The 72,089-nt window shown below is 40.7% G+C and overlaps 3 protein-coding genes across 3 annotated transcripts; 2 read left to right on the top strand and 1 right to left on the bottom strand.

Moving 5' to 3' along the window:
• The first annotated feature begins 41,112 nt into the window (after positions 1 to 41,112).
• Positions 41,113 to 42,714, top strand: LOC149004962 (uncharacterized). Its single transcript, XM_089169526.1, has 2 exons — positions 41,113 to 41,453; positions 41,531 to 42,714. Exons 1-2 carry the CDS (start codon positions 41,286 to 41,288, stop codon positions 42,050 to 42,052), a joined length of 690 nt encoding a protein of 229 aa, XP_089025652.1. The 5' UTR covers positions 41,113 to 41,285; the 3' UTR covers positions 42,053 to 42,714.
• Positions 42,715 to 46,699: 3,985 nt separating this feature from the next.
• Positions 46,700 to 49,261, bottom strand: LOC149004961 (NAC domain-containing protein 2-like). Its single transcript, XM_089135757.1, has 4 exons — positions 49,236 to 49,261; positions 48,117 to 48,295; positions 47,762 to 48,021; positions 46,700 to 46,804 (listed from the first exon to the last, which is right to left on the bottom strand). Exons 1-4 carry the CDS (start codon positions 49,259 to 49,261, stop codon positions 46,700 to 46,702), a joined length of 570 nt encoding a protein of 189 aa, XP_088991883.1.
• A 4,293-nt stretch (positions 49,262 to 53,554) lies between these two features.
• On the top strand, positions 53,555 to 54,239 carry LOC149004960 (uncharacterized). Its single transcript, XM_089135756.1, has 3 exons — positions 53,555 to 53,664; positions 53,774 to 53,976; positions 54,061 to 54,239. The coding sequence occupies exons 1-3, from the start codon at positions 53,555 to 53,557 to the stop codon at positions 54,237 to 54,239; spliced, it is 492 nt and encodes a 163-aa protein (XP_088991882.1).
• The last annotated feature ends 17,850 nt before the right edge of the window (positions 54,240 to 72,089 follow it).

Here is a 72,089-nt window from a genome sequence, read left to right as displayed (position 1 = left end):
TTGCCTTCAGATGAAGCATCATCCACTAGGGCATAGACTTGCATCAGTGCAGACAGCACCTTCTTACAAACCCTTCTCTTCTCCCCCTGAAATTCTAAGACCGGACTTCCACAAATATGGAACTGAATTTTCTTTGAGGAACAAAGGAACACAGCTTTGTGGGCTGTTAACCAATCAATTCCCAAAATAACATCTAAGTCCTTCATATCAAGAATTACAAAATTGGCTTCCAAGTTCTTCTCACCAATCAACACAGGACATTTAGATAACCCCTTATCTAGTTTCACAACAGACCAAGAGGGTGTACTAATCAATAAACAACTAGACAACTTCTCGGGGATTAGGTTAGTCTTCTTGATGAATGCAGATGACATGAACGAATGAGATGCACCCGTATCAAATAAGACAAATGCAGAAATAGAAGCAACTAACAATGTACCCGTAATCACTTCATGGCTTGGATCCTGCTCAAAGACTGGAAATACCGAAAACTCTACCAGAGGGAGGAGCAGGAGCACTCTTCACCACCGGAGCAGGTCTGTCAAGGCAAGCCGCTTCGGACAGCACGAGCGAAATGACCAGCTTGCTTGCAGTAGAAGCAAACAGATTGCCGGGTCCAACAGAGGTGGCTGCAACAGAGGGCTTCCCGAACAAAAGGCCTAGCACTTGCACTTGCACTTGCTGGTGGTCGGTTTCCGCCATACTGTCTAAACCGGCCGGGCTGCTGAAAACCCGAGTTCTGACCTACACTCTTAGGCTGAAAGGTAGGAGTGGGGTAGGGTGTAGGTCTCACAAAATGCCGATCATTACAATCCACCAAACCAGAGTTCCTTGGCTGCCGTGGCTTTTGCACACGTGCACTTTCCTTCTCTCGTTTCTTCCAACTTCTTCGAGTTCTCGCACCACTTGAGCATAGCTCACTATAGGCCGGACTCGTGAGGTAAGCTTTAATGGCAGGGCGCAGTCCTTTGAAGAACTTCTTCGCTTTGGCGAGGTCATCCTTCAGAGAATCTGGAGCAAAGAAATGAAGCTCCTCGAACTTCTGTTGGTACTCCAACACAAACAGAGATCCTTGTGTAAGAACCATGAACTCAGCTTCCTTCGCATCTTTCACCGCCTCGGGAAAGTAATTCATACAAAAAGCCTCTTTGAACAACTCCCAAGTTACAACTCCCGCATGCAAACCTTCCAAAACAGGCCGAGTGGAGATCCACCATGCATCGCCTTCTTGTTGCAACTTCTGTTCAAAGAAAACAGACCTTCTCGAGCTTCCGAGCATTGCAGATGTCGGAAAGCCTTCTCCAACTCACGAAGCCACTTGTTAGGAAACAAGGGGTCCTTGGTAACTCCAAGTGAAAGTGGGTACTTGCATCTTCGTAAAACTCTCCATCAAAGTAGTATGAGGAGTTCCAACTAAACCTCCCGCATTCAGGATCGCAAGCATGAGGATTCATATTAGCACCAGCTCGAGTCTCATTATGCAGAGTCATGAAACCCACCAACATCTGGTTGAACCGAGCCGCTTGTCGCTGCATCATATTGCCCATAATATTGGCAATATCTCGGAAACTTCCAACATACGGGGCACCAGGTATCTCATGGGTACCCTGATCAACATTAGGTATCTCACCACCTCCATGAGGTATTTCACCACCTCCTTGAGGTATTTCACCACCTCCTTGACCACCGGATTCACCACGCCCACTTCTCGGAGTAACCATTCTCGCAAAACCGAGAACATCAAAATACCGAATTTCAAGTTTCAACATAAACCACAAGTCCAAATGATTTGAAAACTTAAATCATGCTCAAATATATCCATATAGTCATCAAACAATAATCCATAAGGCAAAAATCACATTTTCCAAAAATTCAACAGCAAATGAGGTCTCTATGACCATTGGTCGAGTGATTGGTCGACCGACCCGCAATCGACCAATGAGTTGACCAATGCAGACAGAATGCGAAAATTCGCATTATAAGCCTCATTTCCACATTCCAACCTCATTCTATCTTCTTCCAAAGGTGAGAAAGCTCTAGGGAAAGTCTCGAAAGGTTCTCACAAGTGTTCTTGAGGTGTTTTGGTGCTTCAACAACAACACAACAACACACAATCATCACAAACAAGGTAAATCTCTCATTCTTTCTTCCATTTTCATCTTCTCATGCTTGCATTTCAATCAAAACCATGCTTTGCTTGTATCCAATGCTAGAAATCATGCTTAGGAATGCTTAGAAACATATTCCCTAGGTTTTAAACACAATGCCATGCATAGACAACAAGTTCTAACATATTGGTGTTCATCTCGCAACGTTTTCATGCCGAAATCGTTATCTTTAGAAAAATTTCGTTTTCTCTCAAACCGCTTGAAATTTTCGCACGAGATCAAATGCTACATGCTCAAGATGATATTGTAGATAGGTCCATAAAATTTGATTAAACCAATTTCAACTTTTCAAAAATCCAATTTTGACCTAAATTGCAAAATCCCCAAATTTCCTTCTTGCTGAATTTTTCGCTTTAATCCAAGTTTTCGATCGATTTTCTTCAAACAAACTTCATAGACATGAAATTCAAAGTATTGCGCACATGCTAGTATGTTCAAATCAAATTTCCCCCAAATTTGAAATTTTCCGAAAAATTACGAAAATACCCTTTTGGCTCAAATCTTAAGGTAGCACTAACTGGAATTGTCTCTTGTCTCTTTCACAGATACACACTATGCAGAGGGGAGGGCGAGGACGAGGTAGAGGTCGTGGTCGCATTGTAGGGGCACTTAGGGGCAGAGGTCAGGTTCCTTCAGAGCCTAGACAGGAGGTTAGGAGACCAGACATGTTCGACACACCTCAGAGCCGAGTTCCCGTACGAGGCCTACTTCGCCATCGCAACATCGAGATGGGACGTCTACTTCACCTACGCCAGCTCGTAGTCTTTAGGATTCGGCAGAGATTCGACACGTTGCGGTGGACTCATCTCTTCACCGAGGATCTGCCGGTATACCCGGAGCTAGTGAGGTTGTTCTTCAAAGAACCTTACCTACACGGAGGAGGCTCGAGGCCAAGGACATCCACTTAGACTTGTCCTAAGGAGCAGGGTCTTCCGGACTCGATTCGCTTTTCCACCCGAGCACCGGGCTGAGATCTTGCAGGTTCCTTACTATCCACAAGCAGCAGTGTGTGGATACCCGCAGGGAGCGGATCCGGACAGCCATCCGATGCCGTACGAGCTTCGCGAGATATGCTCTACGCTATGGGATAGTCGTCGATGCTTCACTCCGTGGACCAACGGACGGATGACGGATTCTACACGGATTATCGGTCGCATAGTCGGCCGAAACATTATGCCGAAGGCCGGACATCACCATCGGGTCACAGTGATGGAGGCCTTAGTCATCTACCGCATCTACATGGGCTTCGAGATCGATCTCTCCTACATCATTCAGCAGGTCATGCTGGACTTGGTTCTACGGCCTAGCATGCGAAACCTTTGCTATGGGAGGCTACCGACCTTGATCTTCGGGCATTTCGGGGTGAGTTTCGAGGATACACCAGTGGACACCGGTTCACGTGGATACTCAATCGGGACTCGGACCATTCGTCGATGAGACCGCAGCAGCGATCGAGAGATCTCCCGGTCCGGAGGGTGAGGATGATGAGGAATCGAGGATGAGGATCAGGAGTCAGAGGATGGAGGAGAGGATATCGGTCCTGATAGTGATGATCAGGCCGGAGATGATGCAGATATGCATGAGGCTGAGCTAGTGCATCACGAGTTTCCTTCAGCACACTTCGAGGCAGGTGGCCCTTCACATGCAGTTCCAGAGACTTCAGATCTTGGGGCACAGATGAGATCGATGACTTCCATGCTAGAGAGGATGGAGGTCGAGACAGAGCAGATGTACGAGAGGATGGAGTCACGACAGATAGGATAGAGCATCGTGTGACTCAGCTAGCGGAGGAGTTCGAGAGCATACAGAGATCGAGAAGATCACCTAGATAGACTGTACCCTAGGATTTTCATTTATGCATTTCAGATGTAATCGTTGTAAAAACTTTTGAAATTAATGAAGTTCATTTTGTTTCACTTAATTATTGTATATTATGCATCTTTCTTTTCTTTGCATTAGTGACATTTGTTTAAGTATAATTATGGTATGTTATTCGGAAATTTTCTGTTATGCTTCATAGGTTAAGTTTCTAATCAAAGTGTTCTATTATTCACTTCTAAGAGTAGAAGAGTCATTTCAGATCAATGACTCAGGATTGTTCAGTTATTGTCTTTTGTGGTTAGGATTTCCTCGAACCTTGGGCTCGATACCAATCATCACATCCTCCCAACCGGTACCCTATCCGGCATACCCGAGAGTGTGATCCACAGCCCGAAGATCAGGTATCGAGTAATCAACCTCCCACATAAACAATAACATAATCATGAACAATAATAATAAAAGTGCGGAAGATAAACCATAGATCCAAATAAGGAAAGAATGAAATTCATATATATATAAATCAGAGTACTAGATATAGTCAGAGTGTCTAAATCAGATAAGTAAAGTGAGGCAAAAATCCCACTCTACAACCAGCGGAAAGTAGTTCTAAGAGAGAATAAGCAAGACAGAATCTAATCCCAGTAGCAAGTACAATGGGTAACTAAATTGTTCTCCACTTTATAGACAACATCCCTATAAGTATAAATCTCATATACGGCACAAGGGCGCTTCCACTCAATGGTTGGACTAAGCATCGTACGGAGCATAACCACTGCGGGATCTTCGAGTGTAATTGTTGTAACCGTAATCACCTTCCCCGGAGATATGCCTCTTCGCCTTGCACTTCTTCATAGGGCCGTCATAATATTCAAGACTGCAGAATAGTCTAACAAACATTGTACAATAAAGGAATGAGTTTCAAAGAAACTCAGTAAGGCAGTTAAATCCATAATAACATAAATGGCAGGATTTCAGAACAAACATAAATGCAATATGGTATGAGACAAGCAATGAATGAATGAATCTAACTCTACATATGCTGGTCTCTATTGGCAGACATGCTTTAAGTCATAGCACCGTACTTCTTTAGGAAGGTCTCAATCACTCATCATCAGTTGGTAATGGGTCCGGCATCCCTCGGGACATTCCATGGCTGGGGGTTAAGTCACCACTCTCTCACATCACCATTGGTCTAAGTACCGGCGCATGTCAGGGTTAAGCCTAGCCAAATGCAAGTCTTCTACTTAGTTACATCAAGTCAGATCCAGATACGTCCATTCCTCGTCCCTGACGATCCTTTCCGGTATCCTTCACACTAGAGTCCTCATAGTCCCTGACTACGGACTCATCAACCCTATTGATCATCCACATATGGTAAACGGGAAGCTCTCACGTCCTCTCACGGGTTGGTTACCGGTCTTGAGCGCCCGTGAGCCCAAGTCTAACCATATGCAACCCTACCAATAAATGGCCCCCACAATGTGATTCCTGTCCTCTCACGGGTTGGTTACCGGTCTTGAGCGCCCATGAATCCCCATTGCTACCACGGGTCGTTCGGTCTCAATACCCCTCCGATTAGGGTCCGACATAACAGACATCCTAGCCAAACACTACGAGACAATCCTAGATATGTCATCCAACAGTTTAGGAAGGTGTCCATAGGGCATCTCCGGAAACATCCCATAATATTCCCGTAGTAGTCCAAGGACAGAAGTGTCAAAAGGACACCTCTCCTTTCCAAACCATACTTAAGCATACACATGCATCAATTCATATCATCACATATATGGTAACTTCATATATGGAAAGAAATCAATAATTACAATCACTTTGTACATAATTGGTAAGTAAATCATACATGAGTCAATTCAATATGATTAAGTAATGCTACTGTAATCAAGGTTATGCAACAGTAGTATATCATTGTAAGAATCTAATTAAGGAAACAAATCAATGATATTCAAATATAGAAACTAGATTCATGCTATCTATGTTGTTAAAGAAGTAACCATCCTTACCTTTTATAACTCGCAAAGGAATCCTAAGAAATCAAGTAAGATCTTGGCAAACTTGAGAAGAAGGTCCTAAACAAGTGTATACAACATATTAGGAAAGATCCCTAACAGAAAAGATATCAAAACATCCAACACAGACCAATTCTGGAGTTGCTGTACTCATTGGTCGAGTGGATTGGTCGACTCAGTCAACCAATGCAGACAGTAGCCTAAAAAAAACAGAGTTTTAAGATATGAAATCCGAATTTGGTGGTTCAAAAGGGTACTAATCAAGGGGTAAACTACATCAGTAGTATCCTAACATATAGGGGACCTCAAAACACTAATCCAATCAAGCCATCAAGATCCAAATTAGGAAACAAAAAGTTACCATAATTAGATCAACCATGGATCTTGAAGAATTCAAGATAGAAATCAAAGACAAGAACAATAGGAGAATGGATCATTGCTTCAGGTAAAGGTATCATGAAAAGCATACTTAGATCTTCAAGGAAATAGGCTTAAAAGCATAAATCTATATAAGGAAACAAAACCTACCATGTATGTAACTATCATGATTCATGAAGAAAACATGGTATGGTAGAAGAGGAATAACTAGAGATTGATAGATCATGGATCATGAAAAGAAAACACAGCAATTGACTACTAACATGATCAATATAGAAGATCTAAGGAGATCAGAATTCAGATCAGAAGTTAAACAAAGACTAGATCATGGTTTGATCATGATTCCTTCAAAAGCTTGCAATGATCATGGTTAAGATCATTGTTCTAGCCATTAATCCTTAGGATGATCATGAGAGACAAGTCCAGAGATGTTTGCAACAGAGAATGCAGCATCTCCTCTACTGTCTCAACTCAAAAAGGAAAGAAAAACAGAGATGGAGGAGAAGAAGAGAGTGTAGACATACCTTTGATGCAAAAGGAAGAGTTTTGACGAAGATCCGTCAAGAAAATCACCAAGGATGCAAGGGGGATGACTTGCAGAGGTCTTTGGTTCGTTCCAAAGAGTTTGGAGGCAGCAAATACGAAGTAGACTCGAGATTGGACTTAAATAGAGCAAGCAAAACCTAATTGCCAAAGACAGCACTCATTGGTCGAGTGGATTGGTCGACTGGTCCAGTCGACCAATCAGTCGACCAATGCTGACAGCAATTCCAAAACAGGGAATTGAAGACCCAGATCAAATCCAATCCTAAAGGGGTTTTGCACACATAACAAGTGACTTACCTAATAGGTAGAAATGCCTTCAAACCAAGATAGAGAGCACTCCAAGTCCATCAACTAATCCTATCTTCATCAAGATTCAGTTTCCATAAATAGAACTTCATCATCAACTCTCATGGATTCAAAGCCAGACACCAAGTCCTCCACTGGGATGGCCCAAAGTTCGAGGGGTATTTTACACCTAATCCCTTAAGGGCCATCTGGCTTGAGAGCGGCTGACCCAACACTCATTATATAGGCCATCTAGAAAGTTTAAGAGGCAAGACATTGCATGGACTAGAATTGTGAGCATTAAAGAAAGAAGTGAATTAATGTGCTTATAAAGGTGAAATGTCTAAGAAGGTCAATGTTGCTTAGATCTTGAGTTCTTAGTATTATTTGGTACCTAGTTTAGTCTTATTTGAGGGTCAACTGGTAGACTGAAGATAAGAGGAGACTTCTCGATTGAATTGTTTGCCTAGAGCTAGACTCAAGAGAGGGTGTAAAGAGCTTAAGTGTGGGGGTGCCTATATTCCCTTCAATCTTTAATGGAGTGTCTTTGTCTTGGAATCTGACTTTTTACTCTTACTATTGGCAAAATAATTAGAAGAGCACTTAAGAATTTTGTGTGTATATTCTTTGCAAACACTCACGAGACACAACTCATCCACTAGGGTAACCTAGGGGTTTAAAGGCTTGTTGCACATGCTAAGTGCAACCGTGATTCCTATGAAAGTGAGTTAGGTTTTTCTTTATTTATTTCTAGTATTGCATTTATTGTTTCATTTTGCTCGAGGACTAGCAAACACTCAAGTGTGGGGGTATTTGATAAGCATGCATTTACCATTATTTATTTGATTTAATTCCCCATACTTATTTAATTAAAGAGAGCTAATTGAATATTTTTGTGTGTTTTTCAGGAATAAGGTGATTTTGGTTATTAGAGATAATATGGAGTAAAGTTGGCAAATATTTTAGATATTGGTGGATTTTAAATCATGGCATTCAATCTTGCTGCCCAAGAAATCATGAAAAGTGAGATCTTAGCCAATTGGAAACTGGTGGAGGTCTAAGGAACAAAATTGGTAATAAATCTGAAAATCGGTTAAACAGACCTACCTTCAGTATTTTGGGCATATCTCTCTTGTATGAGCTTGGATTTTTGTGATTCAAGATGCCATGGAACTATATTGAAAATATATACAACTTTATAGTTTTGAGTTTTTCCAAAACCCGAACGAATAAAGGTCAAATATACGGGTAAAGAGAAGGGATTCATTGTGTGCGGGAGACATAAAAGAGAAGCCAGCCACAAAGAAGAGAAGGAAGACGGCGAATGCAACTCTCATCTCTCATTGCTGAAGAAGAATACCACAACTCTCTCTCTCCCTATGTTTCATCTTTATTTTTCTTATGAACTTTCTGATAATGAGTAGCTAGTTCCTTTTCTTTGGGATGTAGATGAACCATGCTTATTTCATTAATATGATTGTTGTATATCTTCTAGTTGATTGTGTTTGAGTTTGGCCAAAGATGTTCTATAGCTCAGCAAACTAAGCGTGCCAAGCTTTTGCAAAGGACGATAGTCTTACGAAGATAGGGCATATCTAGGAAGACCATCCCTAATTTATTTTGAAGTGTAGAGTTATATCAGTTAGGGAAAAGCATTGGGGATTCGAAATCCCAAAGATCTTCACATATTCATAGTTAATGTTTTTGCATTAATAAGTAGATTTAGTTTAAATTTAGTTTTGTTGAATTCAATCTTAGTGACTTAGCCTTTTAGTTCCCCATAGTTTGACCCCGTACTTTCTGCTTGCTAGATTAGTATAGGATTTTATTTTTGATTGGTTAGCGACATGATCACTACCTTCATTTTCTTCCAAATGATCCTACTGCAGAGAGATTAGCTGCAGATTTTGCGGCTAAAATTGACATCCCTGTTCGCCTTGTCAGCAAGGTTACTTTGTCCTCATAGATACTTGAGGAGATCAAACAAGACCTCAAGTACACTATTATTGGTTGGGTCCCGGATGGAGTTCATATCACCTACTCTGAACTTCAGAAGATGGTTCACGATGGTTGGAAATCTAAATCTGTTAAAGTTGATGGCTTCCATCTCATTGAAGGAGCTCTAGATAAATTCATTATCAAATTTGATCGAGCTAGAGACTTTAATGTGGTATTGTTCTCTCAACCTTGGTACTATAAAAATCATGTTGTTTTTATGCAACCCTGGGACCAATCTATTCCAGCAAACCTTTCTACTTTCTTCTACGGAATTATGTGGGTCGAAATCACTAACCTTCATTGGAGTCTCCACAAACCAAATATTCTCATGGACCTATTTTCTTTTGTTGGCCATGTTCTTGAGCTTGAAAACCCAGAAGGTCCCATTGCAACAAACAACCTTCCTGTTGCTCGCATTGCTATTCCCATTAAAGCTGGATCTCACCACTTCAGTCATATTTGAAATTACCCCAAACAAAAAACAAGTGATTCACTTCAGCTTTGAATATCTTCCAACAAATATTTGCCCAAACTACATTAGAATTGGACACAAGTGCCTTGGCCCTTGACTGCCCTTTCAAAAACTCAAAGGAACTTACCCAATCCATTTCATCCTTCAGGGCTGCTGAAAAACTAAAACTTTTACTGCCCAAAGCAGCCATTCCTGCTAGAAGAGCTAGTCTGATAGTTGATATCAATAGGATTTATGATGATCTTTTTCTTGGAACAATACCTTTTAACCCTACTGGTCTAAATGGCATCCCAAATCCTCCCACTGAAGCTCCCTATACTAAGGAAAGACAACTCTGTATACTGAAGTCTTTTCTGTGGATAGCTCACACACTCTGATTCAATTGATCTTGGAATGTCCCAGGAGGATCATGTCCTCCTTGACCACCATCTACCTCAAGAGGAGGTAGACTTCCCTGGGGAATATCTGGATTATTCTCTCCAAGAATTTGAACACCAGTATCACGTTGTGCAGCAGCTGCTGCCGATCTAGTCACCATAGCTTTATAAGTCTTTCCCACAGACGGCGCCAAATGATGCGTCCAAAATCTGCTCAGCCCTTAGATCTCCTTGTGATGACCTGCAAAACGAAAGCGTCAGATGTGGCCCGACCGCTGGGGTCGGGAGTCAACCTCCGAAGGCTAAGTCAGTTGATGAACTTAATCACAAACGGCTCTGTTAGACGCACAGAGCTAAGGAATGAAAAACTGGGAAAGTGATCTAGATCGTAAGCCTCTGATAGTTTACGTCTACCAGTGTGTATATTGATCTGAGTCCCCCTCACCTCGTAGGTAAGTAAGGTTTATATAGAGTGTACCTTCGAATCTCCTTCGTTGGATGCATTTGAGCCTTCTTCGGATAGTCGTTGGATCCTAACAATTAGATCCGTTGAGCGATAGACTTCTACTAGTTTGAACTAGTAGAGGACTCCTAAGATAACCTCACGGTTATTCAATGATTATCCCTTCAATAATGATAAGTGACAACCGCCAAGTTGTGTCTGCCATCATTAGGGTAATTAACCTAATCCATAAGTCGGATTAGGGCGTGCCTGTTGCTAATTTAGTTTTCTTCCTCAACAAGCTATCTTCTGGACCCGGCTCGCTCGGAAGCTAGTCGATTCCCTCCGTCTCGACTGGGGTCGAGGGTCAAACCGAGTACGAACCAGGTTCGATCATATTTCCTCCGTATCACGAGCCCCCCAGACCAAGCGTTCGGTCGATCCTGAGGGCTTGGTTTTTAACTGGGTTCTTCGTCAGGCAATAGTCTCTGCATATCCCACTAAATGTCATATCACATTTAATGCGGTGGTCACTTTTCCTCGAGCGTTGTGAGGGCAGTGCCACGCGTCTCTTTGCAGGCGATCTATCGTGGCTCACGTAACCCAAGCGACAGTTTCCGAACGCCTGTTTTGGATTCGTGAGTTCAAACTTTCAAAACGTCTTCAAATCTCGATCGTTGATGCTGAATCAATATCAATCTTTCAGGTCCTCGAACACTCGTGCGGGTGCTTAAAAGCGGTTCGTTGTCTTCGTAGGTTTCATTCTTCTTGTCTGGAATTTGAACCTTCGTCGTCTGCTTCGCGCCTTCTCACTCTCAAGCCTTTGCTTCACTGAATCAGTAAGTTTGCTGATCCTTTTGCAAAGTTTAAACTTCCTGTCTCTAGTTTTTTTTTTTTTTTACCTTACTGAAACTAGTAATGGAGGATAATAGGGTTTCCTCTTCCCTGGTACCCAATGTCAGTAATAGTAGTGGTAACGAAGCTTTTGCTTCCCTTCCTTCCGAACAGTCGGATAGTGATAATAAAACCCTAACTGTCCTCTGGCGTGAATTTGCTGAAGTTTCCCATAAAAGTTTAGAAAGAAAGGCCGAAACTCCTTCCGCCCTTCCTGAGTCTGGATCTTCCAAGACTCCTAGGGTGACTGCCGAGGCTTCTAGGCAGTCAAAACAAACTTCCAGGTTTAATGGCGGACCTGGTTCTGTTCCCTCCTCTTACAAGGAGGAAACCCTTCTTTCGGCAATCCAGGGTTTTGATTTTCCTTCCTCTTATCATGTTAGGGCTCCCCATCCTGATGAGAGGGTTGATTCGACCCTTCCGGGCGAGTTTTCCCTGTACATAGATGCACTGGAAAGCGGGGTTCGCTTTCCTTTTTTCAATCCTTTGTTCTTAGCCATTCTGAATCACTGGGACATTTGCCTTGGAATGCTCCTTCCCAATAGCTGGTGTCTCATCGTCGGCTTCTTGGGTTTGTGTTTTGAACTTCGCGTTACGCCATCTCTTGCTCTTTTTGTGCACTTTCATCTTCTTTCTATCTCCCATCCTCCCGGCTGGGTTGTACTCTCCAAGCGTAATAAGACTGAGCTTGACTAGAGGGGCAGCATTCTTGCCAAAGGAACTTGCCCTTCTAATCACAAAGGATGGCGCGAATGATACTTTTTATGTCGTGCGCCTCAGTCAAATCTTAACTTCCCGATCGTCTGGAAACAATATACTTCATACACTGAAAGTAACCAGGTCCTTCCTTTATCCAAAGAAGACGAGACGGCTGTCAGACGATCAAATCCATTCCATGGTATCAGGAGATACATGGTCTTAAGGTGGAGTACAACTCCATCCTTCAGTATTGGGGCTTGGCTCATTGTGAGCTTCTTAACCATCATCCTTCAAATTTACAAGAGTGATATGTCTTTTTGTAATTTTGATTCTTGCTCTTCTTTGTAGTGCCTCCAAGAATGAACCCTGAGCATCTTCGGGCGAAGGTTGCTAGGGCCGTTGTGACAGCTGAGCAACAGTCTCCCTGAGCCCTAACTGCTGATCAAGAGGCTTCTGTTCCCTCTCCCGACCCTTCTTACAAGGGTATTAGGAACATCAAGCCCGTGGTTGACGCTTCGGGTAAAGGGAAGAAGCCAATGGTGGAGAGGTCAAATATCTCCTCCTCCGCTCGGACCAAAAGGAAGCACGATACAGTTGATGCTTCCTCCCACAAAAAATCCAAAAATACTGAGGATTGCGAGGAGGTCTTCATACCTCAATGGACATTAAAGCACACTAATAAGGTGACACAAGACCCTGAGAAAGCTGCAGAATGGAGCTCCCTCAGTCTTCTGCCCTCCGATCGTCAGGATTTTGAAGCCCTGAACGATGATGCCCTTGTTAGTCAGTCCACAAGGTATCGGCCTTCCTGATTTTTCATTGATTTTTTAATAATCTCTTATGACTTCTTCTAAATATCTCCTCTTCCCCAAGAATGTTGTGTTGAGTTTTTATCAGCACATGGAAGCATTGAGCCGGGTTGGTCGCAACGACTCCTTACTGCATACCTGTGAAGAGAATTTGGCCAAGGCCAATTCCGAGATAGACCGGCAGACGACAGCTGCCAAGGAGCTGCAGATAAAGCATGACGAGGAGATGAGCTCCTTAAAAAGGGCTCTCGACTCTTCAAAGGCTCGCTGTGAAACCCAGCCCTAACCTTGACCCGGAAACCTTGTTATTTGTAGGTCCGATGACCCGAAGTAAAGTAAGAAGTCAGCTTTGGGCCATCCCAGTAGAGGACTTGGTGTCTGGCTTTGAATCCATGAAAGTTGATGATGAGGTTCTATTTATGGAAACTGAATCCTGATGAAGATCTAATTAGTTGATGGACTTGGAGTGCTCTCTATCTTGGTTTGAAGGCATTTCTACCTATTAGGTAAGTCACTTGACTTGTGTGCAAAACCCCTTTAGGATTGGATTTGATCTGGACCTTCAATTCCCTGTTTTGGCCTTGCTGTCAGCATTGGTCGACTGATTGGTCGACTGGGCCAGTCGACCAATCCACTCGACCAATGAGTGCTGTCTTTGGCAATTAGGTTGTTCTTGCTCTATTTAAGTCCAACCTCGAGTCCACTTCGTATTTGCTGCCTCCAAACCCTCTGGAACGAACCAAAGACCTCTGCAAGTCATCTCTCTTGCATCCTTGGTGTTTTCTTGACGGATCTTCGTTGGAACTCTTCTTTTTGCATCAAAAGGTATGTCTACTCTCTCTTCTTCTCCTCCATCTTTGTTTTTCTTTCCTTTTTGAGTTGAGACAGTAGAAGAGATGCTGCATCCTCTGTTGCAAACATCTCTGAACATGTTCTCATGATCATCCTAAGGATTTAAGGCTAGAACAATGATCTTAACCATGATCATTGCAAGCTTTTGAAGGATTCATGATCAAACCATGATTTAATCTCTGTTAATCTTCTAATCTGAATTCTGATCTCTTTGGATCTTCTTTCATTGATCATGTTAGTGGTTAGTGGTTGTGTTTTCTTCCCATGATCCATAATCCATAGAATTCTAGTTGTTCTCTTCTACCTTACTATGTGTTCTTCATGATGCATGATAGTTACATATATGGTAGGTTTTATTTCCTTATTTAGATTTATGCTTCTAAGCCTTATTCCATGAAGACCTATGCATGTTTTCATGTTTTCATTACCAAAGCAATGATCCATCCTCCTATTGTTCTTGTCTTTGTTTTCTATTTCAAATTCATCAAGATCCATGTTTGAGTTAATTATGGTAACTTTTTGTTTCCTAATTTGGATCTTGATACCCTGATTTGATTAGTGTTTTGAGGTCCCCTATATGCTAGAATACTACTGATGTAGTCTACCCCTTGATTAGTATCCTTTTGAACCACCAAATTCGGATTTCATATCTTAAAACTCTGGTTTTTTTAGGCTCTATCGTCTGCATTGGTCGACTGATTGGTCGACTTGGACCACTCGACCAATCCACTCGACCAATGAGTACAAAGCAACTCCAGCATTGGTGCATTTCGGATGTTTTGATATATTTTCTGTTAGGGATCCTTCCTAATATGTTGTATATACTTGTTTAGGACCTTCTTCTCAAGTTTGCCAAGATCTTACTTGATTTCTTAGGATTCTTTGCGAGTTATAAAAGGTAAGGATGGTTATTTCCTTAATTACATAGATAGCATGAATCTAGTTTCTATATTTGAATATCATTAATGTGTTTCCTAAATTAGATTTTTACAATGATATACTACTGTTGCATAACTTTGATTACAGTAGCATTACTTATTCATATTGAATTGATTCATGTATGATTTACTTACCAATGTTAAACAAGTGATTGTAATTCTTGATTTCTTTCCATATATGAAGTTACCATATATGTGATGATATGAATTGATGCATGTGTATGCTTACGTATGGTTTGGAAAGGAGAGGTGTCCTTTCGACACTTCTGTCCTTGGACTACTACGGGAATATTATGGGATGTTTCCGGAGATGCCCTCTGGACACCTTCCTAAACTGTTGGATGACATATCTAGGATTGTCTAGTAGTGTTTGGCTAGGATGTCCTGTTATGTCAGACCCTAATCGGAGGGGTATTGAGACCGAACGACCCGTGGTAGCAATGGGGATTCATGGGCGCTCAAGACCGGTAACCAACCCGTGAGAGGACAGGAATCACATTGTGGGGGCCATTTATTGGTAGGGTTGCATATGATTAGACTTGGGCTCACGGGCGCTTAAGACCGGTAACCAACCCGTGAGAGGACGTGAGAGCTTCCCGTTTATCATATGTGGATGATCAATAGGGTTGATGAGTCCGTAGTCCGAGTTGGTCGGTGCCATAGGATACGGCTGACTCTAGTGTGAAGGATACCGGAAAGGATCGTCAGGGACGAGGAATGGAAGTATCTGGATCTGACTTGATGTAACCAAGTAGAAAACTTGCATTTGGCTAGGTTTTACCCTGACATGCGCCAGTACTTATACCAAATGGTTGTGAGAGAGTGTGTTGACTTAACCCCCTGCCAAGGTTTGTCTGAGGGATGAAGGACCCATTACCAATCGGCTGCTCAAGACCGGTGAAATGATCCGTGAGAGAATCCAAGATATCTTAAATGGTTGAGGATGTGAGTGGACTTTCCTAAAGAAGTACGGTGCTATGACTTAAAGCATGTCTGCCAATAGAGACCAGCATCCGTAGAGTTAGATTCATTCATTCATTGTTTGTCTCATATCATATTGCATTTATGTTTGTTCTGGAATCCTGCCATTTATGTTATTATGGATTTTAAGCGCCTTCTTGAGTTTCTTTGAAACTCATTCCTTTATTGTACAATGTTGTTAGACTATCCTGCAGTGCTTGAGTACTATGACGGTCCCTATGAGGAAGCGCAAGGCGAAGAGACATATCTCCAGGAAGGTGATTGCGGTTACCACAATTACTCTGAAGATCCCGCGAGTGGTTATGCTCCGTACGATGCTTAGTCCGACCATTGAGTGGAAGCGTCCTTGTGCTATTTATGAGATCTATACATACAAGGATGTCGTCTATAAAGTGGAGAATAATTTAGTTAGCCAATGTACTTGCTCTTGGGATTAGATTTTGTCTAGTTTATTCTTTAGAGCTACTTTTCCATTTGGATGTAAAGTGGGATTTTTGCTTCACTTTACTTATCCTTTTGATACTCCGATTATCTCTATTATTCCGATTCGTTTATGATTCATTCTTTCATTATTGGATCTATGATTTATCTTCCGCACTCTTGTTATGATTGTTCATGATTATGTTATTGTTTATGTGGGAGGTTGATCACTCGATACCCGATCTTCGGGCTGTGGATCACACTCTCGGGTATGCCGGATAGGGTACCGGGCTGGGAGGGCGTAATGATTGGTATCGAGCCCAAGGTTCGAGGAGATCCTAACCACAAAAGACAACAACTGAACATTCTCGAGTCATTGATCCGAAATGACTCTTCTACTCTTAGAAGTGAATAATAGAACACTTGAATTAGAAACTTGACCTTTGAGGCATAACAGAACATTTCCGAATAACATACCATAATTATACTTGAACAAATGACACTAATGCAAGGAAAAGAAAAGTGCATAACATACAATAATTAAAGAGAAACAAAATGAACTTCATTAATTTCAAAAGTTTTTACAATGATTACATCTGAAATGCATAAATGGAAAATCCTAAAGTACAGTCTATCTAGGTGATCTACTCTGATCTCTGTATGCTCCGAACTCCTCTGCTAGCTGAGTCACCCGATGCTCTATCCTATCTCGTCGTGACTCCATCCTCTCGTACATCTGCTCTGTCCGACCTCCATCCTCTCCAGCATGGAAGTCATCGATCTCATCTGTGCACCAAGATCTGAAGTCTACGGAACCGCATGTGAAGGGCCGCCTGCCTCGAAGTGTGATGAAGGAAACTCGTGATGCACGGGCTCGGCCTCGCGCATATCTGTATCATCTCCGGCCTGATCATCACTATCGGGACCGATATCCTCTCCTCCATCCTCCGATCCCCGATCCTCATCCTACGATTCATCATCATCCTCACCCTACGGACCGGAGATCTCTCTAGCGATGTAGTCTCATCGTCGAATGGTCCAAGTCCCAATGGGGTATCCCCGTGATCTAGTGTCCATCGGTGTATCCTCGAAACTCACCCCGAAATGCCGAAGATCAAAGTCATAAGCCTTCCATAGCAAAGGTTCCGCATGCTAGGCCGCGAGAACTAAGTCCGGCATGACCTGCTGAATGATGTAGGAGAGATCGATCTCGAAGCCCATGTAGATGCGGTAGATGACCAAGGCCTCCATCACTTTGTGACCCGATGGTGATGTCCGGCTTTCGGCATGATGTTTCGGCCGACTATGCGACCGATAATACGTGCGAGCCCGTCATCCGTCCGCTAGTCCACGGTGTGTAGCATCGACGGCTATCCCATAGCGTAGAGCATATCTCGCGAAGCTCGTACGGCATCGAGATGGCTGTCCGGATCTGCTCCTGCGGGTATCCACACACACTGCTTTGTGGATAGTAAGGGACCTGCAAGATCTCAGCCGGTGTCCGGGTAGAGAAGCGAATCCGAGTCCGGAGGACCACTGCTCCCGAGGACAAGTCCGAGTGGATGTCCCCGGCCTCGAGCCTCCTCTGTGTAAGTAAGGTTGCTGAAGAACAACCTCACTAGCTCCGGGTATACCGCGCAAATCCTCGGTGAAGAGATGAGTCCACCGTAAAGTGTCGAACCTCTGCCGGATCCTAAAGGCTACGAGCTGGCGTAAATGAAGTAGACGCCCCATCTCGATGTTACAATAGCTGAAGTAGGCCTCGTACAGGAACTCGGCCTGAGGTGTGTCAAACATGTCCGGTCTCCTAACCTCCTCTCTAGGCTCGAAAGGAACCTGACCTCTGCCCCTAAGAGCACCTACGATGCGACCTCGACCTCTACCTCCTCCTCGTCCTCCCCTCTGCATGGTGTATCTGTGGAAGAGACAAGAGACATTTCCAATTAGTGCTATTTTAAGATTTGAGCCAAAAGGGTATTTCGTAATTTTTCGGAAAATTTCAAATTTGGGGGAAATTTGATTTGAACATACTAGCATGTGCGCAATACTTGGAATTTCATGTCTATGAAGTCGTTTTGATGAAAATCGATCGAAAACTTGGATTAAAGCGAAAAATTCAGCAAGAAGGAAATTTGGGGATTTTGCAATTTAGGTCAAAATTGGATTTTTGAAAAGTTGAAATTGGTTAAACCAAATTGTATGGACCTATCTACAATGTCATCTTGAGCATGTAGCATTTGATCTCGTGCGAAAATTTCAAGCGGTTTGAGAGAAAACGAAATTTTTCTAAAGATATCGATTTCGGTATAAAACTTTGCGAGATGAGCACCAAATGTGTTAAAACTTGTTGTCTATGCATGGCATTGTGTTTAAAACCTAGGGAATATGTTTCTAAGCATTCCTAAGCATGATTTCTAGCATTGGATACAAGTAAAGCATGGTTTTATTGAAATGCAAGCATGAGAAGATGATAATGGAAGGAAGAATGAGAGATTTACCTTGTTTGTGAAGATGGTGTGTTGTGGTGTTGTTGTTGAAGCACTAAATCACCTCAAGAACACTTGTGGGAACTCTTGGATATTTTCCCTAGAGCTCTCTCACCTTTGGAAGAAGTTAGAATGAGGTTGGAATGTGGAAATGAGGCTTATAATGCGAATTTTCGCATTGCATCTTCATTGGTCGGCGATTGGTCGATGGGTCACTCGACCAACCACTCGACCAATGGTCACAGTGACCTCATTTGCTGTTGAATTTTTGGAAAATGTGATTTTTGCCTTATGGAATATTGTTTGATGACTATATGGATATATTTGAGCATGATTTAAGTTTTCAAATCATTTGGTCAAGTGGATTTTTGATGATTTTAAGTAAAGAGTGGAAGCAAGTTGTTGATGATGTTCTTGGATATCTTGCTTCTGATTTGGAAACCAAGGTGACACACTAGGTGGGAAAAGTTAAGGAAGAGAAGGGAGTTTCACCTTGGGGAGCTCCGGTCTTGTTCGTCAAAAAGAAAGACGGTAGTATGCGTTTGTGCATCGACTACCGTGAGTTGAATAAGTTGACTATCAAGAATAGATATCCGCTGCCCAGAATCGATGATCTCTTCGATCAGTTGAAGGGTGCAGTTGTGTTCTCGAAGATTGACTTAAGGTCCGGATATCACCAATTGAAAGTGAAGTCTAGTGATATCTTCAAGACAGCTTTCCGAACGCGGTATGGTCACTATGAGTTTAGAGTCATGCCCTTCGGATTGACCAATGCTCCTGCGGTGTTCATGGACCTCATGAACCGAGTATTTCATGATGTGCTTGATAAGTTTGTGATTGTTTTCATTGATGACATCTTGATCTATTCGAAGAGCGAAGAAGAGCATGCGAGTCATCTAAGTTTCACTTTGCAAAGGTTGCGGGAAAAGAAGTTGTTTGCTAAGTTTAGCAAGTGTGATTTACGGCTTAAGAGAGTGGTTTTCCTTGGTCATGTAGTTTCAGCCGAAGGTATTCGTGTCGATCTGAAAAAGTCCAAGCTGTGGCTGATTGGGAGAGACCGAAGTCGATAACGGAAATAAGAAGTTTTCTTGGATTGGCGGGTTACTACCGAAGGTTTATTGAGAACTTTTCTCGGTTGGCTGCTCCTATGACTAAGTTGACCGGAAAGAAGAGAAGTTTGTTTGGTCGACGCCTTTTGTGAGAAGAATTTCCAAGAGTTGAAAGATAGATTGACAAGTGCCCCGGTTTTGACTATACCCGATAGTTCCGGTGGTATGACGGTTTATACCGATGCGTCAAAGATTGGTTTGGGTTGTGTACTTGATGCAACATGGCAAGGTCGTAGCCTATGCTTCTCGGCAATTGAAGGATTATGAGCGGAATTACCCCACTCACGATCTAGAACTTGCCGCCGTTGTCTTTGCTTTGAAGATTTGGAGACATTATCTTTACGGTGAGAAGATTGCCATTTTAACGGATCATAAGAGTTTGAAATACTTCTTTACCCAAAAGGAGTTGAACATGAGACAAAGGAGATGGTTGGAACTAGTCTCCGATTATGATTGTGATATTCGGTATCATCACGGGAAAGCAAATGTTGTTGCTGATGCTCTTAGTAGGAAGAACCAGAAGAAGACTTTGGATTTGAATGCTTTGAGTTTACCATTGTGGTCTTCTATTGAGAGTTTTGATTTGGAAATCGTTCCTGAGAATTCTGATTTTATTCTTTCTGCCATGACGGCAAGATCTGGTCTTAGAGATAAGATTGTTGCTCTGCGAGTTCGATCAAGAGTTTTTGATCAAAGTTGAGAAGATTTCTTCGAATCTCGAGTCGGACCCCGACTTTGGTATATCCATGGATGGTGCTTTGTTGTTTAGAGGAAGAGCTGTGTGTGCACAAACGAAGAAGTTAAGAAAGAAATATTGAAGGAAGCACACCGGTCGGTCTTTCTTTGTACACCCGGGAAGCACCAAGATGTACAAGGACTTGAAGGAACATTTTTGGTGGATTGGTCTAAAGGCGGATGTTGATGATTTTGTTGCCAAGTGTGAGACTTGCCAACGTGTGAAAGCCGTTCGACAACCTCCATCTGGATTACTTCAACCCCTTCCTATTCCTAGTTGGAAGTGGGAAGATATCTCCATGGACTTTGTGACTAGCTTGCCTCGGACAAGTAAAGGCAATGACACTTTGTGTGGGTGATTGTTGATAGGTTGACCAAATCAGCCCATTTCATTCCTATGAAGATCACTCATACTGCGGATAAGCTAGCCGGGCTTTATGTGGATAATGTGGTTCGTCTGCATGGTGTGCCATTGAGTATTGTTTCGGATCGTGATCCTAGGTTCACCTCAAGGTTTTGGAATAGTTTGCGAAGGCCTTGGGAACCCAATTGAACTTGAGTACAGCTCATCATCCACGATCGATGGACAATCGAGCGGACAATTCGGACATTGGAAGACATGCTCGGATCTTGTGTGGTGGATATGGGTGGTAATTGGGATGAACACCTAGCTTTGGTTGAGTTTGCCTATAACAACGGTTATCAAGCAACAATAGGCATGGCTCCATTCAAGGCTTTGTATGGTAGTACTTGTAGGACACCTTTGTCTTGGGTCGAGGCAGTTGAAAGAAAAGTCTTAGGTCTCGAGATGATTGAAGCTACAAGTGCTATGGTTGATATGATAAGAGAAAGGATTAAGTCTGCCTTGATCGAGACAAAAATCTTATCTTGATAAGAGAAGGACCGATTTGGAATTTCAAGTTGGAGAGAAAGTCTTTCTGAAGGACTCACCAATGAAGGGTGTGATGAGATTCAATGTTAAGGGAAAGCTTAGCCCTCGTTACATTGGACCTTTCGAGATTTTGGAAAAGGTTGGACCTGTTGCGTATCGATTAGCATTACCTCCGTCTCTTGCTGGTGTGCACAATGTGTTTCATATTTCGATGCTCCGAAAATACATAGAGAATCCGGAACACATTTTGCAGCAAGCACCCGAAGGACTTAGTGCTGATTTGACCTATGATGAAGAACCGGCCGAAATCCTGGATAGGAAGGACAAGCAGCTGCGGAATCGCGCCATTCCTTTGGTGAAGATTCGGTGGAAGAACCATACCCCTGAAGAAGCTTCTTGGGAGAAGGAAGAAGACATGAAGGAGAAGTTTCCTTACCTCTTTGGAAGCACGGAGTACGCTTTCAATTTCGGGGACGAAATTTCTTTAAGGGGGGAGAATGTGAAACCCAGCCCTAACCTTGACCCGGAAACCTTGTTATTTGTAGGTCCGATGACCCGAAGTAAAGTAAGAAGTCAACTTTGGGCCATCCCAGTAGAGGACTTGGTGTCTGGCTTTGAATCCATGAAAGTTGATGATGAGGTTCTATTTATGGAAACTGAATCCTGATGAAGATCTAATTAGTTGATGGACTTGGAGTGCTCTCTATCTTGGTTTGAAGGCATTTCTACCTATTAGGTAAGTCACTTGACTTGTGTGCAAAACCCCTTTAGGATTGGATTTGATCTGGACCTTCAATTCCCTGTTTTGGCCTTCTTTGTCGGCATTGGTCGATTGATTGGTCGGCGGGCCAGTCGACCAATCCACTCGACCAATGAGTCTTGTCTTTGGCAATTAGGTTGTTCTTGCTCTATTTAAGTCCAACCTCGAGTCCACTTCGTATTTGCTGCCTCCAAACCCTCTGGAACGAACCAAAGACCTCTGCAAGTCATCTCTCTTGCATCCTTGGTGTTTTCTTGACGGATCTTCGTCGGAACTCTTCTTTTTGCATCAAAAGGTATGTCTACTCTCTCTTCTTCTCCTCCATCTTTGTTTTTCTTTCCTTTTTGAGTTGAGACAGTAGAAGAGATGCTGCATCCTCTGTTGCAAACATCTCTGAACATGTTCTCATGATCATCCTAAGGATTTAAGGCTAGAACAATGATCTTAACCATGATCATTGCAAGCTTTTGAAGGATTCATGATCAAACCATGATTTAATCTCTGTTAATCTTCTAATCTGAATTCTGATCTCTTTGGATCTTCTTTCATTGATCATGTTAGTGGTTAGTGGTTGTGTTTTCTTCCCATGATCCATAATCCATAGAATTCTAGTTGTTCTCTTCTACCTTACTATGTGTTCTTCATGATGCATGATAGTTACATATATGGTAGGTTTTATTTCCTTATTTAGATTTATGCTTCTAAGCCTTATTCCATGAAGACCTATGCATGTTTTCATGTTTTCATTACCGAAAGCAATGATCCATCCTCCTATTGTTCTTGTCTTTGTTTTCTATTTCAAATTCATCAAGATCCATGTTTGAGTTAATTATGGTAACTTTTTGTTTCCTAATTTGGATCTTGATACCTTGATTTGATTAGTGTTTTGAGGTCCCCTATATGCTAGAATACTACTGATGTAGTCTACCCCTTGATTAGTATCCTTTTGAACCACCAAATTCGGATTTCATATCTTAAAACTCTGTTTTTTTTAGGCTACTGTCTGCATTGGTCGACTGATTGGTCGACTGGACCACTCGACCAATCCACTCGACCAATGAGTACAGCAACTCCAGAATTGGTCTGTTTCGGATGTTTTGATATATTTTCTGTTAGGGATCCTTCCTAATATGTTGTATATACTTGTTTAGGACCTTCTTCTCAAGTTTGCCAAGATCTTACTTGATTTCTTAGGATTCTTTGCGAGTTATAAAAGGTAAGGATGGTTATTTCCTTAATTACATAGATAGCATGAATCTAGTTTCTATATTTGAATATCATTAATATGTTTCCTAAATTAGATTTTTACAATGATATACTACTGTTGCATAACTTTGATTACAGTAGCATTACTTATTCATATTGAATTGATTCATGTATGATTTACTTACCAATGTTAAACAAGTGATTGTAATTCTTGATTTCTTTCCATATATGAAGTTACCATATATGTGATGATATGAATTGATGCATGTGTATGCTTACGTATGGTTTGGAAAGGAGAGGTGTCCTTTCGACACTTCTGTCCTTGGACTACTACGGGAATATTATGGGATGTTTCCGGAGATGCCCTCTGGACACCTTCCTAAAGCTGTTGGATGACATATCTAGGATTGTCTAGTAGTGTTTGGCTAGGATGTCCTGTTATGTCGGACCCTAATCGGAGGGGTATTGAGACCGAACGACCCGTGGTAGCAATGGGGATTCATGGGCGCTCAAGACCGGTAACCAACCCGTGAGAGGACAGGAATCACATTGTGGGGGCCATTTATTGGTAGGGTTGCATATGATTAGACTTGGGCTCACGGGCGCTTAAGACCGGTAACCAACCCGTGAGAGGACGTGAGAGCTTCCCGTTTATCATATGTGGATGATCAATAGGGTTGATGAGTCCGTAGTCCGAGTTGGTCGGTGCCATAGGATACGCTGACTCTAGTGTGAAGGATACCGGAAAGGATCGTCAGGGACGAGGAATGGAAGTATCCGGATCTGACTTGATGTAACCAAGTAGAAGACTTGCATTTGGCTAGGTTTTACCCGACATGCGCCAATACTTATACCAAATGGTTGTGAGAGAGTGTGTTGACTTAACCCCCTGCCAAGGTTTGTCTCGAGGGATGAAGGACCCATTACCAATCGGCTGCTCAAGACCGGTGAAATGATCCGTGAGAGAATCCAAGATATCTTAAATGGTTGAGGATGTGAGTGGACTTTCCTAAAGAAGTACGGTGCTATGACTTAAAGCATGTCTGCCAATAGAGACCAGCATCCGTAGAGTTAGATTCATTCATTCATTGTTTGTCTCATATCATATTGCATTTATGTTTGTTCTGGAATCCTGCCATTTATGTTATTATGGATTTTAATCGCCTTACTTGAGTTTCTTTGAAACTCATTCCTTTATTGTACAATGTTGTTAGACTATCCTGCAGTCTGAGTACTATGACGGTCCCTATGAGGAAGCGCAAGGCGAAGAGACATATCTCCGGGAAGGTGATTGCGGTTACCACAATTACTCGAAGATCCCGCGAGTGGTTATGCTCCGTACGATGCTTAGTCCGACCATTGAGTGGAAGCGTCCTTGTGCTATTTATGAGATCTATACATACAAGGATGTCGTCTATAAAGTGGAGAATAATTTAGTTAGCCAATGTACTTGCTACTGGGATTAGATTTTGTCTAGTTTATTCTTTAGAGCTACTTTTCCGCTGGATGTAAAGTGGGATTTTTGCTTCACTTTACTTATCTGTTTGATACTCTGATTATCTCTATTATTCTGATTCGTTTATGATTCATTCTTTCATTATTGGATCTATGATTTATCTTCCGCACTCTTGTTATGATTGTTCATGATTATGTTATTGTTTATGTGGGAGGTTGATCACTCGATACCTGATCTTCGGGCTGTGGATCACACTCTCGGGTATGCCAGATAGGGTACCGGCTGGGAGGGCGTGACACTCGCGCTGTTGCTGCCGAGCGCGAGGCTAAGAAGCAAAAAGCAGCTGCCACATTGTTCGGTGACAGACTTGAGCTTAAGTGCGTAGAGAACGAAGATATTCTGAAGCTGGAGGTTCCTAGCAAACCCGAGCATATCAAGCCGGAGCTTCGAAAGGATTGAGTTCGGAAGTACCTGAACAGCATACCTTTGTCCAAACTGCTGGGTGCCTTCAACGTCCAAGCTTACCGCTTGGGGCAAAATGACGTTTGGGAAAAGATTCTTGAATCCATCCCTTCCTTTGATACAACTCCCTTTCGTGAGGTGTGTCACAGAGAGGTCTTCGGGAAGTTAAAAATGGATCTCCCTGACTGGGCTCGGGAAGAGGATGATCCTTTTCCAGCTGACCCAAAATACGAGGAATATCTTGCTGACGAACCGCCCCTCCAAGAGGAAAAGTCACAGGCTGCCGTTGAAGAGGATTCTGATAATGACAATCTTGAGGAAGGCTCTTCTTAGGACCCTGAGAAAGGCTCTCCTGTGCAGGACTCTTCGGGCAACAATGAGGAAGAAGCTTAGGGAGTTACCTCTTTTTTTTTTTTTTTTTTTTTTTTTTTTGGTAATGGTTGATCCTCCTCATTAATGAAGATACTTCTTTCATGTTTGCCTTAAAATTTCCTCGTCTCCTATCGAAAGCTTGTCTTGAAAATCAAAATATAAATGATAATCCTTATCACTTAACTTCGTATTCCTCGACAAATGACAATCTTGTAAAGATATCATGAAGAGATGTTTTGGAAAGATGCCTTAGCCTTTATTCTTCCTTACTCCTTCATTTATTGCAAAGTCCACACGTTTCCCTTCATTTGCTGTGAAGTCCAAACGTTTTCTTGCCTTGGTACACCATTCACTGTTTTCAATGAATTGGTAATACAACCATTATTTAAATGGTGGTGCGACGGTTGGAGGTATTCTCGTATCAGGTGCCTATTTCCACGTGGCCTCCCCATGATCGTTGATCTTGCTTGTTGAGGATTTCGAAGCATTTTTTCGATCTGGGCCATTGGTTGCCTTTGGCTCTCAAACGTCGTCTTAATTCCTGAGGCTATTTAAATCCTTCGAGGGTACTCTCCATCTATCCTGCTATTTGCAAGTTAGATTTGCAAAAAAGACATTCCGTCTTCCTGCTCTACTTCCGTATTCGTTGTACTCCAACAATAATCTCTGAACAAGTGAGATTTTTTGGCCTCTCCTTCCCCCTGAGTAAACTCCACAGTAGTAATACTTGGGGTTTACTTAATGGGTATTTTGAGTAGTTCATATCTGACAGAGAACTAGGGTTTTCCTTTGTTTATTGTGTTGTTGGTTTTTTGTACTGATACGGCTTTTTCTGTGTACACAGTGGCTCCCAGAATCGATCCTAACTTTATTAGGGCGAAATCTTGTAAGAAAATCGTTCCAGTATCGGCGGTGATTGGGGCCAGTGAGGTGGTTTCATCTAGTGAATCCTTGAAACGTAAGGCGACTGCTGTTGGTGAATCTTCAAGTCAGATTCCCACAGTTTCTACTAATGCCACTCCTACGCTTCCTCTGCTTGAAGAGATCGTTCGTCCTTCCCAGGAAGATCTTAATCACTCGGTTGCTGATGGCGCTGTTGATGCCCTTGCTGTAGAGACCGTTCGTGCATCCCCGAAGGAGACCCTTCGGACATCTGAGGCAACTACGTTGGCATCTGATGAAGGTGCGGTCCCAGCAGGTGCTGCTTCTATTTCCAACTCTAATGCTTGTTTGGCATCCTCTTCCTCTCCTTTGGAGTTGGAGGATTTTGCCACTAGGAAGCGTCGTCGGTTGGCAAGTGATGCAGCTCATCCTTCTCTTGATGTAGCTCATCCTTCTCATCCTTCTCCTGAATTAGTGTCAAACGAGTTTGACAAAGCGTTGGAATGGTGTACTGCTGCTCGAATGACTTCTGAGAGCACAGCTCTTTCCAAACTTCCAGACGAGGACTTTATGAAGTCAATGGTGATGTAAGTCTTTCTTCATTATCTTTTGATTCTGAAGGTTATTCTTCTGCTCCTGTTTAACTCGGAAGTTGTTTGCAGGAGTCTTACTGGTAACTTCCACAACCAAGTGGAAGCAGCCTCTAGGCTCAGTAGACTGAGGAATGAGGTTTCCAGGCTTCAGGAAGACTCCAAAGCCAAGGATGCTGAATTGCTCACCTTAGGAAGCTAGCCTGGGAGGTTGCAAGAGAAAAGAATTCGGTGATCGAGCATCTTCGTTTAGACTTGGATGATGCCAGGGAGAAGATCCGGCGACAGGAGCGAGAAGCAGGAAAGTCAGGAGCCAAAGGATCTGAAGCATTACCTCAAAGGCAAGCTGTCATTCCTTTGCCCAAATCCCTTCCAGCTGACGTTCGCAGAGCTTGCATCTTCAAATATTTACACAATAAGCCCTTTGTTGACATGCTGAATGCTTATAACTTGCAGGCATACCGGGATGGTGAGAACGAAGTATGGGAATCAATACTAAGGGAAAATCCTCATTTTGATACGACTCCCTACAGCGTTGTTTGCCATCCTGAAGTGTTTACCAACCTGGGTCTTCCTTCTCCTGACTGGACCAAAAATAAGACTGATCCTCCGCCTTCTGATCCGAATATTATGCATTATCTGGAAGATTCTCCTATTTATTCTCCCCTGGAAGGATTCAATTATGAAGAGCTCGCCTTGAATGCAAGTTTGGTCGAGGACCATACTTCTTCTGGACAAGCTGGACAAAGAGTATGAAATTGCAAAGGATTTTGTACATACTGAAATGCTTTTGTAATCCCCGCTTCTCCTCTTCTTTTCATTGAATCCATGCTGCTGCTTGACTCTTGTGTTTGTTCTGCCAAAGCTGCTGATCTTGTATGATTTCTTAATGATCACCGGTGATGACTTTCTTTTTTGACCGAAGATTGTATCCCAACTCTTGTAATCTCATGTGTATGTTTGATATAAAGGTTGGCCTCTTTCAGTCTTTTGGAGAAATAAGAAATTAACTTCATCTTGAACTTTGCCAGTCACAATGCCTTTACTTAAAGATTTTCGGAGAATACAAAAAGTTTGAGAAGGAACTCACTCGGGTTTTAAACCGATGCCTTTACTTAAGGATTTCCGGAGAAATACAATAAGTCTGAGAAGGAACTCACTCGGGTTTTAAACCGATGCTTTACTTAAGGATATTTCGAAACTCAATAAGTCTTGAAGGAACTTACTCGGATTTCAAACCGATGCCTTGCGGAAGGAACTCACTAGGATTTTCATCCGATGCCTTGACTTAAGAAATTCCGAAAAAATTCAATAAGTGTTGAAGGACCCACACGGATTTTCATCCGATGCCTTGTAGTTGGATCTTGTGGTGTATGATGCCCCCCAATCAAAAGATAATTTGTTGAAAACCAATAATTGCATTGATTGAGTTGAAATTGGTTACATCACAAACAAAATTGAAATCATCATCAAGGGTAAAAAATTTTGAGATGCCTGGCATTCCACGAACGATCCAACTCTTTCTGGGTGTTGATGTTCTTTAGCTTGTAAGCTCCTGAACCGACTGGTTTTACAACCATATAAGGTCCTTCCCAGGAAGGGTCCAGTTTTCTTTGGTGGCGTGGATCTGAAGCTAAGGTATTTCTCAACACCTAATCTCCCGCTAAGTACCGACGATTCTTTACTCGGGTATTATAATGTGAAGCTATCCTTCTTTGATAATGTTGAGTTCATGCTATTGCCTTTGCCCGAACTTCGTCCAACAAATCAAGACTATCAAGCAGTCCTTGCTCGTTCGCTTTTTCTTTGAACTCTCTGTCCCGTAATGTTCCCACCATTATCTCCACAGGTGCCAACACTTCGGACCCATATGCTAACCTGAATGGAGTTTCTCCTGTGGGTGTTCGAACCGTAGTTCGATAAGCCCACAATACATTATGTAGTTCTTCGACCCATAAGGCCTTGTCAGCCTAAAGTCTTCTCTTTATCCCCTCAAGCAGCGTTCAGTTAGTAACTTCTACCTGTCCATTGCTCTGGGGGTATGCCACTGAGGACATACGATGCTCGATCATGTATGTTCCACAAAATTGCTCGAACTGTGGACAGTCGAACTGGGTGCCATGGTCAGTGATGATAATCTTTGGAATCCCAAAGCGATATATGATTGACTAAAGCACAAATTTCTCCACTTTTTTCTCAGTGATTGTTGCCAGGGCACTGGCTTCAACCCATTTCGTGAAGTAATCAATTGCTACTATCAGATATTCCCGTCCGCCTGATGCCTTGGTGAATTTGCCCATGATATCAATTCCCCACATCGCGAAGGGGATAGGATCTAGAATCGAGGTCATGGTTTCCGCTGGGCGCTTTGATACTGTAGCATGAATTTGACAATTGCTACATCGACGAACATACTCCATAGCAGCTTCTTGGATTTTAGGCCAATATAACCCAAGTCTTAGAATCTTGTGTGCAAGGGCTCGTCCACCCATGTGAGCTCCACAAATTCCTTCATGAACTTCAGCAAGAGCCGAGTCCGCTCCTTCGGGACCTAAACATCTCAGAAGGGGTCCAGAATAAGATCTTTTGTATAATCTCCCATTCTGCATGACAAATCTTGCTGATCGTATCTTGATCAATCTTGCCTCTTTCGGATCCTTAGGTAGTTTGTCATCTCTCAGATATTCAACTATCGGATCCATCCAGCAACGCTCTGCTTCAATATAAATTTTTTTTTCTCATGATAACTTGGAAATGTTATCTCTTCAATGTAGACTGAAGGGTCTAGATTTTTTTCTTTGGCATTGGCTAATCGGGAGAGCTCATCTGCCACTGTGTTTACTGTCCTCGGAATTTGACATACTTTCAAACTCCTGAATTCTTTTTGAAATGCCTGCACAATCTCTTGATACTTCTGCAAGCGAGGCTCTTTAATACCATACTCCCCCTAGACTTGACTATAAGTTGAGAGTCACTATAAATAGTAACATCTGCAATTGCCAATGCTTTTGACAACCTAAGTCCAGCTATCAGGGCTTCATATTCTGTCTCGTTGTTACTAGCTTCGAATGCAAATCTTAATGCATATCGAATGATAAATCCTGCTGGACTTTTCAATAGAATTCCAGCTCCTGCTCCATCCTTATTACTCGAGCCATCCACATATACTTCCCAAATGGTTGGTATAATGGGATCTTCAATAGTGGTCTCCATTGGTGCAGTAGTTTCTACTACAAAATCAGCTAACACCTGAGCTTTGATTGTCGTTCTGGGTTTAAAGCTCACTTGGAACTCACTGAGTTCAACCGACCAGGCTACCATCCTTCCAGACAAATTAGGTTTATTAAGAACTTTACTAAGTGGGAAAGTCATAAATACCTCTATTGGATGAGCCTAAAAGTATGGCCGTAGCTTCCTGGCTACTGTCATGAGAGCTAAAGCTTGCTTCTTGATCTGCGAATATCGTGTCTCCGCATCAAGTAACACGTGACTCACATAGTAAATTGGCCACTGTTTCTTATCTTTTTCACGAACAAGTACTGCACTGACCGCTGAGAGGGACGCCGCTAGATATAGCTGTAAGATTTCCCCCTTCTCTGGTCGGGACAAAAGTGGTGGCTATCCCAGTGCTTCTTTTAACTCCTCGAAAGCTTTTTGGCACTCTTCAGTCCAATTCGCTTCCTTGCTGCCCCTCAAATCTTTGAGTGTTTTGAAGATTGGTAAACATTTCTCCCCAGACTTGGAGATGAAACAATTCAAAGCGGCAATTCTCCCTGTTAAGCATTGCACATCACGAACAGTTTTGGGAGCTTCCATGTCAATTAGAGCTTGTATTTTGGCTGCATTAGCCTCAATACCCCTTCGTGATACCATGAAGCCCAAAAATTTGCCTGAAGAAACTCCAAAGGTGCACTTTTCTGGATTCAGCATCATTTGATATTTTCACAGCACTGAGAATACTTCAGTTAAATCTGCTATATGACTTGCTCTTGTAAAGCTCTTTACTAGCATGTCGTCAACATAAGTTTCAACATTCTTCCCGATTAAGTCCTTGAAAATCTTGTTGACGGCCCTCTGATATGTAGCTCCTGCATTTTTCAAGCCAAATGGCATGACTTTGTAGTAAAAGCTTTCACGATCAGTCATGAAAGCCGTAAACTTTTCATCATCCTTATTCATAAGGATCTGATTATACCCTGAGTAGGCATCCATGAAACTCAAAGTTTCATATCCTACAGTTGCATCTATCAAGAGATCAATCCGTGGCAACGGATAGCAATCTTTAGGGCAAGCCTTGTTGAGGTCTGTGTAGTCTGTACACATCCTCCACTTCCCATTCACCTTTTTGACCATTACCACGTTGGCTAACCAAGTTGGGCATTCAATTGGTTCTATGAAACCAGAATTCTTCAGTTTTTCGACTTCGCCCCGAACGGCCTCGTATTTTTCAATGGAGAAATTTCTCCTTTTCTGGATAACTGGTTTCACCTTTGGATCTATCCAGAGTTTATGCTTTGCGACAGCCCGATCAATTCCTGGCATGTCTTCGGCAGACCATGCGAATACATCACTATTTTGTTGAAGAAAAAACTTCAACTCCTCCTTGAACTCCTCCAGCTGCTCAGACCCGATATAAGTAATATTTTTCTCATCCTCGGTACACAATTGGATTTGCTCCAGCTTTTCTACTGGCTCGGGCCTTTTCATTTCTGCTTTTTCCCGATCATCTCGAACTTCTATAGGTAGGGCCGTCACCTTTTTCGGGCCCTCCTTGTCCTTTAAGTAGGCAACATAACATTGCCGAGAGATCCTCTAATTAGAGGAAACTTGACCAATTCCCATGTCAGTCAGGAATTTTATCTTCAGGTGTTTCATCGAAACAATAGCACCGATCTTGGACAAAGATGGCCGTCCAAGGATAACATTATAAGCTGGAAGTTCTCGAACGACCAAAAAATTGATTCGAACGGTAGTCTCCTTGGGAAAACTTCCAATAGATAAATCCAACTGGACAGATCCTTCCACTATTGCAGACGATCCTGCAAAGCCATATAAATGCGTGGATGACAGTTCCATCAAATCCTCATCCACCTTCAGCTTTTGATACACTTCATAAGAAATTAGGTCAGCTGCAGACCATGTATCAACTAAAACTCTATGTACCTCTCGGCGCGCAATCTCTACCTTGATGACTATGGCATCATCATGAGGTAGACAAACGCCTCTTTCGTACTCCTTGCCAAAGGTGATAGAATCTTCACCATTTGGCCTCTTCCGCTTTTGCGTCTCTCCGGTTCCAACAAATTTAGATTTTGTCTTTAACCTCCGGAGTGATTCGGGTTCTGGGCCTCCGAAAATTGTAAGGATCGGTGACTGAGTAGCATCAATCACCTCCTTACCTTTTTTAGACTTCGGAGCCTCCTTCGGTCGTTCTGAACTAACCGAACGATCTCTTTTAGGGGCAGCCTCACGTGGCTCCTCCCTTCTTCTGCTAACAAAATTGGACAAATGTCCCTGAGATATTGATCTCTCAATATCTGCTTTTAAATGACGACAGTCATTAGTATAATGACCATAATCCTTGTGGAATCGACAATATTTTTCTCGATCCTGCTGCTCTCCAGGCTTCAAAGGATTTTTGGGTGGCCACTTCAAAATATTTCGCTTTTTGATGATATTCAGAATATCAGCCCGAGGAGCATTCAATGGAGTATACTCACTTTTACCGGGAGATCTCTGCCGCCAAGCCTGAGGCTTTCCAACTCGATCTCGAAGATTCTGCTTTGGCTTCTGCTTTTGCTCAGGAGCCTTTTGTTCTTTAGTGGAGGCTTTGTTGTCTCCTTGGCGTGCATCTAAGATCTCCATGACTTCAGCCTGCTTTTGGCATCTCTGTACCAACTCAGCATAAGTTGTAGGCATATCCTGTAGTAATAGCTCCAGGAGTCTTCGGTTAATGAGTCCAGTGAATAGAGCAATTTTAGCTACTTGCTCATCCAAATTCTCTATCTCCATTGTTACTCTATTGAATCTTTTCAGATACTCTCTGATCGATTCACTCATTCCTTGTCTGATGGTAAACAAGGTTTCTTCTGTCTTCTTGACTTGGATTCCACTCTGGAATCGCCCTATGAATTTGCGTGCCAACTCATCAAAGTTTACGATCCTTCCAAATGGGAGGTTTGAAAACCACTTTTGTGGTGATCCGGTTAAAGATGAACCAAAAACCCTGCAGAGAATTTCATCAGAATTACCTGCAACTGCCATGGTCTCTGCTGATAATAGCCGATGTGGGCCGTAGGATCTCCGGAGCCATCGAATGTAGAAAAGGTAGGCAAACGGAAGTTGTGGGGAAACTGATATCCCACAATTGGCTCGGCAAAGGGGGTTTTCCGAATAACTGAATAAATATCCTCAGTTATTCTTCCTCTAGCCAATTGTACTAGTTTTTGATTGATATTGGCCAATTCCTGACCAATATGAGTCGAGTTATCTTCTGCATTACGATCACGACCTCGAACAACATGATCATCATGAGCTATCCGATCATCACGAACGGCCCGTCCGTCACGAACATTCCGCTCATCGCGAACTGCTCGATCATCACGAACGGTTCGTTTAACAGTCGGTGAGTGAGTCCTCACTCCTGTATCCAACCTTGTATTTGAATCGGTTGTACTTTCTTGTGGTCTGTCAAACCGATCGTCCCGCCTAGGTTGATCGTCGATTCTCCTAGGCCCTCGGTCACCTTCGCGAAAGTTCTGACTGATATTCCGATCTTCAGTCAATCTTTGATCCTTTGGTAATACACGCCTCCCTAAATCGTGATGATCAGGTTCTTGTGGTAATACCACTCGTCTGGTTAGCACGCGAAGTGCTTGGCTCACCTCCAAAAGTTGAATCTTTACCTGATTCAACTGATCTTGGAATGTCCCCGGAGGATCATGTCCTCCTTGACCACCATCTACCTCAAGAGGAGGTAGACTTCCCTGGGGAATATCTAGATTATTCTCTCCAGGAATTTGAACACCAGTATCACGTTGTGCAGCAGCGGCTGCAGCTGCTGCCGATCTAGTCACCATAGCTTTATAAGTCTTTCCCACAGACGGCGCCAAATGATGCGTCCAAAATCTGCTCAGCCCTTAGATCTCCTTGTGATGACCTGCAAAACAAAAGCGTCAGATGTGGCCCGACCGCTGGGGTCGGGAGTCCACCTCCGAAGGCTAAGTCAGTTGATGAACTTAATCACAAACGGCTCTATTAGACGCACAGAGCTAAGGAATGAAAAACTGGGAATGTGATCTAGATCGTAAGCCTCTGATAGTTTACGTCTACCAGTGTGTATATGGATCTGAGTCCCCCTCACCTCGTAGGTAAGTAAGGTTTATATAGAGTGTACCTTCGAATCTCCTTCGTTGGATGCATTTGAGCCTTCTTCTGATAGTCGTTGGATCCTAACAATTAGATCCGTTGAGCGATAGACTTCTACTAGTTTGAACTAGTAGAGGACTCCTAAGATAACCTCACGGTTATTCAATGATTATCCCTTCAATAATGATAAGTGACAGCCGCCAAGTTGTGTCTGCCATCATTAGGGTAATTAACCTAATCCATAAGTCGGATTAGGGCGTGCATGTTGCTAATTTAGTTTTCTTCCTCAGCAAGCTATCTTCTGGACCCGGCTGGCTCGGAAGCGAGTCGATTCCCTCCGTCTCGACAGGGGTCGAGGGTCAAACCGAGTACGAACCAGGTTCGATCATATTTCCTCCGTATCACACTCAACCTTGAAATTCCGAGATACCTCACCGTGAATGATCCCATTCCTATTAACATCATCAAATCCCTGAAAGAAAGAGAGCAACCAATGAAGATTCCCCCACTGAATTTGAGAATATGGAATTCTCAATAACACAGCCAACTGAATATAGCTCCCAACCTTTCACAAATCTCACACTTGCAACCCCAACTGATCCTCACCCTTTAGAAATACAAAACTCCACTCCATCTTCCCTATCCCCACTCTTTCAACATTTTCAATGGATGATACAGCAAGTCCGAAGTCAAAATTTTCATCCAAACTCTTCAAGACATCATCTTAACAATCCAAATTTTGAAAATCACAACATTTCTAGCACAGTTGAGCTATCAACTACTTCTCCTTGTACTTCAACTCTTCCCTCTTACAAGAGAAAATGCATCATCAAAGAACTTGGAGAAGGTACTGATTATTCTAATGCTCACACTAAAAAGCAAAAGACAACTTCTGTTGATTCTGAGGTAGTGATGGCAGACCGTCAATTGCCATCAAAGAAGCCATGATCACCTATTGTCTAAATTGCCGAGGGCTTGGCCATCCCTCAACACATAAGGAGATTAATGCTAACATCAAAAGACTGAGGCCTCATCTTGTATTTCTGTCTGAAACCAAAAGCTCTACTATTTGTCCTAGAACTTTCTCTAGAAAATTAGGTTTTTATTCATATTTTGCTGTCCCCCCCCCCCTCCCCCCTTCATGGTAGTGGAGGTCTTCTTCTATGTTGGCCTGCTATTGTAAGCCTTGATGTTTTGTGGTCCTCTGAATGGTGTATTCATACTCTTGTATCTTATAACTCCACTCGATGGACTATGACTTTTCTTTACTTGAGCTCTTATAGTAACATTAGAAAATATCAATGGTTAACTCTTCACAATTTAGCTCAATTTGTAGATAATGCATGGCTCTTGGGTGGAGATTGGAACTCCTACCTTTCTGGAAATTATAAACTAGGTGGTTTAGCACTTAAACAGCATCGTACTCATGAATTTCAAAAATTCACTTTCGATGCAAATCTTGTCACTTTACAAGCTCATGGTAATAAATACACATGGTGTAACAAACAGAAAGGAAAAAAAGAGGGTTGAAGCTGTATTAGATAGATTCTTGGCTAACACACTTTGGCTCAATACTTTTCCCGAAGCCTTGAAACACGTAACTGTCACAAAATCTGACCATTGTGCTATTCTCCTTCACCTAGACCCCCCTTCCCCGAACACCAAAAAACCTTTCAGATTTGAGAAATTTTGGTTACTTGAACCATCATTTCTGGATATCGTATATAAAGCCTGGTCTTTACATTTCAAAGGATCTCCTGTTGGGGTAATTGTATTACAAATTCTTCAAACATACAAAGATGAAATCGCAATACAATTGAGAGATGAAGATCGTCTTTAGCAAATTTGAAGAGCTTGAAGTAGCAACCGAACGAACCACTGATTGATGAGGTTGAGTCACACCTTGATGCTGTCTTTAAGGTAATTGATGCACCCTACTACCAAGGGTTCTTCGCACCACCACCTCCAAGATAAAGCAACCTCCAACTAGAAGATGAGGTAGTTCTTCTAGTCCCTTAAAGGAGCCAAAAGCTAGAGCACAACACTTAGACAACTCAAGAAAGAAATGAACCTTGTAAAACAAATAATGTGAGTGAGGAGAGTCACAATAGCACACAATATGCAAGGAAGAGTTGGGTTTATATAGGCCCAAACCACACCTCCCCACAAGGGGAGAATCAATTCTCCACCAATGGAGAATCAATGATTTGTCCCTCCTCCACTAATGTGAATAAACCCCCTTGACCTAACCTCCCCACTACTTGGGGAAGTAACTCTCATATTCACTTCTTTGGAATGAATAGGCTTTAACCCATTCAAAGACCTTAACCCCCACTCATGGTAATGGCTATGAATGGTCATGAAGTTGAAATGAGAAATAAAGGTCAAGAGTTAGAATTTGAGTAATTCCACCATTCAAGTTAGCCCACCTCATCACCATGATCAAGACCTTTAAGACCCATGACCAATGTCATGAAGGGCCTCCTTTAACCATGGTCATGAAGGGTCTTCTTTACTCATGGTGCCTCATTACCACCCTTACCTCATGGTGCCTCATTACCACCCTTATCTCAAGGGTCCCACACACAAACAAAACAATTAAATAAAAGAAATGCAAAAACTAATTTTGAAACTTAATATATAGATAATATAGATTTTAATAAAAAACCTAACATCTCCTTCCCAGATCCTAATCTCCAAGCTTCAAGTACCCCCAACAAAAATAAAAAAAATGGAATTGGTCCCATATTGGCGACCTACATAATAAAGAATCTCAAATCAGATTGGACATTGATAATCACATGAAATGTCCTATGAATCTTAGAGATTTACATTGGGAAATCAAGGAAAACAAACTTCTTGCCTTGCTTAGACTGACACTCAATCAGATTGATCAAAAATGGCTCCAGAAATCTAGAACTCAATGGGTCCAACTGGGAGACAAAAATACATAGTTCTACCACACCACAACCATGAAAAGAAGGGCCAGGAACAGAATCAGATTCATTAACTTCAATGGAATCAATTGTGATGAACCTAAACATATTGAGGCTGCTTTTATCTCTCACTTCAAATCAATTTACAATTCCTCAAAACCAAATTTTGAAGATTCATACCTTGATCCCATTAGAAACAGTATCACTGAAAATCATCTCAATATTTTGAACTCCCCTGTTACTAAAGAAGAAATACATAACATACTATTCAACATCCCTGATCAAAAAGCTCTTGGACCCAATGGTTTCTCTAGTGGTTTCTACCACTCTACTTGGGAGATTTGTAAAAAGACATTATTGACCATGTCCATAATTTCTTCAAAACATCCTCTTTCTCAACTTCCATCAATCATACATACATCTCTCTTATCCCCAAAGTTGACATTCCCTCTTATGTGAATGACTATAGACCAATCAGTTTGTGTTATAATGTTAGGTATAAAATCATCACCAAAATCATGGTCAATAGAATCAAGCAAATCCTTCCCACAATCATCTCTTTAATCAGAATGGATTCATCAAGGGTAGACACATTCAAGACAACATTCTCATTGGTCATGAGATAATGCACAAAATAAACCAAAGGAGAAAAGGAAAGAGAGGTCTCATGGCTGTCAAACTTGATATGAGTAAGACCTATGACAGACTTGAGTGGATCTTCATTGAGAGAGTTCTTATGGCCTATGGATTTCCCTCCAATTGGATTAGATGGATTATGTTCTGCATTACAACAACTCAATTTTCTATTCTCATCAATGGAAATCCATCAAAATTCATCAAACCTGAAAGAGGACTTAGACAAGGAGATCCTCTTTCCTCTTACATCTTTGCATTATGTGATGAAGTTCTTTCCACTCATATTGAGAAAGCCCGATGGAACAAGAAAATCGAGGGTATCAAACTCAATAATGGTGGTGAAAGTCTATCTCACCTGGCATTTGCTGATGATCTCGTTCTATTTGCTCAAGCTAATCATAAAGAAGTAGCTCACTTTTATAAGATCATTAGCAAATACTGTCAAGCATCGGGTCAAGCCTTGAACACACAAAAGACTAGAGCCCACTACAGCAAGAGCACCCCAAACTCCATTAGAAATCAGCTCAAATAAAAATTCAACTTGAATCCCACATCTGAACTGGATCTCTATTTGGGTATTCCACTCTTTAGTGGTAAGATCAAGTATATACACTGTAATGATCTCATACAAAGAGTCAACAGCCGGCTCCAAGGTTGGAAGACAAAGCTTTTAAGCTATGCAGGGAAAACAATATTAATTCAATCTGTTACTCAGACCATGCCGAGTCACTATATGTCATGCTTCATCCTCCCAAAAAAGACACTTGCTACATTAGATGCAGCCAACAGGAATTTCTTTTGGTCTAATGGAGATAAAAATCACATTCATACCGTTGATTGGAAAACCATTTGTCAACCAAAAAGCTATGGAGGACTGAATATTAAAGATTTAGAAGCTTTTAACTTTGCACTTATAGCAAAGAAGGTTTGGGAACTGATCATTGAGAAAGATTCGATGTGGTTCAGAGTCATGAAAAGCAAATATTTTAAAAATTGCAGCTTCCTACATGCACATGCCAACAAAAATTCTTCTTGGGGTTGGAAATCCCTAATTAAAGTTTGTGATGCTATCAAGGACAATATCTTCTTTCAAGTGGGTGATGGTGAAAATATTGATGCTTGGTCCAACAGATGGATTGATCCAACTTTGAAGCATTGTGTTCTACACCTGACCCCATTGGAGGCTCCCAACAAAGTCTCACACTTCATCAATCATGGGATTCAGCAGCTGTACACAAATGGTGGAATCCTGATCTTGCACAAATCATATTGAAGATTCCTTTACCTTCAGCCAAGAGACAAGATCACATTATATGGGTTCAAACTCAACCTGGAAATCTCAGAGTGTCTTCTGCCTACAGAATTCTCAGCACCAAGGACCAACATATTCAGATTCATTGGAAGAAACTTTGGCATCTACCTATCAATCCTAGAGGTCTTCATTTCACTTGGAAGCTTCTTCATAAGAAACTCCCATCCCCTTCTCTGTTAAGAAACAAAGGCTGTGATATCCCAGATAAATGTTCATTGTGTTTAGATGAAAAGATTGATCTTAATCATATTTTCTTGAAATGTGATTATGTTAAACAGATTTGGAACAGGTTCAAGGTGTGTTGGTGGATTCAAAATGCAGATATTTGTGAACAAACAAAGAATTGGATCACCAAAATCAAGCATCAATCGAATGAAGAACGAGCTTTGGCCCTCCATCTCACTACTCTCTGGATCATATGGTCCAACTTCAACAAAGTAGCTCATGGGAAACCCAGCAAAACACATAAGCAAATCTGGTGGCTTGCGATGACTCTGAACTCAGAATATATGCAAGCTTGTCCTAACAAAAGTCGATGCAAGAAGTAAAGGAAGAACATCCGGTGGACTGCTCCTCCATTAGAATACATCAAATTTAATACTAATGGTTCTTCTATAGCGGACTCTCACAACAAATCAAAAGCAGGTATTGGTGGTGTTGCTCGTGATCACCTTGGACATCATATACTTAGCTTTGCCTTTCCCAGTGGTGATATTTCAGCTCTTCAAGCTGAAGCTGAAGCTGAAGCTCTGAAAAAAGCCATTCAACTAGCCATCTCCAACAAGTTTAGGAAAGTGATTTTTGAGGGAGACAATGAAGCTATTATCCATCTGATCAACCAGCCAAATTCTACGGTACCTTGGAAGATCAAGCACATTCTGGATGATATATATCAAAATCCTTAAAGATGAATTTGATTCTGTTATTTTCGTTCACACTCTTAGGGAAGGAAATTATGTAACTGATAGACTTGCTTCATTCGCTGCTTCATTCGCTGCTTCATCCCAATCCCCTATCTCCCCTTCCCCCACCTCCCCCCCTCCCCTCCCCCTTCATCCTTTGGTACTTGTACTTTGACGCCACAGGGTGTCTCTTCCCTCGTGGTTTTTCTTTCAAATAAATTTTCTATATTACCAAAAAAAAACATCTATATTGTTGAGCTTGCGGGGGGACATGTTAGGAAAATACAAAGAGTCCAACATGGACTCTCCCAAAGCAAATCTCAGGAAGCATACACCTCAAGCAAATCATCTCAAAGAGTCCAACATGGACTCTCTCAAAGCAAAATGTAGGAAGCTTGTGTCTCAAGTAAACTGCCACGAGATTCAAATTAGAGTTTTTACTCAGATAACACACCTCAGCAGTAGGACTTCTTCATAAGCAATAACTCTTTATCTTAAGGCGATTTCGAATTCAAAAGAGTAGTTGTATCATTGTTGAATACTCTCATAAGCCTCTCTCTTTATGTCATGTACAAACTCCATTAAAAAATAATAATAAAAACAGCAGCATCTCTTCAACCATGGATGTAGGTTGATCCTCCAACCGAACCTCGTTAAGCCTTGTCTTTCTCTCAATTTCCCTTCTCTTTCTCACATAGGATATCAATTTTATCATTTCCAAATCCCAATGGCTCTTCCCTGTCATATCAGTCAATTATTGCTTGACCAAAAAAAAAGTCAATTATTGTAACTACATGGCAGTTTTTCTTGTATAGTTCTTAGGATATTATTTTAAAGCAATTAATCTACATTATAGATAGAAAATGTCTATTTAATATCCATTAAGTCTCAACCATAACCGACCCATCACGCAGCTCTCCTTAATAAATTTAACCCACGAAGATAATCTACGGTCATGGAGTCATCCTTTCATACAGAATTATGTACAAGTAGAACCATCACCATCAAGCTCATCTCTGCTATGTTCCAAAGGCAGAGAACAAGTAAAGAAGGAGCTGAGAAGGTAAAGCAAAGCTAATGGAGTTCTTGATTAAAAATATTGACTTGATCTTGGTACCAGCAGGGCTCTTTATAATGTTCACTTACCATCTCTACCTCGTCTTTCGAGTTCTAAAATATCCTGCAACAACAGTGATCGGTTACGAGAACATCAACAGGACGGAATGGGTTGAGAACATGATGCAGGTAACTTAATCTATATTTATCCCTTTCAATTGAACTCATAAACCTGATTAATGGTTATCTGATCTTTGATTATGCAGAGTGGGAGTAACACAAGTTATGCTGTCACTGTAATTTCGGCGAGCATAACAGCTGCAATCTATTTGGCAACATTTACTCTTACCCTGGGCACTCTGATAGGGGGTTTGGTGGGAAGCTCATCATCTGGGTATCTCTCCAAGAACATTTTCATTATTGGAGACACAAGCACCATCACACTTGCCCTAAAGTACATAAGCATGATCTTGTCTTTCTTGTTGTCATTTGGATCGTTTGTTCAGTCTGCTAGGTATTACATTCAGGCTGATTTCTTCATAAGCACACCCAGTGTTGAGATGCCGGTGCATTACGTGCATTCATCGGTGATAAGAGGAAATAATTTCTGGCAGCTTGGGTTGAGATTGCTTTACCTTGCCATGGCTTTCTTGTTTTGGGGGTTTGGACCAATACCCATGTTTGCTTCATGTGTGGTTATAGTGGTGCTTCTGTTTTTCTTGGACTCTAATTCAACTCCAGTGCCCAATTATCAGCGGATGAAGAAGAAGAAGGTAGATGGTGCGTAAGCAAAGGCTTGATTTGCCTTACATCAGTTAACTCGTATGAGCTAGCGTTTGTGATCATCTTGGAGAAGCAACCCGGTGGATTTTCTTCTTAAGAGTCGATAGAAATTAGGTGCCCTTTGTAGTTTACCCGAAAAAACTTTCCTTCTACGCAAAGGAATACTGAAAAAGTTTGTAGTTATCTGGGAAAGTCAAATGACAGCTCTATACATGAATTTAGAATACGATATCTTTATTTAGAAACTAAGTATCATATTAATTTCATCACCCCAAAGAAAAGAAAAATAACTATCATGTATCCTCGATAATGCACACTTATCTTCTTCTACTCAAAATAATACAATTTAGATTTACATTCAATCATTTCCTTTCTTTTTTACCTTTTCCTTTTGATATTGTTGTGCTCAAAATTGACCATCTCTAGGTAGACTAGGGATTGGTCTTTGAAATCGAACTTACACTTGTTTAACAAAGCAAACAATAAGAGCAGAGCTGGAGCAACACTTGCCCCCAATACATGGGGTGCTAACGGTCTTGAACTAGAAAGTTGCAGAGACAAAGAAAAAGATACAATTACATGCAATGGAAGTGAGTAGAATTCAATTACCTCTAGTTGACAAGAAGTTATAGCATATAGATTAACCTTTCAAGAGTTGTCCATTTGATCTTCCGGAAACTCGCTCGTCCCTTGACACGTCTAAATTTAATATTCACTTCCCTTAACTGATTTGTACTCTTCATTCTGGATGTGTATTCCAAAGTGGTCAAATATTCAGTTTTCTAATTGAGTTTCTACACTCCTTAGTGGGTACACTACCCTTTGAGACTTATCCGGAAAGTCTGGATCCCTTTCTTGGGGCGTGATCTTCATCCCAATTTCCTTTCCTATTACAACATTAAGTAATTCTTCTTCTTCTTCTTCTTCTTCTTCTCTTTTTTTTATTTTTTATTTTTTACTTCTCTTCTCAGCTGGCGAGTTTATATTTTGGGGTGATATTACTAATATAGGTGCTTCTGGATGGGTGCAAACCCAAGACATCCCATGGGAGTTTGGACTTTCAACTAACCCACCGTTAGCAAGTCCGACACTTATTACCTCATTCTCGGCCCCATACCATCTTTTCCATAGGATGTGCAATCAAGCTCTTAGGGGACTTTTATTTGCAGCAGCTGCTACTACCAGCTGTCCACGGTGTAGATTTTGTCAAACGTGCAAAAGGCAATCCAACGGTGTGAGATTAAAGGGAGAGGGTTTAGTTGTAAATATGATTTTTTTATTTTTACGTTCAAGGGTTTTAAAAGTTTACAAATTTACGAAATGGAGTCTCTCACTCTACCTGTCTATGATCCATTTTCTGGTTTCACCCTAGCTAACTCCCTATTTTGCAAGCCCTAAAGAGTGAAAGAGATACCCTTCTCTCCACCGACTCCTCTTGTGGCCTCTTGTGGCGTCAATGGAAAAAGGAGTATCAAACAATTCAAGTAACCTAAGGACCCTCCGTCTTTTGCAAACCACCTTCTAACTCATTCCTATTAATATTCCATCGCCATTGACAAACCTGTGTTTACCCCTCTCCTACTGTGGCACAATATGGTTGACAACAACAACGAAATTGGAAAAGAATTAAAGAAACGGGGAGAAGTTGATGACATACCGAGGAAAAAGAAGAGGGTTTTTCCTTCAAAGACTTTTAACTGATTACCCTAATGGAATTCGATTCAACTGTGAGAACTATTTTGCTAAGGTACGAAATTTCTCCTACAAAGACTTCAGTTGATCTCCCAATTGAAATCAAGGATGAAATCTTATTTCGTTTAGCTGTGAAAACATTTTGGCAATTCAGGTGTGTAATCAGAGATTACTCTTAATTCCGTAACCCTAATTTCATGAACATGCATTTTCACCGACAGATGGAAATCGACAATACTTCAACTTTTGTCGTTGCAACTCATACTTGATGTATAAAATAAATATTCAGGATCGCATCCCAGTACAACTAAAATTCCCTTACGATGCTCGTTCCTGTAGTAGCACAACCCTCGACCTCCATTGACACTGCAAGAGGAGTCGGTGGAGAGAAGGGCATCTCTTTCGCTCTCTACGGCTTGTAAAATGCAGATTTTTCTACTACTAAACGAGAAAAGGGATCAGAGTCCGTAGAGTGAAGGGTTTTATTTCATAAATTTGCAAACTTTTAATCCCTTGAATGTAAAAATAAAAAAGTTATATTTACAATTAAGACCTCTCTCTTTAATCCCACACCGTTGGATTACGTTTTGCACATGTGGCAAAATCCACACTGTGAGCAGCTGGCAGCAGCTGCTGAAAATAAAAATCTGCTTAGATCAACTTGATTGAATTACTTTGATATTTGTGCAACATATGTATACATTCAATCATGTCGATTTACCTTAATTTATAAAAGGACGTTTATTTAAAAAAAAGATATATATTATAGTGGGACGAAAACTAATCTGGAATCCGTATCTCAGTAGGATATTGGAATATGCTTGTATCTGAATAGGATATTGGAATATGCTTATCGTAGATCTTCTATGCTAGTGTGTCATAGTCAGACTATTGAAGAATTTCAACCAAACAAAATAAATAGATGAACAAATACTAAATAAGATATCAACGCCGTAGCCATTTTCCATTTGGATTCTGGAGTAGAATAATTGTAGGTGACATATAACTAAATGCTCCTCATGCTTGAAGGTCTAAAGTGACACTGTGAATTTTCTAACAATAAAAGAAGTGACATTATTGAATTAGTCATAAAGCATGTAGTGACAAAATATTTTTTGTCAGTATGAGATTTTTAATTGAATCCTTATATTACAAACCATCTCGCTATATCAATGCACGCGTAGAAGACTTTCTGTGGTGACTAATCTAAATAGAGTGATAAGTTATATATAATTTTTCTTATTTTGAGGAGTTACTTACATTTTGTTTGATTGATTTTTCTCTTATACATATTTGAACAAGTAAACAGGCTGAAGACCTAAATACTCAAGTGAGACCTAAAAGACCACCTCAATATTGCTTAGAAGCTTGTCTTTGAGGATTTTTATTCGCAACATAGCATTATATCTATCCACGCATTGCTACGTATGTGCCACATTTCTTTATATAAATGAATGGCTAAGATTTATTTGATCACTTAATAAGTTTCAAATATTACAATATGAACTCCTTAAGAATTTTTAAATTTACAAAATAATCCTATTACATCTATCACCACTGACGTCACTGCTGGATTGCTTCACCATCGTTAATTTACGTCCGTTTATTCGAGCTTTTGACAAGTGAATTAGATATACGTTGGTGACTAAGACAAAATCTAAAAACGCCTACACGAGAGCAGATTTAGAAAATCTGGTTCACATGGCTTTTGTTCCTCTCTAATCAGCTCCAATTTGGTTGAAGTGCGCAGGAAACCACAGATCAAAACTTCAGTTCTATTATACTTAGATCCAAAAAAAAAAAAACAATAGAAAGGGAAAAAGCATTTGAATTCCGTTTTGCAAAATAAGGGTTTTGTTTCAATTTCAATGTCAAAACTGAGTACTTGGAAGAAAAAAAATGCGATACCGACAGAGAAGAGGAAGAAGAGGGATGAGGTAGCGGCTTGCAGTGATTTCTCAATGGTGTTAGCCTTGATTAACACCCTTGAGTACGAGAGTATTTGGTCGCCGTTGTGTTGCCATCACCTGAGAATGAGCAATTTATCACAACATTCCTACTATTTGGGATTCCCAAATTTTCTTGAAGAGGTTGATTTTGCCATGGTGATGATAAAATGTCTTATTTAATCCAGAAGAAAATCGCAGAAGGGTAGGTAACTCGAAGAACAAGAGGGGTTTGATCGACAAAATCAGTTGTGCATTCAGCGAAATAGGGCTTTAAATTTGACGAGAGCAAGGCTTTCATTGATTCTTATAAGGGTTTTTAAATGTAAATTTAGAAAGTTTGAAACCTCATGTGTAAAACAAAATTTAAAAAAATTACAATCATGCCCCTGCATTTTTAATAGTGGCTATTTGATTTCAATATGCCAGGTGTTGCATTCATAGTAGTGCGTGGATGGATATCTGTTTTACCGAGAATAAAAATCCTCCCTTTGGGAGTTCATATTGTACACACTCAAAAAGGCGAGAAGGGAGATAAATCAGTACCTTACAATGAGTGGGGTTTCAAGTTTTAGAGATGAGACATAACTGTGTATTTGGTGTGAAATTCTTTCCTTTCTCACCACAATAGGTAGTAGATATAAACAAAACAAATTAGACAACAACAATCATACACGTCAATATGAAAATTTGTTGAAATTTTTTTAAAAATCATAAAACCTAAGATTGTATTTGTGACCCCAAAACAAAAGGAAATGCTTTAGAGTTAATGACCCATACAATATAAGAGCCAGCAGAAACATGGGTTGCAACCAAATTTCTAGGCAACTATTTTCACTTCTTTACACTCCGTCTTCAACCCCAAAATAAAATAAATAACAAGAACAAGGAACTAATAGAAAACAATAAGCACATAGTTCCAAATGACTCTTCCCTATCTTAGGAGTCCATTATCATAACAGCATATCAGTTTTTCTTATATAGTTTATTAGGATATTATTTTAAAGCAACTAATTATTCTGACGATTCTCCTTGAGACGAGTTGTCACTAGACACTTCTTCAAATGAGTCGAACGAGAACTCCTTGTATTTGATTGCACACAGTACATAATTTTCTATCTAAAAACAAAAAAGAACAAGGGTTAGAGCTATATCCACTTATAATTCAGACTTCATTTTAAACAAAAATTTAAGAGAAGATTTTATTCATTGAGTGCCAATACTTGATGTGGACTCACTCGGCTTGTCTTTGATGGAAGTTTTAAAAATAAATAAATAGAGAAAAATATACTGAGAAATAATAATTTAATGAATTCCTATTTGTGATTTGCAATCTTAATTTGTCTTCTTTCGTTGCCACCAAAAGATTAAACAATGTCATTTCACATATATACAAGAAAAAAATTATGAAAATTACTAGATTATACAAGATGTGGTTTGTTCTTATAAAATAAGTCTATGATCCTTTCAATAAACTAACCTACACTCATTTGAATTTGAGTGAGTTCGTAAAACTAGTCAAGAAAGATTAGACATATGAGAACTTTGAGACAGTTTTAGGTACCCAACCTCACCTTCTCAGGGTGTCGTTTGGATTCATCTATATTGTAAGTCAAATCCACTCAGCTCTTATCGCACGATGGATTTGTGTGCTTGGTTCCTAGAGTTTCTCAAATGTTCTTATATATGAAAATGATCCGAACTTCATTCATGCAAACTTAGGTAGCCCAATTCTTCCCTCCCTTTCACCTTTTTTGTTTTCTTTCTTCCTCCTACAACCTCACTTTTGCTTCACCCTAGCTCTCTCCCTTCCCAAAACTCCTTCTTGTGTAACAGTCCCCAAGATAGAGCTGAAATTACATTTAACTCAAAGATGCAACAAAACCTGACAACGGTTGGTCATGGGGATAGACAATGACAAGGTAGAGCTGTAGGGGCAAAATTGGGAACATGCGAATAGTTTTGTAAACAGATACACAAAAGTGAATAATTATGTAATTTTCTAAAAGAGAGATGAGGATCTTCTGACCCAGCAAGAAAAGAAGCATATTTTTTTTAACACAAAATCTTTCTTACCCGATTTCCAATGGTTGTACGTTCATCCTCTGATAGTATGACTGGGTTTAGAGTGTATTCGTGCATAACCCAGTTAGTCTGTACTAACGCATTTCCAATTGACCAGACAAAATCCAATGTGTCCTTAAATCCTAGCTTCTCGTCCCCTTCAAAGACCTCTTCATGCAAAGTAGAGAGCCTCCAAAATGCTTGCTCAACGGCTCTGTTTTGTTGTTTATTTGTAAAGAAATATGCTTGCTTTGTGTGTTTGAACTGGGTACCTACAGTAATTCATCATTGAGGGCAAACTAAATTAGTTTATTTGTAAAAATGCATAATAAAGAAAATCAATGCTAAAATTGATCTCAGAGAGAACCTTTAGGAAGGAAGACAGGGTCACCCCTGTACGGATCAACAGTGTCAATAATGAAATGAGAAACTAATTCATCAAGACGACCCAAAAGCTTGTCTTTGAGAAACTTCAGGAGTTCAGGCTCTGTGGGCATGAACCTAAATCCTGGAGGTAGTTTTGGAGTTGACATTTTTGTGTATATCCTGAAAGATTGAAGAACATAGAAAAAACATGTTAAGAAACATTACATATATATATAGACAACAAGAAGATTTTCTTTTCCTTTTCTTGGTACAAGACAACAAGAAATTTACAATAATAACAAGCAATAAAAGGAATAATGATAAATCTTGATAAAGACATTTATTTATTTGGGAAAAGAATTAGTGTTACATGTTTTAGGTCCGGAAGCAATCTGTCACAAACAAATCTTCACAGCCATTTCCAAGGCTCCTCATGTAAACCAGTTTTCTGTTTGTAAAATTATATTTATCTCCTTCCGTAGCAAAACTATGAAGAAAATTTTGCTGGGAGCTTTAATGAGATCATAATATGCACTCCAAACAATGAAATCTAAATTTGAATTTAGGTCTCCGCTATCACTATTAATTACTAACAAGTATGTTCAAAAATCCAGTAAGAAATTAAGGGAATACATAGTCCTCAATCCATCTATACATCTAGAGCAACAATACTACTAGAAAAGTGTATAACATTAATATTTTAAGATGATAATTAGAGATGCTATATGATATACTTAGCTTCTCATTAACAATAATTGCTTCTAAATAAAGACTTTCTATGGCGGCAGTTTTTAACCGGCGCTAAATAATAACCTTTTTAGTGCAACTAATCATACAATCATTAAAATATTTAAAAATTTATCATTTAAGATCCTGTTTATAGTTAAAAAAATAAAAATCAATTCTTAGGAGAACTTTTAGTGGCATTAAGTTTTCATTTGGTAAAACCTTATGGCAACCAGTTTGGAAATTTGATCAATCGGAATTCTGGGTTCAATTTCATGAGCTTCCAGAAGACTTGTTGAACCCATCGATTGGTCTAGAATTGGCGCAAAGATTAGGAAATCCAAAAACGGCGATGGTCATCAAGGGGACTCAATTTGGGAAGAAGGTTGCATACCTGAGATGTCGTGTGCAGATTGACATTTCGGCATCACTCCGAGCAAGAATACCTGTAAAGCAAAGGTTAGACGATAGAACTTTGGTGTCGATCCTTTATGAACGCATCCCCATCTTCTGCTACATATATAGTGTGATAGGGCATGAGGAAGGGAGATGTGAATTTCTCTCTGATGAGCAAGAGATTGGGGGCCTCTACTCACGAGAGTCACCAGAAGACAGAGCAAGGTTATTGAGGCATTTTGGGCCATCTATGAAAGGTTTTCCACCAGATAAACATCTAATAGAAAAAGTCGTCTGACATAAATTGGTTTTGCATATGATGGAGGAAGAAGAACAGCAAACTGCGATGGATGAGACTTCACTTCAACCTCAACCACCTCAAGCGGCCGCCGACGAAAATCCAAATAACGGAGATTAGTAGCTCTCGGTGATCCCTGTGCATCAGATCGTGGCAAATCTTTGTCAATCTCTTTCCTCGCTTGAACACCAACAACACGCTCCACCGCCCTTCGCTGCAACCCAATATCAACCTCTCGTACCCAACAGTGGTCCCCCCGACATGTACCAGGCTACATGACAAAATATTGTACATGGTGCTACCCCAGAACCCATCTTTCAGCACCTGAACCTTAATACCCAAATCACCATATCCTCATTGCTGGAAAAGCTTCAGAATACTTCAGAAGTGTCGTGTATTGCAGATGGAGGAAGACAACCAACTGAACTCTCAAACCTTCTCCTCACCCTAATACCCCATTTATCCTCTGTCTCCATCACCTCTCTAGAACAACAATTACAGGACCCACCCACCTGAACTGGACCCAATCAAACTGACCCGAACCCATATCCCTTGTGTATTAATCAAAGCCCAAGTAACCAAAACCAAGGCCCAAATCACTCTCTAACCCATATTACCCAATGCCCAAATCATTTTCAAACCCATGTTACCCAAAGCCCAAACTCACCTCCCCAGCAACCCAGGAACCAAAAATTTTAACTTGCAAACCCAAACTGTCCTCTATTCCCCAGTTGCTTCTTGATATACCAAGAGACATGCCATCTTCAATGGCACCTGAACCTGGCATGGAATCCAACCCAATTCGACCAACAACATCAGCTCGACAAAGGCGTCCCAATCACAATATCTCTCAGCCTCAAGATAATAAGCAGCTACAACCCCTATCTACCCAGTAGATGAAGTTACAGAAGAAAAAGCAAAGAAGTCTGGAGTTGTTAAGAGCCACACAACAAGAACTTGAAAGTGTCGATCAATCGGAGCATTTTTAAATGCCCACACCCGTGGCTTCTATCGATGTACAAGTCCATGGGTCTCAATGAAGTTCTGCAGCTGGAACTATAGGGGACTTGGGGGAGCTTCTACAGTTCGAGCCTTAAAGAGCTTGATAAAAAGCTCATCCCCTGATGTGTGTTTTTTGATGGAGACTCGTATTGATGACAGGCGAGTCTGGAAGATAGCTAGTGTGAAATCCAGCCCAAACCTAACCAAGACACCCTAATTGCTTTGAGATAAATAAAGACTTGTTTAATTTTAGACCTTAATATTAGACCTTAATTTCAGTGTTATTATCCTTGAGAGCCTTCGGAGGTTATGTCCGACCTTTCCCTTAGAGTAGATCCAATGTCCCAAAGTGAAGGAAGAAGTCCTTGTGGGCCCTCTTAGTGGAAGACATGGTGTTTGACTTGAAACCCATGGACATTGACGATGATACCCCTTACTTGGGTACATTGTTGGTGTTTAGTGAAAACCTGCGCACCGAAGAGGGGTGACTTAGTTGAAGAACGAAATGAACTCCCGTGCTCAATCCGAGGATATTTCCCAAAACTAGAGTTCTTGATGGACTTGTAGGAGAAAACCCCACTCAACTTGACCCCGTATAGCCCTCCAAATCCCTGTCCGAAGTTGCTGAACTATTTCTGGATTTTCTGCTGAAACCTATTTTGGTCGATCCTCTTTTGTCGATGCCATCAACCAAAGAGCATCGACCAAAGTTGCCCAGATTCGAGTAAAAGATGTTGTTGGAATATTCTCTCATCTTTTTAAGCTAGCCTTGTGTTTTGAGCCCTATTACACTCATTTAGACCACTGAGAATGAGAGTGGAGCTTCCCAAGGCACTCTCTTGGTATTTGTGAAGGATCCTTGCCCCCAATCATTGCAATAATTGTCTTTTGACCCCATTATCATCTTCCAAGATATGATTCTCTCTCTTGCTCTCTATCCTACCCACTTCTCTTCTTCTTTTTACTGATGAGACCATGGCCAAGGTGCTGCAACCTTGCAAACACCTTGCCATGAATGTCTCTTCCCATTTATACTTGCTTTCCCTTCATTCTTGCTATGCCTCACTTGAATCTTGATCCTTGCATATGCATTACCATGATTCCTTGCTTAGCAACTTGATTTTTTATACTAGACTGAGATGTGGAGTATGATTAGTCTAATCTTTGGCTTGCAAATGATTATAACAAGCAATAAAAAGAATAAGGATAAATCTTGACAAAGACATTTATTTATTTGGGAAAAGAATTAGTGTTACATGTTTTAGGTCCGGAAGCAATTTGTCACAAACAAATCTTCACAGCCATTTCCAAGGCTTCTCATGTAAACCAGTTTTCTGTTTGTAAAATTATATTTATCTCCTTCCCTAGCAAAACTATGAAGAAAATTTTGCTGGGAGCTTTAATGAGATCATAATATGCACTCCAAACAATGAAATCTAAATTTGAATTTAGGTCTCCGCTATCACTATTAATTACTAACAAGTATGTTCAAAAATCCAATGAGAAATGAGGGAATACATAGTCATCAATCCATCTATACATCTAAAGCAACAATACTACAAGAAAAGTGTATGACATTAACATTTTAAGATGACAAGGGCAGAACAGCCCACATTGCTTCAAAAAAGACTTCCAAGCCTAAGAATAACCTTTTAGTGCAACACTCACTAACTTGTCCGGTAAAAACCCTTTGTGGCGCGGTCGAGCGATAGAACTTTCGGCGCTGTTGCCCATTGATTGCTGCTTGTCCATGAGGCACAGGGCGCAATCCCCATCTTCTGGCTACATTTGGCACCCCATATGGTGTGATAGGGCATGAGGAAGGGAGATGTGAATTTCTCTTTGATGAGCAAGAGATTGGAGGCCTCAACTCACGAGAGTCACCAAAAGATAGAGCAAGGTCGTTGAGGCATTTTGGGCCATCTATGAAAGGTTTTCCACCAGATAAACATCTAATAGAAGAAGTCGTCCAACAGAAATTTGTTTTGCATATGACAGAGGAAGAAGAACAGCAAACGGCGATGGATGAGACTTCACTTCAACCTCAACCATCTCAGGCAGCCGCCGTTGAAAATCCAAATAACGGAGATCAGTAGCTCTCGGTGATCCCTATGCATCAGATCATGGCAAATCTTTGTCAGTCTCTTTCCCCGCTTGAACACCAAAAACACGCTCCACCGCCCTTTGCTGCAACCTAGTCTCAACCTCTCATACTCAACAGTGGTCCCCCCCGACATATACTAGGCTACATGACAAAATATTGTACGTGGTGCTACCCCATAACCCAACTTCCAGCACCTGAACCCTAATACCCACATCACCATATCCTCACTGCTGGAAAAGCTTCAGAATACTTCAGAAGTGTCGTGTATTGCAGATGGAGGAAGACAACCAACTGAACTCTCAAACCTTCTCCTCACCCTAATACCCCATTTATCCTCTGTCTCCATCACCTCTCTAGAACAACAATTACAAGACCCACCCACTTGAACCGGACCCAATCAAACTGACCTAAACCCATATCCCTTGTGTATTAACCAAAGCCCAAGTAACCAAAACCAAGGCCCAAATCACTCTCTAACCCATATTACCCAATGCCCAAATCCTTTTCAAACCCATGTTACCCAAAGCCCAAACTCACCTCCCCAACAACCCAGGAACCAAAAATTTTAACTTGCAAACCCAAACTCTCCCGCCAATTCTATTCCCCAGTTGCTTCTTGATATACCAAGAGACATGCCATCTTCAATGGCACTTGAACCTGGCATGGAATCCAACCCAATTCGACCAACAACATCAGCTCGACAAAGGCATCCCAATCACAATATCTCTCAGCCTCAAGATAATAAGCAGCTACAACCCCTATCTACCCAGTAGATGAAGTTACAGAAGAGAAAGCAAAGAAGTCTGGAGTTGTTAAGAGCCACACAACAAGAACTTGAAAGTGTTGATCAATCGGAGCATTTTTAAATGCCCACACCCGTGGATTCTGTCGATGTACAAGTCCATGGGACTCAATGAAGTTCTGCAGCTGGAACTATAGGGGACTTGGGGGAGCTTCTACAGTTCGAGCCTTAAAGAGCTTGATAAAAAGCTCATCCCCTGATGTTAGAATGGCTGCAGGGAGGTGATCAAAATACTCAGTTTTTTCATGCCTCAACACTACAGAGAAGAGCCTATAATAGAATATTGAGAGTCAAATTAAACAATGGGGAATGGTGCTCCGATGAATGTAGGATCTATCAATTGTTTGTAGATCACTATAGGGAGTTGTTTACATCCCAACAAGTTGATGAGGAAGCCATGACCGAGGCCCTTGACTGTAATGCTCCAGCTGTATCTGAGGAGGACAACTTGGCCTTATGTGCTTGCGCTGGAGAGGAGGAGATAAAAGCAACCTTATTTGCTATGGCTCCACTTAAAGCCCCTGGAGAGTATGGTTTCCCACCTCTATTTTTTTAGAGGTTTTGGGAATTGGTGAAGGATGATATCTGTTCTTTTATTACTAACACTTTCTTGACAGGTACTATCCCACAGAAGATCAATAATACTCTAGTGTGCCTTATTCCAAAGATCATGTGTCTTGAAGGAATTGATCACTACAGACCCATTAGTCTCTATGGTGTGGTGAGTAAGATTCTCTCAAAACTGATTGCTACAAGAATCAAGCCTTTCTTACCAAATGCTGAAGATGGGATTTGATCATCATTTGGTAGGGATTATTATGGTGTCAATGACATCAGTGAGCTACTCTCTTATCATGAATATATCTATCAGATGCACAGTAAAACCATCGAGAGGAATTCGTCAAGGTGACACGTTGTCCCCGGCACTATTTGTTATTTGCACTCAAGCACTTAGTGCAATTCTAAAGAGAGGAGAAATGCAAGGGGAATTACAGGGGATTCGCATTCGGCGAAGAAGTGAACCGCTGACTCTATTTGCAGATGACTGCTAGGTCTTTTCTGAAGTACGACTGCAGGAAGTGTATAATATTAAATTGGTGTTGGATAGGTTTTGTAGAGCTAGTGGGCAAGACATCAACAGTAAAAAAAATCCTCTATTTGTTTTAGCCCAAATACTCCATCAAGACTAGAGCGTTGGTTTTCAAGAGTGCTGAAATTACCTCATGGAGATGGGCCATCAAAAAACTTGGGTTTGCCAGTGGTGATTGGAGGAAAGAAAACCGAAAATTTTCATGATATAAATGACAGATTAGCAAGAAAAATCAGTGGTTGGGCTCATAAATTACTCTCTAGTGTTGGCAAGGAAATCCTTCTTAAGTTCTCTGCTCTCCCATCTACTAATTATGCAGGCCAACATTTCAAGCTACCCAAGTGTCACTATAAGAAGATCCAGAAGATGATAGTTAATTTTTTTTTTTTTGGGGGGGGGGCGGTGAAGATAAGAAGAGTATTCACTGGTTGTCTTGGAAGAAACTCACACACTCAAAAGAAAATGGAGGCCTTGGTTTGTGAGACCTTCTTCACAATAGAGCATTGCTTTCAAAGGCTGCATGGAGGCTTTTTAATGAACCCGACTCATTTTTTTGGACGGATTATGAAAGCAATCTATTACCCCCATACATCTTTTTTGGAAGCAAGGGAAGGTCATAATCCTTCGTGGGGTTGGCGAAGCATCCTTGAAGGGAGAAAAGTTTTACTTGAAGGATTACAATGGAGGATTGGAAATGGTGATAAGGTGGATATATAGGCTGCTCACTGGATCCCAGGAATTAGCAGAAATTTGTCTGTGAAGCCTTTCAACCAATTGGGGCTGAATGTTCACAAAGTGGAGGAACTTATAAACCCGATAGAGAGAAGATGGAAGAGGGATTTGGTGGAGCAGATTTTTGAACCTACTATCACAGCAATAGTGCTTCTCATAACCTATCCATCTTTCCCCATGAGGACAACTTAGTATGGGCTGCTGATAAAAGAGGTATGTTCTTAATCAAATCAGCTTATCACCTCCTTATGAACCTACAAGATGATGAGGAGAGACTCCAACCATCTTTGTCTAGGGTGTATAACTGTAGGGTCTCAATAGAAGTATGGAAGAAGGTATGGAGTTGCTATACCTTACCAAAAATCAAGAACTTCTTATGGCGAGCTGTAGCAAATGGGATTGCTTGTGGGGAGGGGCTCTAGAAAAGACAAATACAAGTCGATCCTTCTTGCTCTTGTTGTGGTTGGTCAATTGAGACAGTCGAGCATGTCCTCCTTCAGTCCTTTTGCTAAAGCTACATGGTTTGGCAGCCCTCTCTCTGTCACTTTTGGCTATAACATGGATATGAGCATTTCGGACTAGATTCTACAATGGAATGAATTTTATGCGGTGGATAAGGCTCAAGGTAAGCAGCTTGAATGCTTTGCCTCTTTCATCATGTGGTCACTTTGGTTGGCAAGAAATGAAAGAGTGTTTCATAAGGGTACTTTTCAGCCCCGGGATGTGATGGAGAGAGCAATCTTCTATGCACAGGAATTCATGGATAGCAAGCTGCCACCAAAGAAAAGTAAGTATAGCCAGCCTCAATTTCAGCAAAGAGTGTCTTGCATTCCACCACAAATAGGATGGCTTAACTAAATGTGGATGCTGCAAAGGTTAAAGGTACAGGTGTGTCAGGTTTTGGATTTATACTAAGGAATGATGAAGGTCATATTGAAGTGGCTAGATCAATACCCATGATATTTGGAAATGTGCTTGAAGGGGAGGTTATGGCGGTGAGGGAAGGCTTGAAGGGGGTGCTAGAGCGGAGACTTGAACTCCTAGAAGTGGAATCTGACAACTGTGAGCTCATTTCCTTCTTACATGATGAAAGGAAAGTTCCCCCTCTTAATACCCAACCACTATTCTATGACATCCGCTGCCTCACCTCGAAGTTCAATTCTTGTATTTTTTCTAATGTTCCTAAATTAGCCAACTCTGTGGCTGATAATCTAGCAAAGGCGCCTTGTCATGTTCATGTGCGACTACATGGCCTATTGCCACTCCATGGTTGAACAAGCCATTGGCTGTTCCCCACGTGTAACTCACGTTTTCCTTTGAATGGATGAGTTTCATACAAAAATAAATAAATAACATACTAAAGCAAAAGGTTTTTGTATGACTTTGCATATGACAGACAATTGTCCGTGAAAAACTTTAATTAGAATAGACCCTTTTTAAAGAGAGGATTTATACAAGATATTAGAAAGCCTTAGTTGACCAATCTGAGAGGACTACAAGTGATTTGCAATAAAAATAAACTCCAATTATAATGGAAAAGATTGCACTCTCAAAATATAGACTCAAATGTATTTCAATGGAAACTCATTTAAATTAAAGACGAAAAAAGAAACTACAAAAAGCTAGAATATCCCAAAAATTGTGAAGCAAAAACGCTGCAATATCCTAGACATCTAGAGATGTTGTATGATGTATTTAGCTGCGATTTATAACTATTGCTTCTAAATTTACACTTTTAGTGGGTTTTTTTCCCCTCTCTCCAAAGTAGCGGTAGTTTTCCCTTCTAAATAATTATCATTTCTAGTACTTTATATCTATTCAAAGCAATATTCTCCCAATAGATTCCTTCCATCTTTTAATTGTAAGAAATTCATCTTTTTGAATCATCTTATACTAGTTGGCCTACTTAAGCAACCAAATTGAGGTCACATGCATTTGATAAAAAAATTATTAAAAACCTAAAAATTATGAATTTTTCCATTCATCAAAAGGCTTTAGATGCATGCAGAAGATGTATCGTATAACCTTAATTCATAGGTCATCTAGTCTACTAAATAGACAAAAGAATTATACATGCAAGAAGATCTTGAGCATGAGACAAGAAGAAGGAAGGCCCAAAAAGTAAAAAATTATGTGATTGTCGGAGAATTAAACAAGAAATACAAAATAGAAATTTAAGCATCCAAACTTAATAATATCGACAATGAAAGAGAATAAAGGGGGAAAATATAAACGCATGAGATCTTTGGTGAATTGAAGAATCGAACATATTTCATGTACAAAACCAAGGTGATGTCCCAATCTCCTATAATAATTTAATGATCAATCAGTGAATAGAATACTTACTTGAATACAAGAAAATGCTTGGATCTACCAAGTCCTCCTTCACCAACAATGAATTAAAATGATGATTTCCAGTCCGTCTTACTTTCACTAACAGCAAAGTGAAGGGACGCCCATGGCTGCTCTCAAAGAACGGTCATTAAAATCTCTTCCAAAACCCCTTTATAGCTCATCTCACCAACGTTGAACTTCGGTTAAAGTTTCCTCATGACATGCATAAAAAAGAACAATGAATATTTTGGAGTTATATTCCAATGTAGTCGCTATACCATACTAGATTTTCATGGACGGTGTAAGATTTAAGGGAAGGATAATGATTGTATGGGAGATGATTTAAACTACTCATAGAATGTTTTGCATATTAGATCTCTATACTAGTGCAGGTGATGCAGATGATATTGCTACTACAGCATTCTACCCAAGATAAAGATCTACCCCAAATTTCTTACCAAAAATAAAGATCTACCCCAAATTCTTACCAAAAATAAAGATCTACCTCAAATTTCTCCATTTAGTCCATGTGGCACTAGACTCCTCTCTTTATATCATCCCCCAAAAACTATTTATTTATTTATTTTTTGTGTCAGGTCAAGAGAACAGGGAACCAATGTTGACATAGTGAGTACTCCTAGCTAGACATTAAATGCCTACAGATATTAGGAAATTCCATATTCGCATGGAGATGAGCAGGTTGCCTTCAAGTTGGTCATTCAAGGAACACAATGGATAAGCTCTCTCACATTCGCGAGGCATAAGAAAATACATGAGAGTAATGGAGTATCTTTCTTTACCACCAGGACATCAATAATTAGACAGATTTACTAATCAAGAGAGAGGATTGGATGACGACTGGAGAGTGATCTGAGTTCGGGTTTGTTGGAGATTGAATCTCTCTCAGGAAAGAAATACTAATCGATGCCTCACTCGACAAAGTATGTCTCGCTTGAGACCGACATGCTACGAGCCAAGTAAGGTGAGCATCAATCGGAGTGTTGTCACCTCCAGCGCTACAAATTTCTCAGCCATTTCTGATCAAAACGAGAGAGGGTTAGCAGAGAGGGCCAGTTTCATCAAACAAATTCTCAACAATAAAGTTGGATTATTTGTAGGTCAATCTGGTGACATTTAAAAAGAGAAAGCTTTCCTTACTTGAAATGGAGTTGGAGTACATACAAATAGGTCTGAGAAAGAGAAATTTGACGGAGAGTTATCTAAGGGGTATTTGGAGGCGGATACAATGCATGTGTGAAATCCCCTAAGATCCTAACCCGAAAATCCTTATTATAAGTCAAAAAACTCGGAGTGCAGGTTGAAGACAACTGTGGACCATCCAGATAGAGATCATTAGATTGGAATTCTAACCAATGGAAGTTCATGGAGCTGATGATGAGTTGGGAATTCTGTTAGGGCCTGTTTGGTTACATGAGTCTGGAGATTTCAAATATCTAGAGATTTCAAATCTATAGACTTCAAATCTATGGAGTTATAATTTATAAAATTAAGTGTTTGGTTGTGGAATGAAATCTGTGAATTCATCATAAAAATTTATTTGATCGACATGATTTTTGTGAATGTACAATTGTATAGCTTTTTTGAAATCTCTGGATTTCACCCCTTACCCATGAATCTAAAGATTCACCTTTTTACACTAAAAACGTGAATCTGTAGATTTCATGAATCTAGAGATTTTTACAACCAAACGGGTATAATTCTCAGATTCATGAATCCAGAGATTTGAAATCTCTAGATTCATGTAACCAAACAGGCCCTTAGAGTTTTGAAGGAGATTTAACTTGGATGTTGACGGATTTGTTAAATGGATCAAGTATTCCGTAAAGACACATGTGGAAAGTCCCGAAACTCAAGTAAGACCTTACTGTAGTCTAGAATAGGAACTAGGACAAAGCATGGCCTTTCAAGGCCTTGATTCTGCTCCTAGAACAAAAGTTCCAGGGGCTGGTCGATTGGCCAAGTCGTCCCAGGTGACCACGTTGGTTCCAGGAGAAAAAAGGCAATTTCGAAAATATAATTTTTTAAAGCCCTATTTAAGGTGGTTTTGTTCTAAAAAGTGTCATTATTGTCCAAAGTCGTTAGAGAATGTCAGAGCTTGTCAGATAACTCTTCGTGAAGGTGAAGGATAGTATGGAAGTCATCCAAAACAGTTCCCAAATGACGAATTACTTTCTTGATGGTTAGTTTTAATCTTCTTCTTTCTAATTCTCTTCTATAATTGATTTCTCCTACTATCTAGACCTAGTTGAATTCTTCTAGTTATTGTATCAACCTTATTCTTCTGTCTTCTTTACTCTAGAATGAATCCCTATTCACTTTGGCTTATCCATGAATCTTCCAGATCAATTTCGAAGAATACCTAATATAGGATTCATTACGTTTTTATTCATTTTGCTATGTTTGATGTCTAAACTATGAGAGATCATATTCTAGTATTATTTCATAATTTTTTAGGTAATTTTGAAGTAGTTTATAACCCAATCGGGAAACCTTCTGATGATTCGAATTAATTTTGTTCGTACTCATAGGGTGGTTGATTGGCCTAGTCACCCCAGGCGACCAGCCCTACCCTGGTCACCTACCCGGGTTGTCACACACAACCACCCCAACCAACCACCCTTTACAAGTTGGTCTTTTGTTTCCCTTATCGATATAGGACCTCTAGGGTTATTTCTAACTTTGGGCTAACGTGTTAATAGGACTTTTTGGGAAGCATGAACATACTATTTGACTTACTTTTCAATGTTGAAAATCAATAGCAAGGTGTGGGTATTTCCTTGCACATAACCAGTGTTGTTTTTCATATTTAATTTGAAACTTGCATATTGATATATGTGCTGGTGTTATCAGATTTAGAAAGGATGTATAAGATTCTGAAATTACAGAATATAAGTTGTTTGTTATTGATATTGGTGTGTGGATCAACACTTGACATTATCGACTTAAATTGATTTATGAATTAGGAATGGAATTGAACTTTTTATGAATTTATGGAAGGTGATTGTATGTTGTAATTGTGGATTGGGGAATACTTATTTGGGTGTTTTTGGCTTGGGACATTAGCGGAGGTGGTTTGGGATGTGACCCTTTAATGCCCCTAGCACTTTTCATGATTACTGGTTGCTATGATTAGGAAGTCTAGAGGAGTTTGATTAGGTACCTTGTCATATCACACCCTATTGGTGTGGGAATTGATGCCGAGTGACCATGGCAACAGTGTAGAGTGGTGGGCATTCAAGATTGGTAACCAACCTGTGAGAGGACACAACTACATTGTGGGGGGCATTTATTTGTAGGGTTGCATATAATAGGCTTGGGCTGATGGGCGCTTAAGACCAGTAACCAACCCAAGAGAGGACATAAGAGCTTCATGTCCATTATATGTGGATGACCAATAGCGTTAAGAGAAGGCGTAGTCTGAGTTGGTTGGAGCCATAGGGTACGTTGACTCTTGTAGGAGAGGATCTTGAACTGAGACTGTGAGATGTATGAGGAGAGGTATCTGATCCTGATGCATTGGGCTATGTATAACCTTGACATGCGCTAGTACTCTTACCAATGGTGTGGTGAGAGAGTGGTGACCTAAACCCTAGTCATGGTGATAGTCCAAAAGGGATGTCTAGACCCCTTACCAGAAATCTCAAGACCGGTAACCAACCCGTGAGAGATTACAATGATGAGACTAACCCAAGAGGAGGTGGGGATTTGTCTTAATGGTGTCTTCCATATAAAGACTAGCAACCATTAGGGTATAGTTGCATTGTTGCATTCCACTTCATGTCATGCTACACTATATGACGTTTTAACTTAATCTGTGATTGTGAAACTTAGCCCTAACCTTGACCCGGAAACCCTATTGTTTGTAGGTCCGACAACCCGAAGTAAAGCAAGAAGTCAGTTATGGGCCATTCCAGTGGAAGACTTGGTGGCTGGCTTAGAATCCATGAGAGTTGATGTCAGTGTTTCATTTATGGAAACTGCACCCTGATGAAGATGGAATTAGTTGGTAGACTTGAAGTACTCTCTGGCATGGTTCGAAAACATTTCTACCTACTAGGTAAGTCACTTAATGTGTGTGCAAAACCCCTTTATGTTTGATTTGATCTAAGCCTTCATTTCCCTGTTTTGGACTTGTTGTCCTGATTGGTCGACTCATAGGTCGACTGGGCCAGTCAACCAATCAATCAACCAATGAGATCTGATTTTGCTAATTAGGTCTTTGCTTGCTCTATTTATGTCCAATCTCAAGTCTACTTCGTATTTTCTGCCTCCAAACTCTTTGGAATGAACTAAAGCCCTTTGCAAGTCATCTCCCTTGCATCCTTGGTGATTTTCTGGACAGATCTTTGTCAAATCTCGTGCTTTTACACAAAAAGGTATGTGATCATCCTCCTCTATGCTTCGTCTTTGATTCTTCATTACTTTTCTTTCCTTTTCTGATTGAGGACAGTAGTAGTGATGTTGTATCTGTGTTGCAACCATCACTATACTCTTTCCCTCTCTTTTCCTAAGGATCTAAAGCTTGGTGGATGATCTTCATTAAGATCATCACTCGCTTTTGAAGGAAAGCTTGTATTCATTCTCTTTCCTTATTTAGATTGATGTTCTTCAGTCTTAGATCTATTTTTCTTGAAGATCTATGCATGCTTTTCATGATTTCTTTATCACAATTAGTGATCCATCATCCTATTGTTCTTGTCCATGATTTTTACTATGAATTCTTCAAGAACCATGATTGATCTAATTATGGTAACTTTTTGTTTCCTAATCTGTGACTTGAAGACTTGATATGATTAGTGTTTTAAAGTCCTCTATATACTAGTATACTGCCATTGTACTTTCCCTCTTGTTTAGTACCCTTTTGAACCATCAAATTCGGTTATATTTTCTAAAACTCTGATTTTTCAAGGCCACTGTCTTTGTTGGTCGACTCATTGGTCGATTGAGGCAATAGACCAATCCAATCAACCAATGAGTACAGCAACCTTGTATTTGGTCTGTTTTGGATGATTTGATATCTTTCCTTTCTAGTATCTTTCCTAATATGTTATATACACTTGTTTAGGACTTTCTTCCCAAGTTTAGTCAAGGTCTTACTTGATTTCCTAAGATCCTTTGCGAGTTATATAAGGTAAGGATGGTTATTTCCTTAATTACATAGATTGCATGATCTAGTTTCTATATTTGAATATCATTGATTTGTTTCTTTAATTAGATTTTTTTTTTACAATGATATACTACTGATGCAACTACTTTGAATTACAGTAGCATTACTTGTTTTTGTTAATTGATTCATGTATGATTTACTTACCAAATATATGCAAGTTGGATGTTATTATTGATTTCTTTCCATAAAAGAAGTTACCATATATGTGATGTTATGGATTTATGTTTGTGAATGATTAAGTATGGTTTGGAAAGGAGAGGTGTCCTTTTGACACTTCTATCCTTGGACAACTACGGGAATATTATGGGATATTTTTGGAGATGCCCTTTGGACACCTTCCTAAACTGTTGGATGACATATTTAGGGCTGTCTAGGATGTCCTGTTATGTCAGACCCTAATCGGAGGGGTATTGAGACCGAACGACCCGTGGTAGCAATGGGGATTCATGGGCGCTCAAGACCAGTAACCAATCCGTGAGAGGACAGGAATCACATTGTGGGGGCCATTTATTGGTAGGGTTGCATATGGATAGACTTGGGCTCATGGGCACTCAAGACCGGTAACCAACTCGTGAGGGGACGTGAGAGCTTCCCGTTTACCATATGTGGATGATCTATAGGGTTGATGAGTCCGTAGTCAGGGACTATGAGGACTCTAGTGTGAAGGATGCCGGAAAGGATCGTCAGGGCGAGGAATGGACGTATCTCGATCTGACTTGATGTAACTAAGTAGGAGACTTGCATTGGGCTAGGCTTAACCCTGACATGCGCCAATACTTAGACCAATGGTGATGTGAGAGAGTGGTGACTTAACGCCCAGCCATGGAATATCCCGAGGAATGCCGGACCCACTACCAAAAGGCGTTGTGTGATGAGACCTTCCCAAAGAAGTACTGTGCTATGACTTAAAGCATGTGTGCCAATCGAGACCAACATACATAGAGTTAGAATCACATTGCATCATGTGTTTCATATCATATAAGCATTTTACTTTGCTTTGAAATCCTGCTATTTATGTTGTTATGGATTAACTGCCTTACTGGGTTTCTTTGAAACTCATTCCTTTTCTGCAATGTATTGTTAGATTTCTCTACAAATTCTGAGTATCATGACTGCTCGTATGAAGAAGCGCAAGGAGAAGAGGCATATCTCCAGGAAGGTGATTGCGGTTACGACAATTACACTGAAGATTCCGCGGGTGGTTATGCTGCGTACGATGCTTAGTCCGACCAGAGAGTGGAAGCGCCCTTGCGCCATTTTTTAGATTTATACTTATAGAGATGTTGTCTATAAGATTGAGATCAATTTAGTTACTTATTGTACCTGCTACTGGGATTAGTTTTCATTCCTTTTCCTTTTCTTTTTAGAACTACTTTTCCGCTGGTTGTAGAGTGGGATTCCGCCTCACTTTACTTTATAATTTAGACATTTTGATTGTCTTTTGTACTCTGATGATATATGATTTATTCTTTCCTTATTTGGATCTTCTGGATTTACTTTGTACATTGATTATTTATGTTCATGATTATGTTATTGTCTATGTGGGAGGTTGATTACCTCGATACTTGATCTTCGGGGCTGTGGATCACACACTCGGGTATGCCAGGTAGGGTACCGGCTGGGTGGATATGTGACAATGATCATGGTTTTATGTTTGTGAACTACTGATTGAGTTCTTTTAAGCTCACCCATTGGGGAATATGTTGTTTTTAGATGTCATGCAGGTGAAGATGAAATCTGGGCACGAGTTTGGAGACTTTTTCCTTTGATTATATAGTTAAGGAAACAATGGGAACTGGCTATGACACATGGTACAATCCCAGTACCAGTGTGAAGTACTATTATGGCCCCGATCAATAATGATAGAAGAAACCATGTTTGCCCGTGGGACTCTGAGCTAGACATTGATCCTAAGTTGCAAGTGTACAAAAGTTTGGAGAAGAAGGCGAAACATTAGAAGCTTTCGAATTTTGACTTAGCTTATTCTTTTTAGTTTGATTACTTTAGTTTTGTCATCACTTCCGCACTTTAATTTGGTTTTTGAGATATTTCTGAGATCCTTGATGCTTGACTTAATTTCTTAATTATATACATAACACATATTTTTCCTTGCTCAGTGATTAGTCTATTGGGTGGAATGGTTTATTATTTTATGAGATCTGATTTGTTGGGCTATGGATCACTCCCTCAAGTATTCCGGTGGATGTGACAGAGTGGTATCACAGCCCAATGTTTCACACAATCCTAACCACAAAACATAGTAGTGGAGCATCCTTGGGTCATAGATCTAGAAGTGACCTAACTCTCCTAGAGTGAATAATAGATAACGGTGAGCTAGACACCTAAATTAATGAAGCATAAAACATGAAGTTTGAATAATACACAATAACCATGGTAAAACAAAAATACACATTCTATTTCAAAAGGAAAGAAATCCATAGTGCACAATAAATAAAGTGAAATGGGTATAATCTGAACTACGTTAATTAATTAGGAATTTTTTACTAAATTGGCGTAGGATAGTCAAAATATAAACATTTGAGGTTAGCATAAGACAAAATCCTACAGCTAATAGCCTATCTAGGTGAATGTCTCTGAGATCCGGTACTATGTCGATTAGTGCAAGCACAAACCTCATCCTACCCTCGAGACAATCGCGCATCCATCTCTGTCAAGTGAGTCTCCATCCCCACCTGTCGAGCCTCTATCCTCTCCAAAGCAAAGAAAAGCCTACACCACTGTGTGGAGTCTGCAAGTGGCACCTCTGAAACTTTATATGATGGACCTCCAACCTCCATTTGGTGAGGCAAAATATCATCATACTCCTCCTCCTGTACCTGCTCACCCCCTGATCATGGGTCTGAGCATCCTCATCATCCTCATCTTCTTCCTCACCCTGATCCTCCTCATCTATCCTCTGAGGTGATCCTATAAACCCTAAAGTCCCATCCTGGATATCATATGACTCCCCATGACCTCACCTAAGCCTGGTGTAACATCTCTGTGTCCTCCAAGCTAACATTGAAGTAGTGGAAGAGTCGAGTGAGAAGTTGCCTGAATGCAAGGTTCCTAACCCCAATATACTCAAGTCTATCGATCATAGCATGGTGGATGATGTAGGCTAGATCAATGCAATGATCTAGGTATATAGAATAGGTCACGAAGGCCGGCATCGCTGTAATCCTGCTGTGGTGCCCTTCCTTGGGCACAATGTTCTTGCCAACAGTGTGAGCAAGGACCCTAGCTGATGAAATCATATATGTGGTGCTGCGGATGCGGACATAGCTCTCGTCATCCCACAACACGGAACAAATGCTACTAAGCTCAAAGAGAAATAAATAATTGTTGTCCTCTGTAACTGAAGGGATCCACCATCATTGATCTTGTACATGAGGTACATTGAGTACACAAGCTAAGACCCTGGTGAAGAAACAGATTGGAGTCTCCCATACCCTTGTAGTGATCACTAATCATGATCCACCCTGTCCGTCATCCTCCGTCTCGTGCGTCAAGTTGTTGTAGAAATACATGATGAGCTCTAAATAGACTAGTAGATCGTCATATAGAAGATGGTCCCACCCCAGAGCCTAGAATCTCTCATGAATCTGGAAGGCTCTCATCTCATCTACTATCACAAGTTGGCCATACTCTATGGGAGAATCCCGAAAAAAGGTATGGTGTAGAGACTCGGCATCCCGTGTGTCGAAGAGATCTGGACGCGCTATGCCATGGTGTGGACCTGGAGCATAACCTTGACCTCTCATGGGTCCATGACATCCTCCTCGATGTGCCATGTATGTAAATCTGGTGAAGAAAAGAAAAGAAAATAAATTTCAGTGCATTAGAAAAAAAATATTATACAAAGCTATATATATAGGCAAAAGTGGGTAAAATGATGAATTTTTGAGAAAAATTCAAACTGAGTGTAAAATGTGTGTTAGATGGTCTTGATAATGTTTAGAGTAAGATTAATGAGTTAAGAAGAGTTTTAAGTGGAAAAACTTCTTGCATTGTGGTTTTAAAGATAAAACTCAGCAAAAAGGGGTAATTTTATAAAGGAAGCAAAGTAGTGATGTTGGGAAAATTTGCAAGTGTGAAGTATGAAATATATGGAAAAGTTGGGATCATGATTTGGAGTAACAAGATGCAAAAGAAGTAGTTTCAAGCAAAAATCCATGTGCATTTGAGTTCTGAGAAAAATATCATCAAATAGGTACCCAATCTGAGATGAATAGTGAAAATTTTACGGAAGTATATAAGAAGTTGTTGTTAGGGGCAATGCATTGAGTGTAAATGGTTGGGAAGCGAAGAAAAACATTCTTAGACATGTTTCTAACATAAACCCTAGCCGATCTCATGGTTAGAAATAAAATGCATATGGATTTGAGTTTCAGAGAGGTTACTAGTTATATACTTGTGATTTGATGATCTAGAGAGGTGTTATTGGTGTTGTAGAAGCCCAAGGAAGTCCCAAAACCTCCCTTGGTTGCAAGTGGAAACTTTTTCTCCAGAGCTAGGAAGAGTTTGGAGCAAAACGAGAATGAAGAGAATGGAGTTCGTGGGCCATACATAGGAGCCACAATTAGCGCAAGGAAGGGCTAGTTGCTTGGCCTGGTCGCCCCAGGGGACCCACCCAGGCGACCAGCCCTGCGAGAAATGCTGAATTTGTGGATTCTAGGAGATTTTTTGATTTTTGCACAAATATTTTCCTACTTGATGATCTATGTTGATAAATTAAATGTTATATACATGCTTGAGATTGGAGTTGGGTTTCTAACAATATAATTTGATTGGTTGCCTTTGTGTTGGAATTTTAGGATGGTGGACATAGGGAACCAAAATGCAACGACTGGTCAAAATGTGAATGGGAGTACCCCCAATGAAGTTGTATCTCTTGATGCTACTAGAACTCAGAGTGATCAGAATGGCCAACACAATGGTGCACCTCCAAGTGCCCCTCTAGTTGTGACTGTGCAAGATGTTCTGAATATTATGGGGAATATGAGGTAACAATAGAACACCCAGTTCTTTTTGGCCATGCAAAATGCAAACCATGTTGCCCTGACAAACCCTAATGTTGCTAGCATCTGCTGCAAGTGGTAATGCAGTTGCAAATGCAGTTGTACCTCAAGCCAAGATGATGGAGAATTTCTTAAAACTTCAGGTACCAAACTTCACTAGTGTGACCAACGACACTCTATTTCCTAATAAGTGGCTTTGGGAAATGGAGAAGGCTTTTTGGAATTTGTAGTGTTTAGAAGCTAAGAAGATCATCTTTGTAGAACAAAAGTCTAGCATGAAGCAGATGCATGGTGGAATGCAACCTGGCCAATTTTAGAGGCTTTGCATAATAATAACAGTACTTGGGTTGTTGAAAAAGATGCATTATGTAAGAAATACTTCCCTAAAGCAGTCAAGAATGCCAAGGAATCAGAATTTATGGCACTTGTCCAAGGACCCCTGTGGTGTTAGAGTATCAATAGAAATTTGAAGAACTGTTTTACTTTGCTACTAAGTCTATGAAAGTGGACAGAGGAAAGCCAAAGAAAATTTTCAAAGGACTCTGATCTTCTATTAAGACATACCTCTCAGCCCTACCCAAAGAGAGCTATGCCCAGATGGTCCAGAAGTCTAAAAAGGTGGAGGAGTCAAAAAGAAAAATTATCGTCTTCAGCGGACGTTGTAGAACAAGAACACCAGCTATGTTGACAGAAGTGATACGAGTTCAATAGACCGAATGCATACCCTACTCCATCATTTCAGCCTAGGGGTATAGGATATGGATATGGGAATGCACGAAATGGATAGTATGGATAGAGTGGTGCCAATTGATCAATTGGTACTACTAAAGCCCCCAGGCCAGTCTATGCTAATCTAAGGCTAGTAAATTAGAGACCTGCGGAGCCAATGACAACTATGGGATAGAAAGAACTTGTTTGTTTCTACCACCATCAAACATAATACTATGCACGTACATGCCCTCGAAGAACAACTATGGCTAAGCTAGCACAAGCCCCTCCTACTAGAAAAATGTACAATATCATTGGGACTGAGCAAGATTAGAGTCACAATATCATGATAGGTACACCACTCATGGCTTCAATTCCCCCTTTTGTTTTGTTTGATATTAGTGCATCTCATTACTTCATATCATCTGCAGTCATAAGGAGAACTATGGTGATGTCAAAGAAGTTGCCTAAGTGTCTAGTGATTAGTACACCCACTGAATCGGTAGTTCAAAAAGACCAAGTAATAGAAGCTTGCCCTATTACCATAGGTGGAAGGAACTTGGAAGCTGATTTGGTGATCCTTGATGTCACATCCCCCTAGCTAGTACCCTATCTGGGAATACCGGAGGTGTGATCCACATCCTGAAGATCAAGTTCAAGGCGATCATATACCCACATACCACAATAATATGATCAAGAGAAAAAACAAATCATTGTAAGTAATCTAAGAAAAACAGTCAAGAAAGGATCTCAGAAGGATCACAAAAGAATATCAAAGTGCAGAATAAAACAAAATCAGAGTATAGAATATAGCGGAAATAAACTCTAAAACCAATGTGGAAGGTAGAGAATCTCTAATGTATTACAATTAAAAGATTTATAGAGGTCTATAAACTAAACATAATGAGTATCTATGTCCATCAACAATGCCTAGACTCAGTTGTCTCCGTCTCCAGTATAGGACACTCTACCTCCAAGATCCGGCTAATCCTAGTATGCTCCGTCCCTCACATGGGTATGCTTCACTGTGATGCTTGTAATCGCCAGTATCATTAAAATCCTACGAGTCACATGCCGTATCCTCATAGTTCTGGATCTTGTAGTCATCAGTACCTGCAACACAATCTAAAGTAAACATGTTCCCAAAGGGTGAGCTCAAAACAAGAACTCAGTAAGCAGTTCAAACACAATTAACAATTATAATAGTCACAATCTCAAGAATAAGAACAAGGCATGAATGAAAATGATATGAAACAGGATGCAAGTATGCTTCTAACTCTACATATGCTGGTCTCTAGTGGTAGACATTCATTAAGGTAGCTAGCACACCATACTCCTTTGGGTAGTCTCAGTCACTCTCCCTCACAATCTCTGTCTCTTGGGTTCTCTGCGGTAGTTGGCATCCTTCTCGGATATTCCATTGCAGAGCTTAATTAATGTATTCAATTAAACTCTACAATCAGCTAGAGCATTGTGGTTTTCCACTTACCAACTTAGCCTTAGGAGTTGGCTACCCCAACCGTGTTGTCGACCCATGTCTAACTCTATTTTGCAGGCCAACGTTGAGGAATCCGAAGGTTACATGGTTTTTGGACACATCATTTGGCGCCGTCTATAGGAAACGCTTCAAAAAACTATGGTAGTTACCATATCTATGCTTCAGAGGCATCATAATTAGAATCTCCAACCTCCTCCAGATGAAAATCGTCTTCCTCTTGAGGGAAATCGTGTTCGTGAAGGTGAAATCCTCGAAGTAGAAGAAATAGCCAAAGGAGTTCGCCTGAAGAACCCTAATGATGAGGTTTGAATGGTTCCAGCCATTCAAGAATAGATGAATAAGATGCAAATTCAATTTCTAGAGATGCAACAAATGCTTTGAATGGTTGCCAGACACCTAGGAGCCCTGAGAAACCCGAATATTCACGATCGTGAAGAAGCAAGAAGGCAAATGCGAAGGATCGACCGAAGAAATTCTCCAATTCAAGGGTGTTCTCCTTAAAGAAACAAACAACCGATCGAGGGCCAGAATTTTTGTCAAGAAAAGAATCAAGGCCTATAAGAAGCACAGGAGGAGCAGTCAGGAATAAGGAGGACTAGGGAGTTACCAAGGAGGGACAAACTAGATGTTCCTAATCGAGAACAAGGGAGTTGAACTGGAACTCTCACCAAGTTTGAGTGTGGAGTACGAACACATATGGCTACATCCAAAAGATTGGGCTGGGACATGATCCGAATAATAGGCACTCAGATGGTGCAGATCGATCGAGAGTTGGCTGAAATAAATAAAAAATTGGGACAACTCACGAGGAGCAAAAGGCCATTGTTGGCAATTCTGATGAGATCCTGTAGAGTGTTTGAGTCTTTACTCATGGAAGTAGCTCAAAGCTGGTTCTTGAACTGCCTTTTGGAAAAATCACTAACTTTGACAAACTAGCCTGAAAGTTCATCGGTCATTTCCAAAGTGGGATTCAAACCAAGAAGACCAGAGAGACTTTGTTCACTGCCAAGTAGGCAAAGAACAAGTCCATTCAAGAGTACTTATAGAGGTTCATCAAGGCAACCATGGATATCCATAATCTTGATGAACATGTGGACAAAATAGCACTGTTCACCGACCTTTATAACAGGAGAAACCTGGCGTTGCTATTGCAGGATATGTTAACCACATATCTTGAACGCGTTTAGAAGTGCCAAAAACAAGCTGAAGTTACAGAGATTCTTGACGCTCGACAAGGAGAGATGAAGACAACCACAAAAGAGCATGTGGCTTTAGAAAAAGGCCAAGGTTCGAGAGTGTAGAACAACGATGGGGCAAAAAAGGGTTGTTCGGGGTGGAGACAACGCTCACAAGATTGTGCTGAATACACAACGCTAAATGCCTAACGATCATAGATCCTAATGCAGATCAAAGATGAAGACATCTTGAGATGGCCGCCCAAGATGATAGTTAAGCCTGGGGAGAGAAAAGTGGACAAATACTATCATTTTCATAGAGATTATGGTCACTACACCAACGAGTGCAGACACTTGAATGCGGAAATTGAGAGATTGATATCCCAGGGACATCTGTCCAACTACATTAAGGGTCAAGATGACGGTCCGGAGAGAAAAACTACTACTGAGAAAAGAAGGGAGCGCTTAGGAAGCAGAGACAATCAGACCGAAGCCCCTTAATCCTATAAAGGGAAGGAAATAGCAGGGGCCAGTCAATCCCCGATTCTCACGATATTCGGGGGCCCATAGCCTGAATCCCTCATAAAAAATTGAAAGCAAAATCAAAGTTCGTGGGATCGGGAGAAGCAGCCAAAAGAAAAAGACCAAGCGTAGAAGATAGCATTGTCTTCAATGAGGAAGACGAAAGAGGTGTATGTACTCCACACGACGATACGATCGTGATCAAGGTCGAGATCTGCTATTGGGAGGTACACATGGTGCTGTTGGATATGGGATCCTCAGCAAATCTGTTATTATATGAAGCATATCAAAAGTCAAGGATGGAGGAAGATTTGTTGAAGCCAACATCCACCCACTGATATGGTTTTGCTAGATCGTCAGCAATAGCATAAGGATCAA

The sequence above is a fragment of the Hakea prostrata genome, chromosome 9 (genome assembly GCF_041222555.1).
Source record: "Hakea prostrata isolate BN-2017 chromosome 9, UWA_Hpros_2, whole genome shotgun sequence".
NCBI lineage: Eukaryota > Viridiplantae > Streptophyta > Magnoliopsida > Proteales > Proteaceae > Hakea > Hakea prostrata.
The sequence above is the reverse complement of the archived record's forward strand: the minus strand, read 5'-3'. Positions and strand labels throughout refer to the sequence as shown.

Coding starts and splice junctions, on each gene's coding strand:
- LOC149004962 (XM_089169526.1), top strand. CDS start 41,286: ATGGAGTTCTTGATTAAAAATATTGACTTGATCTTGGTACCAGCAGGG. Junction 41,454..41,530: donor GGGTTGAGAACATGATGCAG/GTAACTTAATCT, acceptor TTGATTATGCAG/AGTGGGAGTAACACAAGTTA.
- LOC149004961 (XM_089135757.1), bottom strand. CDS start 49,261: ATGTCAATCTGCACACGACATCTCAG. Junction 48,296..49,235: donor ATCTGCACACGACATCTCAG/GTATGCAACCTT, acceptor TCAATCTTTCAG/GATATACACAAAAATGTCAA. Junction 46,805..47,761: donor GTACAACCATTGGAAATCGG/GTAAGAAAGATT, acceptor TTTTGTTTTTAG/ATAGAAAATTATGTACTGTG.
- LOC149004960 (XM_089135756.1), top strand. CDS start 53,555: ATGAAGTTCTGCAGCTGGAACTATAGGGGACTTGGGGGAGCTTCTACA. Junction 53,665..53,773: donor GTTAGAATGGCTGCAGGGAG/GTGATCAAAATA, acceptor CGATGAATGTAG/GATCTATCAATTGTTTGTAG. Junction 53,977..54,060: donor TAAAGCCCCTGGAGAGTATG/GTTTCCCACCTC, acceptor CTTTCTTGACAG/GTACTATCCCACAGAAGATC.